Here is a 60,948-nt window from a genome sequence, read left to right as displayed (position 1 = left end):
CTCCACACTATTTGACCAGGCAATTTCCAAGTGTCATAGCCTTGATTTTCCTACAGTTACTGGTGGGAGGGTGGTGCATTGGATAGCTAAGGAAGTGGCTGACTTTCTACTATAATAGAAAACTGCAGAAGTAAAAATCGACCTGAACAGTATAAACAGGCTTTGGCTTTCCTCAACCACTGAGTTTAATGCATCTTAGATTCTCTGAGTTTCAGTTTTATAATGGTAGTCACTGTAGGCCACATCCTGGCAATCATGTTTCAAATCTAGAGAATTCAGGAGGGTGAGATCTGTTCTTTTGCAGTAAGAAATGCAAAGGAAAATGGAACAAATGCTTCATCTTTCGGGCAAGTGTGTCTATCTTCTTGGTACCCCACCCAGAGTTCTTTCATATGGTTTTCTAATTTCTCCCACTTAGTCCATCCTCTGGCTTCTGGATCAAGGCTCTGTATACTCAAAACAAACAAGCAAATTACACTGAGTAAGTGGGGGCAAATTCACATGTTAGCTCAAGGAGTCAGTTCACAATGTTTTATATATTCCATTCCAGAGAAGTGAAGTTCACATAAAACTCTTTAACACGCCTTTCAGTCTCTGAAGGAGAGAAGTATGGTAGAAAGTATGACAATCACCAATAATAAGAAACCTCCCAGCCTTCCCTTTTAAAATAACCAATATGTTGAGTATGTATATTTGCATGTGGATTGGTAAAAGTTTCTCAGTTATTGCAGTTCTGAAACGATCTGAAGACTTTGTTTTTGTTTTTTTACTTAAAAGGCAAGTTCTGATTTCAGACTTTCAAACATGTTAAGGTTAAACTTGCAACTAACTGGTTTTTCCTTTTTACAGTGATCAGTTTTTAGTGTTGATGCATAAGACCCTAAAGGTGGTTGACAGAAGAACTTATGCACATTGAGAGAATGACCGAAAGGACCCAAGAAAGACAGCTGGGTAGAGCAGACATTGAGTGTCTCATATGTTTCCAGAAAAAAATGGGGGGCCCACTGAGAGCTGTTATTCCGAACGGCACTGAAACAAACATTCAACTCCGTTTAGGTGAGAGTTACTTATCCCTGAAAATAAAGGCATCAGATTCTAAGCAGCTTTAGGAACTCAATGCTTCCTTGTGCCTCTTCCAGGAGGTGACCGCTGATCCGAAGTCCGGTATCAAATCCAAGTGTTCTCGGTAAACAACTTCCTTGGTTGTCACTGCTCACGGCTGGACACGGTGGCTGTTACTGAGGCGGCTGCTGCTCTGGCGGCCCCTCCTGCTGTGCTGGCACTGGCCGGGGCCCCGGGGGCCTGGGCAGAGGCATGTCTTGGTGCTGCCTCTGCCTGTATGCTATAACTGTTCCCAAGAGCAACGCGATGATGGTCATGAGGTAAAGGTCCCACTCAGGTCCCAAAAGCTGGTCCATGTCAAGCTGGGTGAACATATCTCGAATCTTAATGAGAATAATATAAAAATCATTATGATCACTAAAATGGCAGAGAAGGAACTAGGAAAAAAGTTACATCACAAATTAGAGATGAATACAGAACTTATTAAAATTGTTGGTTTTAGGAACATTTTGCAATGCAGTTTAAAAAAGTGGCTTTAAAAGCCTTCAACTGAAACAAAAAATAATGTCTCAGGAACTGAGTTATTATTTTTTAACAGTAGGTAATACAAGTGTCTAACAGGGTTCCTTTCCATCAGTAATCCAACCCATTCGTTTCCTACCATTTTCCACGGAAAATATTTGCAAGGAATACTGGGGACAGGGAGAGCCAAGGGGGGAATGATCAGTATCCTGATACACCCGTCACCCAGCTGTTGCGACGGCACACCAGCTGAGAACCCTGTTCTAATGACAGCAGGGGACTTCACATCTTCTCTCATGTAACTGACGATGGTAGGAATTCCAGTGTTTAATAGCTGAATGACTAGTACTTTTTAGAGAGGATTTAACTAAGTCTTTAACACCTGAATTTGAACTTAAAAGTTATGTTCTACGTCTATGATACTTTGTTTTAGTGTCACTTAAGAGAAGTCATTACTGATATTTTTGGACTACTACCTACCTACAAAGGAAATAAACATGGGGTATAATCCTTTAGAGGAAATAAAGTTATATAAAATTTAGCACCTGCACCTACAAATATATATGGTGGGGACCATATATATTTGTAGGTGCAGGTGCTAAATTTTTCTGGAAAAAGATTATAAGAAACTATTAACCGTTTCCTGGGGTAGGACCTGTGATAGGAGATTTTGTGTATTCTGTATAGTCTTTCTCATTCTTATCTTACTTATTACTCTCTTTTTTTTTTAGTTGGAATATCTACATGGTAGGATTATGGAGCACTTTACTGTCTTCTTTATACTTCTGAATTAAAAAAAAACAACAACAAAGATTGAATATGGCATGACCAAATCCTAGACTATAATCAGCAGTTTCTTAGTCCTATAAACTGAAAGAAAAGGGTCTGAAATAGACCCGAGAGAAATAGCAGGTTGCCCCACTGTTAGCTTTTCAATTAAAGGAACAAAGATTGTTTCCATTACTGGAGGGTACAGCACGCCTGGTTATGAATTTGCCATGACAAATGCACAAGCAATCGGGAGGAAGGAGCCTGACACCTCTGGCCCCCGGAGTACCAAGCACGGAGGCCCTTGGCGGCACAGGATAGGGTTACAGAAAGGAGCAGCATGGACTCCAATTACATCTGTGTCACACAGGAGGAGAAACCCGTTCTGGAATAGAATACTGATGCTGTATCAACCTGTCCAGAGAGATTTTAACAAAAGGTTAAAATATCCTCCTATCCTGGTCTGGAGTGAACTGAAGTTAAATAGCCCTTGATTCAGCATACATTTTAGGACTTTCAGAGTTAAATCCTGTACCATTATGAGGGAGCAGAGGTAAACCAAATGTAAAAGAGGAGAACCCCAGAGCACCTACCCAGAAATACAGGTAACTGAAGTCAGTGGTTTTGAAAGGAATGGGGAACCCACCTTGATCTGGGTTCTACCATTAGCTTATTTAAGTAGTTCAAAGTAATTTTACAGAACAAAGTTCTAGTGGTGTTGTAAACATATTTCACACTAGCAGAAGAACCTAAAGTACAGCCTGGGCAGGTTCTCAGGTTCTACTTCTCCCCTTTTTAATAGTTCTCCTTTAAGGGACTGGTCTGAGTCACTGACGGGCAGTTATCTGACTTACTGTTTGCTGAATTTAGTTAACTACTCTTTGAGATCGCCAAGGGTTGGCCTCAGTTTTCTCTAGACCAGAAGACTCCCGCATCAATGAAAACTGCTTCAGAACCCGGAGCCACTGTCCAAGGCTACGTGAAAATGTACTGCTCTGTGGCCGCCTTCACCCATACCTGATGCAACATCCTGGATTTCACCGGGGGGAAGAAGGGATGGCACCAGACGCTGGCAGGACACTCCTCCCCTCTCCCTGAACGTTTTAGATACAAACCTCTGGAGTAAGCAGCTTACGTCATTTATATTTTCATTACAAGAGGCATGGAGGGTCGCCTGAATGGATCAGCCAAATGACCAACTCTTGATTTCGGCTCAGGTCATGATCTTCCGGTCTCGGGATGGAACCCAGCTCAGGCCCCACATTCAGCAGGGAGTCTGCTTGACGATTCCCTCTCCCTCTGTTCCTCCCCTCATTCATGCATACTCTATCACTCTCTAAAATAAATAAATCTTTTTTTTTAAAAAGACTTTATTTATTTGATAGACAGCAATCACAAGTAGTCAGAGAGGCAGGCAGAGAGAAAGGAGGAAGCAGGCTCCTTACTGAGCAGAGAGCCTGATGTGGGTCCTGGGATCATGACCTGACCTGAAGGCAGAGGCTTTAACCCACTGAGCCACCCAGGTGCCCTAAAATAAATAAATTAAAAAAAAAAAAAAGAGAGAGAGATATAGAACACTTACATTTGTTTCCCGTATGTACTGCAAGAAATACACCACACCCAATTTGCAGAGTGCTAAGAAGACTGGTACTTGTGCGTCTGGGCTGGCTTCAGCCGCCATGTCATAAAAACGTTTTGCGAGGTGAATGTCCTAGAATATAGGCAGTAAATCAGAATTCATCTCTTGTCAAAGTAAGTAAATATTATTTAGTTTATATATTTGGATATCAGTTTATATACTTAGAACATTAATTTTACCTTTCAAGTTTTAAGATTTCCCGTACCTAAAGGAAAAACCCAACCTGTAACTGGGTAATATTTCTTTAATTATCTGCTTCATTTCAAAAAATTTAACTGAAAAATTTTAAGATTTAGCTCATGTTCCTCCTGCCTCGTGTCCCACTTGCTGTGCAGATGTGCTGTTTACGGCTGCCTTCCTATGCATAACACAGGTCAGGCTCAAGATTTCCAGGGGTCACCTGTAAGTCTCAAGTTAATTTTTCTTACTTAAAACTTCAGTCAGTATAATCAGTTTCTGGTTTCAGTTTGGAGCAGTGATCTTCAAACCTGGTAACATGCTCACGATTTTTCAGAGGTTGCTTGCATATATAGTGTTAAGGGATTCCCATTCTGCACTTCCCTGCCTTAGACATATTTCTGTAAAAGGTGAAACAAGTCATTAAGAATTCGGGCCCAGACTGGAGTGTTCTGCATGCAGATAAAAGCCGAACCGCACAGTGGGATGCTGTGAAATTTTCGTTTTACAACCTCACCTTTTCTATGCCCTGACTATTGTCAAAGAAGACCAAACTCCAAGGAAAGAATTCCATGAGGCATGGGAAAGAAAGGCTAAACGTTAAAAAGGACTTTTTCCACATAGTTCAATATAAGCAGTTACTTTCAGCTGCTCCCCAAACTGCCGCTAGGGTGTGTCATTAGTTAAAAAGAAGGTTCTCTTCTGTTACTAACAGTAATAATATAGTTACTTGGTTTTTAAAAAAATATTACAAGTTTTTTTTTGGACTGCCACATTTTTCAAGGTCATGGACCCAACTTTATGTGGTAACATCGACTTTTGTGTGGGTGATTTAATAGAGTAATTAAATCTTATCAATTACATTCTGATTTACTCCATGTAACAATCTTCATTTAACACTTAATATTTTTCTAGCTGTACTAGATGCTGGACTGAATAGTTTTTAGTAGTATGAGTGCTTCTTTCTCTAAAAAAAGGTGACCATAATGTCTTACAAAAATTAATGGAATCATGTTGATTTTTATATATGATTAATTATTCTTTAAAGTTGCATCTCAGAGTTCCCTCCCCCCAATTCTTATCTATGAAATTCTGTGCTTTTTATCATAGTCTTTATTCACAAGAATTTATATAAGCTATACACTATATTACAAATTAAATTATGAGAATACACATTGATTAATTTTCTTGGCTTCTAATCTATTACAAAAACAGACTGTTAGAGTTCCATTACTTTAAGTCTGATTGTTTTAGGTAAATTATTATGAAGTGTATTCCACAAAAACCGTAACTTATGTGCAATCTTTATATTGGTCACCAAGCACATATTAATTTTATTTGAATTTTAAAAATGAAGTCAAGAAAATAGAACTAAAAAAATGAAAAAATGAAGTCCGACTTGCTGACAGAAGCAAAGTCTGGTCCGGCTGACTGGTCTGTCAACTACGAGATGCTTCAGTAACTTGGTAACATGGCAGACTTTTCCTCAGCTCAATGCACTCGGCCTGCAGTTCCACAGTCTTGATAAAAACTAATATTTAAGTTTCTAACATTAATATAAATGTAAAATATAAAAATTTACATACTGGAATTGAAAAACTGAATATTCAAATGTGGTAAAATAAAAGGTACTTGATCAAAAAATAGTGCATTAGCAAAATGAAAATGAATAACTTGCTTTTAAGCATATTAGGTCAATCAAGTGTCTCTAAGTGATAGAGGGAGGAATATAATTAGTTATTTTATAAATCTTGGTAAAGCCTTTTGGTACTCCACCTAGAAGCTGAGAAAGTGAATGGTTCCAGTGACCAGGGAATAAGTGCATCTTTTGCAAGTCTCCAGTTTCCAACTCTTTGCTTTCAACAAGATTGAAGGGGGACCTAACCAAGTTGTCAGTGATAGATCTCTGGAAATAATCTTAATGACAGATCACTCTGATTTCTGGCATATGTTACAGACTAAATGCTTGTGTCCCCCCTAAATTTCTATGTGGAACCTCTACTCCCTTATGTGATGGTTGCCATTAGGAGGTGAGTCTCTGACATGTTATCAGGATTAGATGAGGTAATAAGGGCAGAACTCTCATAAATGGGATTAGCATCCTTCAAAGAGTCTTTTAAGTGCTTGCTGCTGCTTTACCTCTCTCCTCAGATAAGGACAAAAGCCAGACGATAGCCATCTCTGGCCCAAGAAATAGCGCCTCCCCAGGCACTAAATCTGCTGCCCCCCCCACACTGCAACTTCTCAGCCCCCAGAACTGTGAGAAATCCTGTTATTTAAGCCCCCTGAAAGAAGACAGCATGTAACTCTAAAGCAGTTTAAAGAATTAAGTGACCCTGCTATAAGATTCCCCCCATTTGTATATACTTGTTTATGTGAACAAGATTCCAGGCATATACTTATAAAAATGAAAAATGAAATTCATGCTAAATCTACTGAATAATCCTTAAACTAATTTTTAAAAGAGGCTCCATTCATCTCATCAAAAGATACAAGTTCAGTAATAACCACAAAATTAAAATTTTTGTGAAATTTATAGTATTATGTTGATTTATTCAATACTGTATTGATAACTAACCAACTATGACTAATAATATCTCGTGAATTTTTCTTAACACTTAGGCCTATGATCATAGGAAATAAAATTTAAAATTTGAGTTCAACATACTTTGTTTCAAATTAAGTATGATCGAATGATCAGTAAAATATAAATTCAGGAAGAAAAGGAAAAGATATCATTTTCATTTAATAAGTTTGCTGTGTATTTTAAAAAAATCAATAACGAAGATATTAAAATTTTGGTATTTAGAGTAATTCAATCATTTTTTTAAAAAGTGTTGGTGCTTCATATAGCTAGATTTTAGATCCTTTGGAGCTTATGATGAAAATTTTTTTTTTTTTTTTTTAAAGATTTTATTTATTTATTTGACAGAGAGAGATCACAAGTAGACAGAGAGGCAGGCAGAGAGAGAGGGAGGGAAGCGGGCTCCCTGCTGAGCAGAAAGCCCGATGCGGGACTCGATCCCAGGACCCTGAGATCATGACCTGAGCCGAAGGCAGCAGCTTAACCCACTGAGCCACTCAGGCGCCCCTTATGATGAAAATTTTTAATGCCAAATTAAAAATGTGCAGGAGAACACACAGTTTTTCAAAATCCTCTTAAGGGCATAAAGGCAAGAACGTAAGAATGGTTCTAAAGAATGTGAAACTATATTAGAAAGGTAGAAGACTCAGAAATACATTAATCAGTAGCAAATGTCTTAATTTATTTCAAAATAATGAGAAACCATAGAACGTGGTTGAATATGGACAGACGGTTACTCAAATGAGTTACCGATGGAGGCAGCACTGTACTTCTGTTTTAATCAGTCTGTTTTTGGCTCACTGTCCTAAACACAGCAGTGTGTGTCTGATGACGAGAGATGGGCTTCTGAAATATTATAAAACTGTCTCATAACTTAGAACCTAAAATCTGAGCACATTCCAAAGACAGCCTATTTTCTACAAAAATGCAGACGATTCCCCCAAATCACAATTACACCATTCAAACATTTGTTTTGAAGCAACACTCACCTGCTTAATGCCCAGTCCTTTCTCATGCATATATCCCAGATTGAACATGGCTTGTGCGCTGTGTTGCTGCTCCGATGCTAGACGATAATGAATGAATGCAGTCTCGTAGTCTACGTCAGTGCCAAAGCCATAGAAATGGTAGTCTCCAAGCTTAATTCTAGCCACAGTATAGCCTGAAACAAAATTAAATGCAAAAGTGCCAATAAATAGAGTGTGTTTTAAATAGACAAAGTGTTATTTCTCCTCCTATTAACATGTTTACATAAAATAGACTTTTACTTTTTAGCACATAAACTTTACAACTAATCCTTTAGCCAAGCTATAAATTCAATAAAGACTTAAACTAGAAAAAGGCTTTTTAATAGTCAACAAGAGGTAAAACAAGCTGGGTGGTAATCCCTATTTCATCATCACACTCTTCACATGAGCACGTTCTTGTCTATCACGCCATGTACACTGTAAAGTAGTTCACCTGGCCCACTGTTCAGGTTTGAAGAAGGGATGACCAGGCAATGTTGAAAGGAGTATGTAGAAGAAATATTCAAACAAAAAAAAGGGGAAAGGTTAAGATCTTTTGGGGTTTCAGACTAGTATTTTATTATATATTCTACTCAATTCTCATTTTACACAGCACACTGGCCTCAAACTAAAAACCAAAGAGTAAGCCATAACATGATATAAATGTCCAGTACAAAGACCTCACAGTTCAATTTAGGAACCTGGGCACTAGAACTTCTGTTTTTTTTTTAAAGAGTTTACTTATTTATTTATTTTTAAAAGATTTTATTTATTTATTTGATAGAGATCACAAGTAGGCAGAGAGGCACGCAGAGAGAGAGAGAGGAAGGGAAGCAGGCTCACCGTGGAGCAGAAAGCCTGGTGCGGGGCTCGATCCCAGGACTCTGGGATCACGACTTGAGCTGAAGGCAGAGGCTTCAACCCAATGAGCCACCCAGGCGCCCCTAATTTATTTTATTTTGACAGAGATCACAAGTAGGCAGAGACACAGGCAGAGAGAGAGGAGGAAGCAGGCTCCCTGCTGAGCAGAGAGCCTGGTGCGGGGCTCCATCCCAGGACCCTGGGATCATGACCTGAGCCGAAGGCAGAGGCTTAACCCACTGAGCCACCCAGGCAACCCTAGAAATTCCATTTTAAGAATAACTAACTCATGATGCAAGCAAGGTAAGCAACAGTGGATCTGTCTGCTTAACTTCAAGTCGGCGAATGACATTACTCAGTTTTTTGCGGGAGATAAAGCAAAGCAGAGACCTTGAAGAAAGGTCCCCGGGGGAAGCTCTTACCCAGAGCGGAGCGGCCACTCACCTTGCGAGGCAGCCCTGTTCCAGTGCAGCAGAGCTCTGGGGTAAGTCTCGTTCTCCCCCACAATGGTGGCTTCCCCTACGGGGCAGATGACATAAATATATATCAGGCACTTAAGAAGGACAGGCACTGGACTTTTATGCTTCATTTACAAGCCAGGGTGTAAACATTACTTAAATAAGAATTGGGATATGGCAAAGACTGAATGAAAAAATCATTGTATTGACATCAAACCAGCATTAGAATAAAATAAGGAGTTCAAAGGACTCACTGCCTCCATCCAGGACGCATTATTTCCTGCAGCATGTTGTATCCACAGAACTAATAAGGAGACTACTGAACTGCTTCTAAGGACCTATGTATCTCTGGAAAAACAATGTTGTTGTATCTGCTGTATTTTGAAAGATGGATTTACTGGAAGAAGTTAACTCTGTGATGAATGGCAAATCGATTTCTACTGTCAACTCTAACATGCCGGCTTCGGGAGCTGAGGGAAATGACTCAAGCACGCATGTTGTTCATGTCTATTTACAACAATAAAGAAGTTTCTTTGTGGCTTTTCGCTTTAAGCATGAACAGGTGACGGGATGAGCCTTTGTATTCTAAAGCCAAGGTGGGATGGCGGTGAGCCTTACTCTGATCGAGAATGAAGGCTGCATTGCTCTGCGCCACCTCGTAGCCCTGTTCGGCCAGCAGGAGGTACTGGATCACGGCAGCATTATAGTCGCCGTCTTTATAGCTGTTATAGGCCGTCATAAGCCTCTCAGACCAGCGGCCTCGTTCACATACGTTCTTGAACAACTGTGAGAAGAGGAGAAGAAAAACCCATAACAAAATAAGGAACATATGCCAAAAATCAGTTTTGCACTTTGGCTTCCAGTGACTGTTAGGCTACCTCTGAATTTCTGGCAGCTTAGTTAAATACATACAGAAGTCTGGGATTTTATTTGAAGCTTCCAGTTTGCTTTAGAAGAGGCTTATAAAAATAATAGTAAAGAATTATATACCATTACCCTCGCCAGGCACTGTTCTAGTGCTCGCTTTAAGTACAGTATGTACAGAATTTGCCTTAAAGCTCCCATGAGGTCATGGGGAACACTCCATGAAGTAAGTCCTATTAACCGCCCCATTTCACAACCAAGGAAACTGAAGCACAGGGCGGTTTGGAAATTGCGCCAAGCATTCATCAAATGCCAGCCTGAAGTGCCACTTATGAGAGAGCTAAAGAGACGTTCCCTTTGGGAGACAATAGCATTCCCCTTTACCACAATCATTCAACACAGACTTTTTTGGTGCTGTTTCAGATGCTTTCCAGGTGCTAGAGAGTGCACACAACACCCCCTGTCCTTATAAACGGATTCTAGTGCGGAGAACCACATGAGATCAATAAGCATGACAGGGACACACCGGCCCTGAGTCTTCCCTCAGTGTATCAAAGCCAATAATGGGTCGAGTCTGTTTCTACTTGAGACGAAATCATGGCAAAGAAAACCAGAATTAGGGCGCCTGAGTGGCTCAGTGGGTTAAGCCTCTGCCTTCAGCTCAGGTCATGATCTCAGGGTCCTGGGATTGAGCCCCACATCAGGCTCTCTGCTTGGCAGGGAGCCTGCTTTCCCCCCTCTCTCTCTGCCTGCCTCTCTGCCTACTTGTGATCTCTGTCTGTCAAATAAATAAATAAAATCTTTAAAAAAAAAAAAAAAGAAAACCAGAATTAAAATGACAGACTTTCCACTGGGGAAAAGTGATGTCCTGTTTATGAGTCTGTAGAAAAGCCCTTACCTCCACTGCAGTGTGACACGATCGCATCACACCTGTGCCGCTGGCGTGCATCTGTGCTAGGTTATAGAAAGCCAAGATATGGCCTCCCTGAGAAGCTAAATTAAAATACTTCAAGGCCTGTTTATAATCCCTCTTGACTCCAATGCCATCTGTAACGAAAATCACACGAAAGGTCAGAAATAGTCTTAAAGAAGATTTAGCTGAAGCACCAGAGAAGCCTTACATAATGAGTAAAATTAAATGAAATTCAGAATTCTTACTCAGGGAAGATGTGAATATTACTAATGCAGTTTAGTATATTAATATAGATTAGCATAATTTACAATGAAAAACAAGATGCACAAATCACTGAATTGGGAGAATATTCATCAGCCAGAATGCGATAGATCTCATTTCCATATCACAGTGGCATCTAGTGGGTAACAAGGAATGTAGGTCTTGGCATATCCAGCGTTTGATGCCAATGTTACTTACTATAGTACATAGAGCCGAGCTGCAGTTGCCCATCCACCCAGCCTTGCTCAGCAGCTTTCTGGAAATACTTTAGTGCGAGATCATAATTCTGTAGGAAAAGAGGTCACATGACCACATGATGAGAAAACTCAAAAGGCTGATCTACTCAGAAGTTAGGAGAGTCATTCATTAAAAAGAGTTAACAAAACACAAGATATTCTCAAAGAGCCACTAAAAAGACTACCTTCTAAGTTTTTATAAGATACAGATGGTAGTCTATATCACAGAGGAGTTAATATATTTAAGACTGTGAACAATCCATATGTTCACTTTCAGAAAGCCTACACAATGCTCATTCTGGTTCTTTGGAAAAACCTTGGAACACAAGACCAGGACTTAAGAAACCCTTGTATCTTTCCTATTAACCAACAAATCTTTTTGAAACCTCAATTTTTCTAACATTAAATAAGGAAAATTATTCTCTCCTTATTCATTCTTTCCCTGTGTAGCTTATCAAATACTGTATAATTAGATTTCAAATATTATACCTATCCATGGAGAAAAATTAAAACAAAGATCAGTACTGAATTTTTGTGTCCTGAAATGATAGAAGGAATCAAAATGAGAATACACTACTGTTTTCTGTGCTAAGGAACACCTACAGATTAGAATCCTAAACTTAACTACAGGCCCATTAAATACATTTTACTTGGAAAGATCATACAGAGAAGAGGGCAGCAATGAGAATCTCGGGGCATACAACATGAGGAAGCAGTACAGATGAATGAGAAGCAATGAATTCCAGGGCAGAAAGAGTTCAAGTGACGTAGAATCAAAAAGTCAACAGGAGTTGACATTTGGGAGGTTACTGGTGACCTGCAGAGAGCGGTTACATGGGGCAGAAGTCTGACTGCTAAGAGCTAAAAAGTGAGTGGTAATCACTAATAGAGTTCATTCTTTGGAGAAACCTGGCTTTGTAGTGAAGGACTGGAGAGAAGAGAAGTAGTAACTAGAAGAGAAGGAACAGAACAGAAAGATTTTCTCCCTTGGAATGGGAGAAACAAGCATTTTCTTAGGCTCAAGTGAAGAAGCAGGGAGGGAGAAGTCTTGGAGAGATGGAAGCATAGGTAGGGTAGAGAGCATAGACAGCATAAGAGACAGCTTCACATCTTCAGTAAAAGTGCCAGAGACAGAGCCATTCGAAGAAGGCAGTTAGTACAGTGGGCACAGGGTACTCAGAGAACAGGAAAAGTTTCAGCTTTTCCTATTTCGGTAGATACTTCCCTACCTCACCAGCTGACTGCCTGTTTAAGTCAGAATATTAGACTAAAAACTTACAACTTGAACTCCTCTTCCATAGAGGTAAGCCATTCCAAGTCCACTCTGTCCAACTGGGTTGCCCTGCAAACCAGAGACAAAAGAGTGAAAGGATTCATTAGAAAACAAAAGAAAAAAAAGGAACAAAAAATAGGCAAGATTAAAAAACTACCCAAGAAGTAATTTATAAGCATATTCAAAAAATGTCTTTGCGTTTTTCAATTCAAAATTCTCCTTCCCATCAAGCTAAATGAAATACTGACTTTCAGATATATGGGGGGCAGGGGGTCTTCAATAATTTGCTGAAAAAGAGGAAATAGTACATTTATCTAAAATTAAATTCTGGTGACTTACCTTATGACCACCTGTTGCACGAGTTTACGATAGAAAACATGACTACTGTATTTCTTCTTCTTAAAATTAAAAGTAGGTCACTTTTTGGGTAGTTTTTCATTGGTAACCTCCCTCCCCAATAAAGAAGGAAGATGCCATGGTGTAAAGTCAACCACCAGGTAAAACAGCAATATTGGGATCAGGTGGCAAAGATAACACTTAAGATTACTGGAGTGCCACAAAACAAAGATAATCAATTGTTTTAAGACCTGAAAGAGAAAAATCTAAAATTCAACCTAAACTCGGACAGGCAGAGGCATCTTTTAAAAAGTGTCACAGCATCCCCTCGGGAAATACTCAACTGACATTTGGAACTGAAGTAATACATAGCCGGCGAGGAAATAAACGTACACACTGGAGGCATACAGAGTCTTAAAAATTCATATGTAGTTTTCTCTGGGGCAAAGAAAGCCCAAGTTTTATATTTATGATTATCAAAAGTACCCAGTTATGTAAGTTTTAAAGCTCAAGTTGCAATATAAATAGGACAAATCATAATAACTCTCATTTGCAGTAGTAAAATCAGTATTTCTCCAGTGAGGAAACTTCTCAATGAAATTGAAACAGAGGTTTAATATTCAATCATTTGCACCCCCCAAATAAATTGCTTTTTATTGGAAATTTTTTTTGCTAGTCAGTCCACTCCCATTAATCTCATCTACATAAGTGCTTTCAGTCATTTCAGGCATGAGTTGGTTATGACTAATCCTTCAGTATAATAAACTTATTTATTAAAATAATAATAATATGGCACACATTTCAATACACTGAGTCATGAGGTCTTACCATGTCAGCAGCTTTCTTAAAGTAGTGAAGAGCTGTCTCATTACTTTGTGGTACAATATCACTTCCCTCTGAATACATCTGAAAAACAGAACCTAATTTTATTAAAAATTATACCCTTCTCACCTATAATGTATTTCTATCTTATCTCATTCTGGTTTTTGTTAAGTATCGTGAAATCTTGGAACAGTTTAAAATTCCCCATTGGATATTTTAAATTTAAAAGTAAAACCTTAAAAGTAAACAATATTATTATATCCTCTTTGTCATAACAAATTTCTTACTTTTCTATAAACGTGAATATATTAAAATCAGTTCACAGATCAATCTCAGGAGGAGAAAACCTTTTATTCAAGGTGAATCTTTTCTCTCACTCTATCCCAGGGCAGTCAAATGGCTGGAGAGTTGCTTGGGGTCAGTGATCATATGAGAGAAAGGGTGCTACTGACAATGCCCGCTTCCCTCTCTCTTCCACCACGACTTCCCTCAGGGTAAGAACTAGGGTAGGCCTTAGGTTCAGGAAAAGAAATAACTGAAAGGTTATTTTAAAGGTTTCAAGCACTAAATAACTAGAATACCAGGTACGGAACATGATAAAAGGGCCAAGAGAAAGAAGAACAGAATGACTGAGGCTGTTTTCATCCAAGTATACATTTTTAGAAAACGGCAATGAAAATCTTTTTCTGAGATAGGGTTAATTAGGAATTCAGAACAAGAACTGAAAGGGCTAGAATGGAAAGTTCTTAAAGGCTTAACAAGAATAGATGGGGAATACCGATTTCGATGCTATTAATAGTGGGGATGTCTACATGTATGGTTCTCAGGCCCCAGATAACTGGTTGTGATTATGTGGCAAATACTGGTAAGATTTTTCTATTTGTAAGAATCTTTGTGACAGGTTTATTCTACCTGAGCATCCTAACCTTAGGATTTAGTTATGGATGAAAATATCCACTGATTTATACTGTATTTGCTTTCAAAATAATGAAAAAGGAAGTTCTGAAACTGTGGCATGTTATATGGAATCTATTTGTTAGGTCTCTAGACTTCAGTGTTTTCCTTGCTTAGAAAAGAACTGCATTGAAGGCTGGGTGATGGCCATGACACTGAAGATGATTAAAGCCTACGGACAAATTCCAACAAACTCTTTGTTTGTTGCCTCTACTCATTTGGAAGACAGGCAATTATGACAGACTTAGCAAACAAACCCCCATAGCATAAAGAAAAAAAGTCCTCATTATTGCATATGATACACACAACTCAATGATAGCTAACTTCAAAAGGAAATTAACATACCGATGAGGAAATGCTATTTCTTTACGTTACCTAAGAAAATGCCTGGAAGTCACGCTTACCTTACCATAAGACACAATATCCTTATACTGGAAATTTTATTTCCAGTTTACTTTTGGTAAACTGTAGATTGTAACTACAACATCTGCTTATTATGTAAACACCTCTTGCTATTATGTAAGAGTTCACAGGGTGTACAGTACCTTTCCCAAGAAGGCCATGGCATGTGAATTGCCAGCATTAGCTGCTAAATTGAAGTAGTCGAATGCTCTCTGTAAGAAAAGAATTTATTAAAATAATTAGTTTTTATAGAATCTGCCTTTCGCTTTTAACCAAAATAATCATTTCAGGAACATTTAAAAAAATCTTATAATATGGCAGCATCTCAGTTTAAATTGCATTATGACATCTCCAGGTACCCACCCCTCTTCATGCCCAATCCATCACTGAATTCTGTAACTTTCACCACCCAATTCCTCTTGAATCAACCCATGATCTTCCACTACACTTCTAGGCTAAGCTACATTATCTCACACCTGAACTTCTGGAACTCTCCTCCTTGGTCTCCTTGCCTTTAGTCTTCAGTCACCCAAAGCAACAGTTCAAAACACTTAACATGCTGGTCCTTACAGCCCCTTGACATTTTGCAGGGGGTCTACTGGTGTGAATAGACACTGTTTACTTCAGTACTGTTCAGCTTGCTCTCTGCACTCTGGTCCTTCCTGCCTCGGGACCTGCCACCTCCGGCTTATTAACCTTACTGGACCCTTTCATTCTCCTTAATAACAACAATCACAATTTATTACATGTTTGTTGGTGTGATCATTAAAAAAAAAATATCTAATATTCTAGTTCTATTAAACTTGAAGCTCTGCAAAGACAAAAAGACCAAAGCTATTTTATCTAGCATTGTATTCTGAATGCCTAGCAGTGAACAGGCACATAGCAGGCACATTAATGAATTAATGCAGTTCTGTACTGGGAACTCCTTTTATCCTTCTGAGAAGCCGGTGAAAAAATTTATTGCTGTGTAGGTGTTTTGCAAGTAGGCAGCACATACCAAGGATATCCCAAAACTTGTATAAAAGACATGCAGCAGATTGTTCTCTCACCAGACATTTTTATTAGCCAGTTCATCTGGCCTAATGACATACATTTGAATGACCTAAAGACGATGAAAGCAGTCAAAATGCCTCCTGACTTAAAACAAACCAACCAACCATGGATATTTGGTATAGTTTTAAGTGATGAGTGTATTTTGTTATCATTTACGTCTTAAAGTTGATGGGATATGGAAATGAAATAACTTTAATTAGAATATTTAACTGTTATGGCAGAGTAACAGTTTTATTAGTCTGACAAACATTTACCAATAACTCATTATGTGCTAGGCTTTGTCAGGTGCTGGGAATAAAGTGGCAAAGTCCGTGCTCTTCTGTAACTTACGTTCTAGCAGAGGAAAAACCTTAATTACATAATTAGCAAATTTACAATGGGTAACGGCCACAAATACAGATTTTCGGAAATCGTAACTGTGGTACATGACCTATTCTGGAGTGGGGTTAGGAGTCTAGAGAAACATTAGGGGAAGAGATACTGGAGTTGAATTCTGGAGGATGAGTAGGAATTAGCTACGTAAAGAAAGGAGGCAAGATAATATTCACTCTAGACAGAAGGACTAGCATTCCAGAAATCCCAAGGTAGTTTCTTCACCTTTTCAAAGACCTGAGAAAAGGTCCATGTGCTTGTGACTCAGAAAGCAAGGAACTGGTGAGCTAAGCAGAGACTGGTAAAAATCCTGGAAATCATGTTAAATAAAGGTTTTGGTTTTCAAGCAACTGGCAATTATGGACCACTCAAGAGTTTATTTTTTTAAAAGATTTATAGATAGATTGATTTATGAACGACAGAGACACAGCAAGAGAGGGAACACAAGCAGGGGGACTGGGAGAGGGAGAAGCAGGCTTCCCGTGGAGCTGGAAGCCTGATGTGGGACTCGATCCCAGGACCCTGGCCTGAGCCGAAGGCAGACACTTAACGACTGAGCCACCCAGGCGCCCAGGACCACTCAAGAATTTAAAGCAAGGGAACCACAGGATCAGGTGTGTGGTTTACAAACACAGGCTACTGCTTTTGAAATGCAAGCAGGAGATGACTCACACAAGGTGTACCGATGGATACAAGCGAAGAGATGAGCAAGATTTAGGGCATAAAGTGCACAAAAGCTGGACACAGATCTGATTGCTCTAGTTGTATACTCCCAATTTCTCACAAACTCACCAATGATTTTCCTCAGTTCTATGAAATATTTTCTTTTTTAACGATTTTATTTATTTATTCATAAGAGACAGAGACAGAGAGAGAGAGAGAAGCAGAGGGAGAAGCAGGCTCCCCGCAGAGCACGAAGCCCAATGCGGTACTCAATCCCAGGACATGGAATCATGACCTGAGCCGAAGTCAGATGCTTAACTGACTGAGCCACCCAGGCACCCCTGAAATATTTTCTTTTTTATTTATTTATTTTTAAAAAGATTTTATTTATTTGTCAGAGAGAGAGAGAGAGAGAGAGAGAGAGAGCGCGCGAGCACTGGCAGACAGAGGCAAAGGGAGAAGCAGGCTCCCTGCCGAGCAAGGAGCCCAATGTGGGACTTGATCCCAGGACACTGGGATCATGACTTGAGCCGAAGGCAGCTGCTTAACCAACTGAGCCACCCAGGCATCCCACCCCTGAAATATTTTCTAATAGAAATTGTAAGACATACTTCTACCACATACCTATAGGAAACCAAGTTACTGTGTATGTATTGTTGGCAATATTGAGAACTAGATTTCAGAATTTAAAAAACCCTTCCTACCATTATGAGGTATAATCACATTTTTATTATTTATTAATCAATCAATTTATTTTTTAATTTTAAGATTTTATTTATTTGACAGAGAGAGAGAGAGAGATCAAAGTAGGCAGAGCGGCAGGCAGAGAGGGAGAAGCAGGCTCCTTGTTGAGCAGAGAGCCTGATGCAGAGCTTGATCCCAGGACCCTGAGATCATGAACTGAGCCTAAGGCAGAGGCTTAACCCACTGAGCCACCCAGGTGCCCCAGTAATCACATTTTTAGTCTTCAGTTTTTTCAGGGGTTAGTTGGATCTTGAAAGATCATTTGTGATGACTGTCTAAGTAACAAACTTGATACTGTCATTGATAAGAAATATATCTAGAGCATTGTTTCCTTCTACAACGTGATGTACAAAGCCCTGGGAACAAGAAAGTTACCTGATGATTTTGTTCTACTCCACGCCCTCCATGCAGATGCAGTTGCCCCAGACCAACCTGAAAATTAACAAAAATGAGCAAAAGTAAATGGAAGCAACTGGTGTGTCATTAAATTAGACCAATAAGAAAACATTTGGTCATAAAAAGGTTTCTCTTTAGAATTCAAAAAAGTGAAGACTTAGTCTTAACTCCTAAAGATATTACTCTACTTTAACCTACATTTTTTAAAAACTGAAAATGCCTGCTTTTAATTACAAGGTATCTTTATGAAATAAAGATGAAACAAAGGCGGCTTCAGGCAAACTAAAACTGAATTTGTCACCAGTGAACCCACTCCGAAGGAAATACTAAAGGATGTTTTGTAGGAGGAAGGCAAATTATCCCGGGAAGCCTGAAGATACAGTAAGAAATAAAGAGCAATGGAAAGTTAAACTTATGAATGTATCTAAATTATATGCACGTATGTAAGAATATCTTACACGATTCAAAAATATATAGAATTAAAACCATACAGAGTTGTCTAAAGTTTGGACTGTCCAAGAAATGGCAAAAGTGTTCATTTATACTAGACTTTGATAAAAGAGTAGTAAAACAAAGTCCAACTATCACCTTAGGAGAGGGGAGGAGGTATAATAGCAAAAACAATGAAACCAAGAGAATGTAAGGAAAGAGATATGAAGCAGCATGGAAAAGCAAAATGAAAGAAAGCAAGCAACATAGAAAATGTAAACAAAAATATATTATTCATTACTTTTAATTAAAAGACTGTCAGAATGGATTAAAAAATAATAGTCCGATATGCTTCTAAGAGACATACCTTAAACATAAGAGGTTGAATACAAAAGATAGAAAAGATCCTCCATATGAATATTAACCAAAAGAAAGTGGCATAGCTAGCTAGTATCAGACAAAGTACAATTTAAAGCAAAAAACATTTCTGGAGATAAAAGAGGACATTTCATGATATACAAGCTAGTTTAACAAAAAGATAACAGTATTAAGTCTATATGCACTCCACATGGCCTAAAATGCATAAATCAAAATTGACAGAAATAGAAGACAGAGACAAATCCACACCAAAGTGGGCAATTTAGACAATGCTGTCTCATTGCTGGATAGAAAAAGCAGGCAAATTTAGTAAGGATTCAAAAGATCTGAACAACAGGATTAAGAAACATAACTGACACAGAAAGAATGATACAACCCAAGACTGTAAAATTTACATTCTCTTTAGTAAACAATATTTGCCCAAACAATGGACCATAAAGCAAGTCTCAGCAAATCCAAAACAAATAAAATCATACATGGCATATTCTTCTTCTTCTTCTTTTTTTTTTTTTTTTAAGTTTAGATGTAGGCTCCCCACTGAGCAGGGAGCCCGACATGGGGCTCGATCCCAGGACCCAGGGATCATGCGCTGAGCCAAAGGCAGATGCTTAACTGACTGAGCCACCCAGGCGCTCTAGGGAGGGAGAATCTTAAGCAGACTCCGCAATGGGTGTGCAGCCTGACATGGCACTCCATCTCACAACCTGAGCCAAAACTCGGAGTCAGATGCTTAACTGACTGTGTCACCCAGGTGCCCCGTACAGAGCATATTCTGACCACAGTGTATTAAGCTAGAAATCAACAGAAAGGTTTAAGTAATAAATCTTCCCTTTATATGAAAACTAAGCAATTCACTTCTAAAATCACACATGGATCAGAAGAAATAACAATGAAAATTGAGCTAAATGTAATGAAAACTACAACAGCAAGAAAATGTATTCAACCACATATCAAGAGCTATAAAGTTATAGAAGTTTAAGACAGTACTGATGCACAAGACATGCAAGAGAATATGAACAGGGCATTATTTGCAATCACCCAAATCTGGGAAGAGTAAAATGGGTAAGTAAGTTGTGGGATTTTTATATAATGAAATATCATGGAGCAATGTAAATTAATCATTTCAGCTACATGAAAACACATGGATTAATTTCATAAACATAATGGTGAGCAAAAGCTGATACCAAAAAATGCTGATTTTTTTTTAAGCATAAAATTCAATTTTTTTAAACATAAAATTCAAAACCAAGCCAAACTGATCCATAGTGTTAGAAGTCAGGTCAGAGGGGACTGCTGGGATGCTAGCTGTGCTTCATAGGAGGCTCACTTGGTGATTAAGCAGGGGGCTGTATGCCTCAGATTTATGTACTTTTTTGTATTAAAGCTGTAATTCCAAGATTAAAAAGAACAGAATTATATACTATACCACACATGGATTTTTTTAGCTTGAGTTTTCCACTGAATACACTGAAGTCAGCTTTCCACAGTAAGTAGTATTCTACATAATTTTTAATGGTTGCATAAAATTCCACTACATGGAAGTGTCATAGTTGAGCTAAATGATTCCCTATTTTGGGGCATTTAGATGGTTTTGAATTTTAACTGGCTTCTGATATAAAAGAAACATGTTTAGTTAGACAAGATAATTATATTATAATTTCCATGAGCTAAAATTTGTATCTTTCACTACAGTTTTTTTTTTTTTAAACACAGGATTCCCTTCTGCTAAGTTTTAAAATCAATTGTTCTCAGAAAGTATCATCTGTCTATATATCTAAACCAGAAAAGACTTATAAACTGCACAGAAAAAAAGGCAGTCCTCCTTTTTATATCAGGATTATCAGCCCATGAAATAACAAATTATACATGGTACTTTGACAGATATACCATTCAATTTACATTGAAAAAGACTACTTCTGTCCTTGATCTTGAGAAAATTAATGGTCTAAGATGAGCAAAAGAAACATGAACAGTAAATGGCTCTGAAGGGCATCTGAAATTCCAAAAGTTCCAGAGACTTTTTGAGAGTGGCGGTTTTCATCCTTGGTGACTCCAATAAGAGCCTTCATCATCAGTAAGACACTGTTCTGTTCAAGCAGCAGTTTCCAACCATGGTGCAACTGCCTGGCCAGCTTCTGTGAACTATCAATGCCTACGCTACATCCTAGATGAATCCAAGTGGGGACGTCTTGACAGTCCGAGACTCTTGGTACTTTCAAAAATAATACTACTCAGGTGATTCTAACATGTAGTTAATAATGGCTCAGAGCAATGGAAATGCTTTTATGGATGTAAGTGCTTGCCTCAAGACTGTAATATATAATAGAGTGACATACGCCATGAGATGTTTAAACACATACCTGTGCTTGTACATCCCCTTTTTCTGCTAGGAACTGATAGTATTGAATCAAATCTTCTTCCAGCATTCCACTATTCATTCCTGGATTTTCCACCTCGTCAGGCAGCCGTATTCTCTGTACTACTGAGCCTCCTGTCAGCGAGATATCACTAGCAACTGAAACAGGGGGACGAAGTAGTAACATGGAGGAAGGTCAGAAGGATTGTTCCACAGAGTAGAATTTCAGCTGCGCACCACTGACAGACACTATGCTAACAGTAATCTATAGATTACAAAACAGTAAGTCTTTTCCACAAACTATTAAATAAGTGGTATCCAAAGCACACACACACACACACACACACGCAAAGGAGATCTTCATCAACTAGTGTAAAGATCATTCCACATAAGAGAGTCGATCATGATTATTTCGAGTAGTACAACAAAAGCAGATGTATTTGAAGTTAATTCCATTCTGTTTTTTGTTTCTTTTGATAAGGTGAAAGGCAAAAAAAATAGATACCATGATTGGCAACAAGACGATAGTGAGTCAGTGCCGATTCACAGCTCTGGAGGACTCCGATGCCAGCCCAGTACCGATAACCCTGTGAGATAAGCTCTAGTGAGAAGACTGCAGGCTCACACGCTCCACTGGCATTCTCGTTGGAATGAATAAAGCCACCCGCGCTCAGAACGTACTTCCGCAGTCCCTTGAGCCCAGTACATTACCATCTCATTTATCCTGTTTTAGGTTCTGAGGTAATTTATTTAGCAACTCCAAAAACCAGAATATAGCTGAGAACTAGGAAGTAATGAAGTTCCCACAGAAATCAGAACAGATGCTGTGAACTTTATGGATGAAGTGTGTGTATCTCACATGTAAGAGGAAAATTACTTAGGTTCTTGCTTAGAACACATTCTAATCTTATTGTAAACCTGATTTTAATGAAAATGGGTTGATCTACCAAACCAGCAAAGAAGCAACAAATCAGTAAAATAGGGAAGATAAGAGACTACTAGGAGCAGGCATAGTAACATGAGCAAAAAATGGTTTCAGCCTGAGGAGGATAGCTAATTATAAAGAACAGTGAAAAAAAAAAAGCAGAGCTCTCTTGAGTCATTCAGCACAGACTCAAATAACTTTACAAACTTTAACAATCCTTTTGGCACTATTGTATAATAATGTGTATAATATTTAATGTTCTTATTCTGTAGCCACTATTTAAGAAGATTGGTAAATAATTAAAAAAAAAGATATAGGTCAGAAATATTTGACACACTTTTGCCATATAAAAATATACTTTAAATTTCTGGAAAATTCATCTAAAAGGAACTTTTCAATTACTGTTTGAGGAATAAATGTTTCGATCGATGAAAAAAGCCAATGGAAAAAAAAAAAACCTTTAAAATTAGTGAGAATGTTTCAGAAAGTTGGAGCAACATCCTTGTTTTTCACTGGCTTAAATTACTTCAGCAGTTTACAACTGTCACAGATGACATCCAAGCTCCTTGGCATGATGTACAGCTCATTTACATGACTCTTGATGAATTTCCTGACGTTCTACCTTCCAGCCACACTGAACAGCCTGTATTTTCTTGCAAGCACCACATTTCCTCATCACTGTCCCTCTGCATGTATTGCTCCTGCTGTCTGAATGCCCTTCCACTTCTATTCATTCACTGCTATTTATCCCTTAAGAATTACTTTAGTTACTTCCTTGCTCAGAAGTATCTCCTTCTACCTCTCTTTCCAACATCAGTGTGGGTTAAGAGCTTTTCTAGCTGATTCCTGTAATGACCTCCTTACTTGTGTAAATTTAAATGTAAAACATAAATCAATTTTCATTGTAAAATAAATTCAAATGTAAAATCTCTGATAACTCAACTGAAGAAAAGATTTTGACAAATATTTCCAATTTATAGAAAATAAAAGAGACATTTATCACAAGGGCAATAGCCAGTCATAATTTCGAAGAAAAATTGTGGACTGTGCCAATTTTCATCCATGAAATCTACATGCACGTGTAGATGCAAGTATTGTACCCATTAACAAGAATTTGAAGAATGTTCAACTGAATATTTGATCTTAATGAATATAAGTGCATCTCATTCATAAAAGCTAGAAAAGCTGTGGCCCCTCATGAACCAAAAATTCTGCTCCTCAATGTTACTAAAGTCTTACTTACCAAAACCATGTGCGCTATTAGGTTGCCCCCAAGAGCTCCAAAAGTATAATATACAAGGGCCTGGGAAAGAACAAAAATATCCTTAACTGAACACACGCACACACTGACCCAATTCAAATGGTAGTATACAATAAAGCTTTAATAACATTACCTTTGCCTGACTTGAATTAACACCAAGTCCGGAGGCATAGAGAAAGCCAAGAGCCTGAAATAAAATGATAAAAGTAAGAATTCTTCCCTAGTGATAGTTTATACACAGTCTTATGAACGATGAAAAGCAGCAAGAATCTTTAGATCCTGAAAGACTTGAACAGTCCAAGTATGTACAACTATGGTTAATTAAAAAGCCTCAGAAATGCATTCAAGGTTTTACAAATTACACAATGAAATACAGCTAAACAAATCACTAAGTTTAGCTTGAAGATTAAAGACAGCTTAAAAAAATATTACAAAACCAAAGGTAAACACAAACATGGCTTTTACTTTATCTTGATCAACAGCTATGTCATCACACTGACACATTACCTACCAAAGGAGAATATACAATGAAAACAGTAAGAGGCTACCAAAATAAACATCCTAGCAATAAAAAGGGGTGGCTAGGGTCATGTTGAAGGGGTAACAGAGGAACCTGTCACTTTACAATGCCGAAGCACACACAATTTTTCATTACAAAAACCCAAACAAAAAAACTCCAACCAACCAAACAATGCATTGATAAGGTTCTACCTTTGCCCACTGAGGACCATGAAAGTAAAAGCTAAAGTCAGAAAGGCAGGTGTGTCATGTGCCAGTGTTCATCAAAATCCATGAGCTCTTCCACATTTCCCAGCCCCCACTGCCCTTGCACTTGGGTAAGGCCAAGTGACTAGGATGAGGCAAAGAGAGATGCAAGACATTTTTAGGCCTGGACATTAAAAACTTTCCAGATAATCCTCCAGACCTCTCTTCTCCCTTCAGGAGGGCTCCCCACGTTTCAGATGGTGCAGCTATGTGGCAGAAGCGGCCCTTGACTGAGTCAGCATTGGGAAGAGAGTGACACAAACAAGGGAACCGCATCGACCCTGGCCCTGGAGTGAACAAGGAATACCTCTTTGTAGTGTTGCGCCACTGTGATTTTGGGGCTGTGTCTGTTACATCAGCTAAAATTAATTACCATGGAAGAGTGCTTTGCAGTATGCAATATAAAGCACTGTGGCATTATGGGGTGCTATTATTAGAGGGGAAAGAAGCTTCAGAAGTACAATCGTTTTTCAGAGCCACATATGTCTGTAGAATAAAGAATGCATGTGTGAATTTAGATAAACTGACTTATACAAAGAAGGGAAAAAAATCTTTGAAAACAAACGGGGAGTAATGAAGATGTAACCTGTTTATAAATTAAACCAAAACTGTGTGAGAGTTGCAGAGGGGGTAGGTATTCAGACCTACAGAAAACAATGGCCACAATTTCTGTTATTATTTAAATAGTCTGAAAATATTCCTGCTAATTGTGACTAGAAACTTTACATTTAAGCAAATCCCACACCTCCAGTAAACCTGAATTACTGAGAGCACTTAAAATCAATGTGGTGGCCTCCTAAATCCAGGTGTCAATCTTACTATTACCCATGAGAAATCAAGCAGAGATTTTTTTACCAAATGGTGTGATGTGACATGGGATACAGAACATCCCCCTATGAGGCAGGCTTGGCCAAAAATACTTGACTTGAGTTCATCAGCCTTTAGCTCTGACATCCTCTATGGGAAAAAGAGATCATGAAGACGAAAATAAAGGCCCAAAGGAAGAAACAAACAGACAAACTGAAGAAGGCCATTCTGCAGAACAACTGGCCCTATCTTGAAAACAGACAAGCAAGAAAGGCAGGGACTCTGCTAACATTCATTAACAATCGAGCAGAAGATGTCGTCCTGGACTGGATACTGTTTAGGACAAAAACAGGGATAAAGGAAATGTTTTGGTTCACTGCCCTATGAAGACTGTCTGGGTGTTCTATTTATTGGATGGGAACGGTGAGGGCTACTTATTGAAAGAGCGAGGAAGGGAACAGTAGACAGTGACATCTCATTGTAGTAAGTTCACACGTATAAATACACAAAGAGAAAGGTCAGGAAGGGTATGCATGCATTAACATGTTACCAATGTTCAGGTCTGGGTGGTATAGATATGATGTTTTCTCTCTTAGTTTTTGTTTTTTTTTGTACTGCTTCTGTAGTAAAATATATCTTTTTAAAAAAACACAAAAATTACCAAAAGCTGGAGCATCTGAGCTTTGGAAAAAAGGCAACGGGGAGTGATTTCAGATAAAAAATAATTACCTTTATGTTTCATTCTGTACAGATTTAATTTGGAAAACTACAAATGTAATTGTGGGAAGATGCAGCTGCAAAAGTCCCTCGGGTGACCACAAGTGTTCTTGGACAAGAAGATTGTCCAAGACTGGTAAAATGATCCGCCACAGGATTGGTATCTAAAGGTATTTTACCTTCCAGCCTTACTTGTTCAGTGAGGGCAGAGCATAAAGAATAAACTGCTGTGAAAATAAACAAGTGCTATGTGCCAAGAGATTCTGCAGTGAAAGTACACTTACAGTTTGTCCCTTAGGAGAGCCTTCCTCAGTCAGTTTTTCAAACATCTCTTTAGCTGCCTGGATATTCTGTGTCAGGTAATCACCGAACAAAAGAGCATAGGATACTCTCTCCAAGGCCTTGGTATGATTCATGCCTGCTGCCTTCTGAAGATACCGATATGCTCTTTAAACATAAGCAATTAAAAAGGACAAACAAATTAGCAATATTTTGGAACTGCCATTAAAATTTTTACAGAATCTGGGGGCACTTGCTGGCTCAGTTGGAAGAGCATGTGACTCTTGATCTTGGGGTTGTGAGTCTGAACCTCACTTTGGGTGCAGAGATTACTTAAATAAAAAAAAAATTTAAAAAATTTTTGTTGTTTTTTGCTTTACAAAATCTATGCAGATGCAGAGTAAATAATTTCCTTATTCTAAAGAATCCCTCTGATATTTGATTTGCACTAAGCTATGTTACTTATATATGTAGAAAACATTCTGGGCTACTTTTGTTTTTTACATAAGGTACCAATTCTGCTATTCCAATATTTTAGAATAGTTTAAGAATGAGAAAGAATTATAATACTGGACACCCAATAAATAATCATTGTATTTTTCTTTTAAAATCTTTGCAGACTATAACAAAAGTCAGCTGAAATTAAGAGACATAAAATGTTAACTTGACTTTATGTTCTTTCCAACTTAACTTTATGTTCTTTCCAAATTCCTAAATTCTAGTGTTTGTCTGCAAGATAATTACAAAGCAAAAACAATAAAACACCTGACAAGAATTCCTTTTGTTTTATGTCATTTTGAATTCTGAACAGTATACATATTCTTGGCGCTTGGAAACTGTTATAATTTTAATTCTTTCCATTTTGCTTATTGTTCATTTTTGTGATGAGCATTTATAATCTTTTTAGCCCAAAGCACTGAAATGTGATATAAGTAATACCCTTGATGTCTATAGGTCATATCAGGTTTTCTTAAAATACAGCCTAAGAAATCCTCTGTCTTCAGCAGTGCAGTTAAAAAACAAGCACTTAGCGCTTTCTATCTCAGTAATGGCCTATGTCAGGGAAAGAAAAGACTGGGCAATGCTACCTACTCTCTTTTCTGGCTTTTCTTGTTGCTTCCGTTGAGGATTTTCATCCCTGTCTGGTACATCATTTCCGCTTCCTGCATTTGCCTCCGTTTAGCAGCCTCTTCTTCAGCTAAAAACAAAATGTCAGATGCTTTTAAATTGATTTTACTTTTAAACCAATTATTTATTAAACATCAGTATATGTTCTTTCTTCTATGCAGTTACCACTACAGTGATCTTTCACTCTTTCCCAATCTGACTGTAAGGACATATGCTTTTATGTGTGGACTTTATCTGACTAAAGTTAAGACTTAAAAACAAACAAAACAAAACAAAACAAAACAAAACCCCAACACTCAATAAAATCACTTCCTTGTAAAGAAAGTTATATCAACTTGTTTTTGGAAAGTGCCTTCCTGCTAGTAATTCTAAAATTTTTCATATAAGTCAACTAAAACTCCAGTAGAGCCTTATGATTATAATCAAGGTGAGCTAAAACTGAAGGACAAGAAAACAATAAAAAAAGCAATAGTTAGAAAAAATACTGTTGTAGTCAAAGGACACTTTAGCCTCACCTGAAAGGCTGTATCTTTACAAGGAGAAAATATGTGACTAATTACCTAACAAAGAATTAGTGAAAAAAATATGGATTTTTATTAAATACAGATTCTGATTTAATAGTCAAGTTCTGCTTTTTCCTATGTACTGATACAACACTGAAAATTATAGCATTAGATTTCCCCAAAGTTATTTTGCTACTTTAAGAAAGCATTTTAACAGAAATCTAAAACTTATCAAGAGACATTTGAATATTTCATTAGGAGAAGCGACTTCTTTTTGTAATATAAAAACAAAATTTGATGTATTAAACAAGAGTACCTAATCATACTGGCCCACATCCAAAGATGGACTATATTTGATGTTTTCTCTAAGGAATGCCTAAATATTCTATCAAAGCCATAATTTTGAAAATGTCATCTGGTATCAAAAGAGCTATGTTCAAGGTTTTCTTTGTTCCTTAACAGAAAGTTCCTCCTGAAAATGCCTGTAGAGACAATACTGACATTAACATTTAGGGCAGTTAAATATACTGTATCTATCAAATGCTACCTCAGCACAGCACATTTCACTCAAAGTATTTAAAAAAGGTATTATCTATTTTTCTTCTAAGCACTATTAATTAACCTCAGCATAATGTTCTGTTTTTCTTTATTGCCAAAAAACGTTTTATAGTAATTAATTTAGCAGCCTTCTTGAGGGTTTACAGAACAAGCTGTGCACAGCAACGGAAGATCATCTCTAAATAAAACACAAGTGTGATAAGTTGCCCAACTGAGAGCCCAAAAGTGAGTATACGGCACGCTTCCTGCTCTTAAGTCCATTCTTTAAGACTTACCTATGTCACTGACACTGACCACTTTTGACCAAGGTGGAGAAAGGAGGACTAAAAAAAGGCCTTAAAAATGATGTCTGAGACATAAAACAATGTGGACATGCCTCCTACTGGGCAATACTTACTTTCACAAAAGCCCCACTTTTCATCTGCCTTGTAGTCATAGGTTGTAGCACACCACAATCTGCCATCTTCTCTCCCATCTGATGTACATTCGTCATATTCCTTATCCAGGAACAGAAAAGGGAAGTGGCAGGGCTCCCCATGGGCTGTGCCTTCAATGGCAGTCAGAGCTGAAAAGATAAAAAAAACCCTCTAAACATGAACAGCATTCTGGTATCCATGGATTTAATACTGTCAATTCCAATGATTAGAATTTGAAGACAAAAATACATGATTTTTTTTTTAAATTTTTTAATTTTTTAAAAAAATATTTTATTTATTTATTTGACAGAGAGAGATCACAAGTAGACAGAGAGGCAGGCAGAGAGACAGAGAGAGGGAAGCAGGCTCCCTGCTAAGCAGAGAGCCCGATGCAGGACTCAATCCCAGGACCCTGAGATCATGACCTGAGCCGAAGGCAGAGGCTTAACCCACTGAGCCACCCAGGCGCCCCCAAAAATACATGATTTGAAATGGGGAACATGAAAGGGTCAGCATCAAATTTTCTTTAGCGTGACTTAAGGGTGGGTCAACTTATGAACATGGCTGGCTTAGTATACGTGGCAGCTCTGTATCTAGCTTAGAATTTCTGAAGATCTTGAGATCTGATAACCTCAGAATGTTATAAGTCTACTGTAAAATTCCTGGCTAACTAGCAAGCAAAAAATAAGGCAAATACAACCAGATCAATTTCACCGCTCAGCACAATTCCCCTCTTTTCTTTTTAAGTCAGCTTCTTTAATATGAAGCTATACAGGGAAAATGCTCCCTTAGGTAAAGTTCATCACTCTCACACCTCTGTGATCCCACAGCATTTTAATCAGAGCATGTATGATATAACCTGAGGTTCTTTCTTTACCATACTCTTGCTCCCACTAGACCCTGAGCTTGTTAAAAGTAGAGACCCAAATATCATTCTCAATGGAGAAAAACTGATAGCTTTTCCGCTAAGGTCAGGAACATGGCAGGGATGTCCATTATCACCACTGCTATTCAACATAGTACTAGAAGTCCTAGCCTCAGCAATCAGACAACAAAAGGAAATTAAAGGCATCCAAATTGGCAAAGAAGAAGTCAAACTATCACTCTTCGCAGATGATATGATACTATATGTGGAAAACCCAAAAGACTCCACTCCAAAACTGCTAGAACTTGTACAGGAATTCAGTAAAGTGTCAGGATATAAAATCAATGCCCAGAAATCAGTTGCATTTCTCTACACCAACAACAAGACAGAAGAGAGAGAAATTAAGGAGTCCATCCCATTTACAATTGCACCCAAAACTATAAGATACCTAGGAATAAATCTAACCAAAGAGACTAAGAATCTATACACAGAAAACTATAAAGTACTCATGAAAGAAATTGAGGAAGACACAAAGAAATGGAAAAATGTTCCATGCTCCTGGATTGGAAGAATAAATATTGTGAAAATGTCTATGCTACCTAAAGCAATCTACACATTTAATGCAATTCCTATCAAAGTACCATCCATTTTTTTCAAAGAAATGGAACAAATAATCCTAAAATTTATATGGAACCAGAAAAGACCTCGAATAGCCAAAGCAATATTGAAAAAGAAAGCCAAAGTTGGTGGCATCACAATTCCGGACTTCAAGCTCTATTACAAAGCTGTCATCATCAAGACAGCATGGTACTGGCACAAAAACAGACACATAGATCAATGGAACAGAATAGAGAGCCCAGAAATAGACCCTCAACTCTATGGTCAACTCATCTTCGACAAAGCAGGAAAGAATATCCAATGGAAAAAAGACAGCCTCTTCAACAAATGGTGTTGGGAAAATTGGACAGCCACATGCAGAAAAATGCAATTGGATCATTTCCTTACACCACACACGAAAATAGACTCAAAATGGATGAAGGATCTCAATGTGAGAAAGGAATCCATCAAAATCCTTGAGGAGAACACAGGCAGCAACCTCTTCGACCTCAGCCGCAGCAACATATTCCTAGGAACATCGCCAAAGGCAAGGGAAGCAAGGGCAAAAATGAACTATTGGGATTTTATCAAGATCAAAAGCTTTTGCACAGCAAAGGAAACAGTTAACAAAACCAAAAGACAACTGACAGAATGGGAGAAGATATTCGCAAATGACATATCGGATAAAGGGCTAGTGTCCAAAATCTATAAAGAACTTAGCAAACTCAACACCCAAAGAACAAATAATCCAATCAAGAAATGGGCAGAGGACATGAACAGACATTTCTGCAAAGAAGACATCCAGATGGCCAACAGACACATGAAAAAATGCTCCACATCACTCGGCATCAGGGAAATACAAATCAAAACCACAATGAGATACCACCTCACACCAGTCAGAATGGCTAAAATTAACAAGTCAGGAAATGACAGATGCTGGCGAGGATGCGGAGAAAGGGGAACCCTCCTACACTGTTGGTGGGAATGCAAGCTGGTGCAACCACTCTGGAAAACAGCATGGAGGTTCCTCAAAATGTTGAAAATAGAACTACCCTATGACCCAGCAATTGCACTGCTGGGTATTTACCCTAAAGATACAAACGTAGTGATCCGGAGGGGCACGTGCACCCGAATGTTTATAGCAGCAATGTCTACAATAGCCAAACTATGGAAAGAACCTAGATGTCCATCAACAGACGAATGGATAAAGAAGATGTGGTATATATACACAATGGAATACTATGCAGCCATCAAAAGAAATGAAATCTTGCCATTTGCGACGACGTGGATGGAACTAGAGGGTATCATGCTTAGCGAAATAAGTCAATCATTGAAAGACAACTATCATATGATCTCCCTGATATGAGGGAGAGGAGATGCAACATGGGGGGTTAAGGGGGTAGGAGAAGAGTAAATGAAACAAGATGGGATTGGGAGGGAGACAAACCATAAGTGACTCTTAATCTCACAAAACAAACTGAGGGTTAATGGGGGGAGGAGGGTTGGGGGGGTGGGATTATGGACATTGGGGAGGGTATGTGCTATGGTGAGTGCTGTGAAGTGTGTAAACCTGGCGATTCAGACCTGTACCCCTGGGGATAAAAAGATATTATATGTTTATGGAAAAAAAAAAAAAAGTAGAGACCATATCTCTATTGTTCATAAGCTCTTCTGACTATCTTCTAGGTCCTGGGAATTATGTCAGGTGCTGAAAACAAGGTGGAACAGAGGTCTCTGCTCTATACAACTTACTGCCTAGCAAGGAAGAAAGACATTAAACGCTAAGTGTGATCGATGTTATGGAAAGGAAAACCTCCCCGGTCAGGTACTGAGGTTTACCACTGAACTTCACGGCTGTGCAGGAGTAGAGGGTGGATGAATTGTTTTAGGGTGGGGTAGAAGTACTGTAGATAGAAGGGCCCATGTGTGCTAAGAATCAAATGAAAGACAGCATGGCACTTTAGAAAAAATACAAAGTTCAGTATGTGACAACATGTAGTGTGAGTGCCCAAGTAGACAAGAGAAGAGGTTAAAGCTAGAGCAGCACAAAGAAGCTAGACTAAGAAGGTCCTGATAAATCTGATTAAGGAGTTTGGCCTTTATCCTGAGAACAATGGAAACTCACTTAAAGAGTTTTAAACAGAAGTGACATGCTCATACTTACACATTTTTATTAAGAGAGTGGATAATGGAATGGAGAAAAGCAAGACTGGATTAAGACAACCAGTTTACAAGTTGTGACATTAGGCTAATTGAGAGGTAATGGGAGCCTGAAGAAGATAATGGAATGAAAGGAGTGGATGTACTCAAGTGATGCTAAGAAGTAGATGTGGCACCACTTCCTGATTGACTAGATGTGCAGATGTGAGGGGAGGAGTCATGGAAGGCTCCCAGGTATTAGGCTTCAGGAAGTGAGGGGATGGCTGTCCTCACTAGAACACTAAAGGAGGAGTACATTACTGGGTAGGGATGAAAGGTTCAGGGCAGAGACAAGTTAAGCTTTGATCCTGCTATATTCAAAGTGGCTATAACAAACAAAACCAAAAACAAGATGTCGTAGACATCTTTTCAGCTATAGTCAAAGAGGAAGTTCTCCAGTTCATAGATAGACTGGAAGCCAAGAGTACACATAAGAATATCAAGTGAGAAGTACAAAAGAAGAGCAGAGGGACAGGGTTGACCCCAGAACCATACACGGTTGAGTACACGTCAACTTCCACGGATTGCTTTAACATGGAGAACGTAATTAGGCATCAGAGCTTAGTGATTAAGAGTACAGATTCTGGAGTCAGAATGCCTGACTCAAATCCTACCACTTACTAGTTGTACACTTTGAGCAAATTCACTAATCTCTCCCCTTATCTGTAAAATTATCTGCAGGTAACTTCCTTATCTACAAATAGGGATAAGAGTCCTAGCTACATAGAGTTACTCACAAAGATGAACTGAAATAATACACCTAAGGGACCCACCACATGCCTGCCACTTAAGGTAATAAGCCTTAAAGAGATAACACTGCTACTATCATAGGCACTCCTGCTCTGAAAGCACAGGAAATGGATGCTCCTTCTTCACCTGTGCAAAGAAGAATTCATACTAATTTGAAAACTATTTTCAGTAAGTTATGAAAGGCAAAATTAATTTCAAACTGTTTGCCATCAGGCAAATGTCTTTCACCATCCTGGTAATCACTGACCAAAGGCAAACACTTTGATCCACCTGTGTTTACCAGAAACGATCTTTAGTACAATGTATAAGCAAAGCACCCTTTAGCAACGACCTCAGAGGGATCATTTTAACTACACAGTTTGAAAAAAGGTACTCCTACGTACTGCTACTAGATTCAAATTTGCTTGAGAAAAATAGTACCTGTAAAATAGCAGTTTGTCAATGTGAATTTCAAATTAAAATACAATAGTTTAAAAGAATATTTGATTTTTTTTGATAATAGAAATTTGTTTTAAAAACAAATAGCTTGCCATAAGAATCCCAGTTTGCCAACACTTTCTAAGTGGTACGACTGTTTGAAAGGATTCTCTTTCATGTGATGGAACTATACATCAGCAAAGAAACTGGAAAGAACACCAAGGGATTTTGGCAACAAAGGTTCTAACCTACTGCTCATTCAGCATTTACTTAAGTAGGAAGAATCCCCAGGGTGCCTGGGTTTCACCAATTTAGTGAGAGTGAAACTTTTTTTAAAAAAATATTTTATTTATTTATTTATTTGAGAGAGAGAGAGAGAGAGAGACAGTGAGAGAGAGCATGAGCGAGGAGAAGGTCAGAGGGAGAAGCAGACTCCCCGTGGAGCCGGGAGCCTGATGCGGAACTCAATCCCGGGACTCCAGGATTATGACCTGAGCCGAAGGCAGTTGCTCAACCAACTGAGCCACCCAGGCACCCTAGTGAGAGTGAATCTTGATCTAAATAATGTGTTTATTAGTAAGTAACTAGAAAGAAAATCGGTATCTCTCAGGTATCTTCTCCAAGCAATATGACAACATGGAAATTGCTACTTTTACTATCTTTTACACTTGGTTTAAAGTCTTCTAAAAGTTACTGACTGGGACTTGCCAGTTCCAAGTCCATTATCTCAAGTAGATAGTCCTCACAATAGCATTCATTTCAGTTAATTTTCTTTCCATGAAGAAATTCTGCAAGAATTTCAAAGCTGTCATTTTAAAAACTGCCACAAAAATGGTACCTACCAGCTTTAAAAACTATGGTAATCACAGCTCTGGCACAATGAAGCTGACTGATTATGCAATTTAAGTTAATGATAGCCAGTAGTCAAACCTGACTCTAAAAACGAAAGAGGGAAAAATATGTCATTAAATCAATTTAGCACCTTCCTTTAAAAAAAAAAAAAAATCACAGTTCTCGATAAGGTATCATATTTTGACTCTACAGTAATGACACAATACCACAATTTTTTAAACATTTTAAATGTTTAAAAATTAAACATTTTAAACAATTTTTAAACATTTTAAAACAATTATTTAAACCCTGATGGTAAGATTTTTATAACTTATGTTATAGGAGAATTTATAATAAATAACAGACTGCTTTATATTTAAACTGGTAAAGAACTGCTCTTGCAAAGTCAGTAAGAATCAATCAAGAAAGCTAGAAAAAGTTAAAAAAAAAAAAAAAAAAAAGGGCAACCCAAACAACAACCCCAAACCTGGGTCTTTCAGTGCTGGCTAGATTATAGGTAAATGGGAACTTTCATACTGCTAGTGGGATTATCAATTAGTACCTCTTCAAGAGGGACCTTCAGAAATACCTATTAGAATTCATACAGTTCATACTTCGGATCACATTTTTTCCACTTAGAGAATGTTTAACTTGTAGAAATGCTCCCATAAGTATACAAAGAGATATGTATACGACTGTATTTGTGTATAAAGATAGAAAACCAGTAAGAATTCAAAGGTCTGTCAACAGGAGACTGGTTAAATTAGCTACAGTATAGTCATTACACAAACACCTGGTACAGACAGAAGTAGAGGGTCAAAGGTTAGGTGTCAGGGCAACCTTGTATTTCAAGATCTGGCAGATTCCAGAAAACCAACAGCTAAGTGATGAAAGCTTCTTCAGAGTAGGAAAAAATATGCGAGAGATCAGAAAGATGAGGACCAAGAACTGACCAGGTATTCAGCAAAGAGAATGTGACTGGAGCAGAGTGGATTTAGAGGTCTTGAGGGGACCAGAGCATCCTGAGAGTTGGATGAGAGAACGGGAAGAGAGGAAGTGAAATTAGTGAATACAGACAACTCTTGTTTCAAAGAATGCTGCTATTAAAGGGGAGTAGGGAGGGGCACCTGGGTGGCTCAGTGGGTTAAAGCCTCTGCCTTCAGGTCGGGTCATGGTCTCAGCGTCCTGGGATCGAGGCCCGCTTCGGGCTCTCTGTTCAGCAGGGAGCCTGCTTCCTCCCTCTCTGCCTGCCTCTCTGCCAACTTGTGATCTCTGTCAAATAAATAAATAAAATCTTAAAAATAAATAAAGGGGAGTAGGGAAGCAGGGTGGTTGCTGGAGGGGGTTTTGGTTTTTAAAATATAAGCTATTACAGCATGTCTGATGCTTATGGAAAGAATCCAAGAGAGAGGGAGCAGCAAAAGTGGGGCCACAATGTTGCCATATGAACTAAATTAAATGTCCTGGGAATTGCGACATTATTTTTTCCTCATTTTCTAATGGTAAGATCAAAAAACCCCAAAAAGTCAACCTCTAGATCCATAAAAACAAAGGCAAAGGATTTAGCTTTGCAAATTTCTCATCTTAGGAGCTTTAACACTGCCAATTAAGTCTGATATTGTACCTATAAGTTTACATGAGTGTTCTGTTTATAATAAAACTACTTAATCATGCTGCTTGTTTGAAGCAATTTTTTATTTCCAAACATACAACAGTAAATAACATTTTAGTAGAATGTATTTGTAGTAGTAAATAGTTGAAATACAATCATTTAATGTTAAAAAGCTATCAATCTCAATACGTTTGTCATAAAATGCTCATCAGTTTTAGTCAACACCAAGGTAAAAACTCAATGAACTAACCATCAACAAAAACCCCCAAAGATTTAAGAACAAAACATAAGAACAGATGATTCAAAGTAAACCACACCTGAGATAAAGCAAACAGTATAGGCCAAATAAGGAGGTATTTACTGTGGAAGTATGGGATAGTAATCTCTTAGGGAAAATACCAACCTTATATAATCTGCTACAGGAGATTGCTTTCACTCAATGCTGAGAATTACTAGCTACGGTTGAGAAATTACTTACGTTAATGAAGTAGGAAGGAAGGAAAGACAAGCAGACTACATGCAGGGAAGCCTTGCTTTAAGGAATAAAACCTAATTTTCAGAAGAAGAATGAAATGTAGTAATAGGAGAATGAACAAAACATTAAGATCAGAGTTTACAAGCTCACTTTTGTGAGAAGTAACTAATCATTTTAAAGTAGAAACAGAAGCGAGCACCGGCCCCTGTGCCCAGAAGAAAGTGACAGGCGCTATCAGAAATCATACAGAATGAAACTTGCTCAGGAAAACTATTTAAGAAGTGTGAGCATCTCTGAAAAATGGCTTTAAAGACAGTTCTTAGAGTTTCAAACACAAAGATGGTCTCCTAAAGGAGTTTTCTTGCACAGATAATTTTCCGTACAACCATAAAAAATGAAAGAAACAACAAAATCTTTTCATTAAAGTCAACACCTGTTGTAGAGAATGGCCTGTTCCCTTAGCCATTTATCTTCTGTTAAATCTGATCACTAAATTAAGGTTTGTTTATTCCTAGCCACCCCCATGCGAGTGACATGGGGTAGCAATGCCATCTTATTACTTAACCAATTTGCTTATTCCAGAACCCAATTTAAGCATGATTTAGTGAAGTTTAAACTCCGTTCCTTTTGTGCTACTTGAAATAGAGCAAGAGGCTCATTATTTGACTTGATTTTACTTCTAACTTTTTACGACCATCTGGATAACATGTTTATTATAGCAAAGACAATCCAAGCAACAGGAAAGTGTACAAAATTAAAGAAAAATCAAAGTCATCTTTAGCTACCACTATGAAGTCCCTTTTTTCTCCTGAGGTAATGACTCTTACTGATGTTACTGTTAATTTTTCTTCTCACTTGCAAATATATGAAAAAAAAAAAAAGGGGGCTTTCTTTCACAAAAGGGACCTGTGATGGTTAATTGTGTGTGTCAACTTGTGCCCAGATAGTTGGTCAAACATTATTCCAGATGTTTCTGTGAAGGTGTTTGTGGAAGAGATTAGCATTTAAATCAATGGACTTCAGAGTAAAGCAGATTACCCTCCATAACATGGGTATGCCCCCATTCAATTAGCTGAAGGCCTAACAGAACAAAGACTGACCTCCCTTGACCAAAAAGTAATTCTGCCAGTGGACAGACTTTGGTTCTCTTTCTCTGGAGAACCCTGACCAATACAAGGATCATACTAAGTGAATTATTTATAATGTGACATTTCACTTAACACTAGCATTGTTCCAGGTGGCAGACTGCAGATTGGCTGTCAATTCTTAACCCTTTCCTCACCGTCTATAGAGCTAGGGATGGTCAAGTGATTGTCTTGGTAGTTCCTTTTTTTTTTTTTTTAAAGATTTTATTTATTTATTTGACAGACAGAGATCATAAGTAGGCAGAGAGAGAGGGGTAAGCAGGCTCCCTGCTGGGCAGAGAGTACAATGCGGGGCTTGGGGCTCGGTCCCAGAACACTGGGATCATACCCAGAACCCTGGGATCATGACCTGAGCTGAAGGCAGAGGCTTTAACTCACTGAGCCACCCTGGTGCCCTGTCTTGGTAGTTCTACCAGTGACTCCTGGGGAAGGCTCCTGCCCTTCTGATGCAGGTATCACTTCTTCCTGAGGACCCAGGACCTGGAGTTTTGCCATCACCAGGTGTGACCATATAGAACAAACATGAAGATAAAACTAATTTACTAAGGAGCCTGAATAGGAGAGAAAGGAGCTGGAGTCCGTGATGGCAAGAGCCCTAACTATGGAACCAAAATAAACCTCTGCTTTTGCCACTATTTGATGGATTTTGTTACCTGCAATAATAATGTTCCTTTTAAAATAACTATGACGGGGGCACCTGGGTGGCTCAGTGGGTTAAGCCTCTGCCTTCAGCTCAGGTCATGATCTCAGGGTCCTGGGATCAAGCCCCACATGGGGCTGTCTGCTCAGCAGGGAGCCTGCTTCCCCCTCTCTCTCTGCCTGCCTCTCTGCCTACTTGTGATTTCTCTTTCTCTGTCAAAATAAATAAAATCTTAAAAATAACTATGAGTGTGCCTGGGTGGCTCAGGCATTAAGCACCTGCCTTGGGCTCAGGTCATGATCCCAGGGTTCTGGGATCAAGCCCCACATCGGGCTCTCTGCTCAGCAGGAAGCCTGCTTCTCCCTCTCCCACTTCTCCTGCTTTGTGTTCCTTCTCTCACTGTGTCTCTCTCTGTCAAATAAATAAATAAAATCTTAAAAAAAACAACTGAGTATTCTACAATAGGAAATAACACAATGTAATAACTTCCCTTCTTGATGGTCATTTATTCATTCATTTAAAAAAAAAAAAGCTTACTGGGATGATGTGCAGGAAAACAATTGCCACGGGCATAGTTGTTATCCTTTGAAAAGTGGGCCCTTGGCTAGAATCTGGGAACTTCTACTTTGGGAGGGTTCCCACTACCCTGATAGAAGTGATTTATTGTGCCTAAACTGTCTGTACAATGTGATTTACGCTCTCAACATGTGTTTTCCTTCTGGGAACCTGCAATTTTGGTATGTGCCAGGCCGAATGTGATTACATGACTAGTCTCCATTAAAAACTCTAAGCACTGGGTCTCTAATGAGCTTCCCTAGAAGATAACATTTCACATATGTTGTCACATGTGCCAGGGGAATTAAGGACATCCTTTGTGACTCCCCTGGAAGAGGACGGTTGGAAACTTGTATTTTGTGTCCTTTGCACTTCGCCCCATGCTGATTTTGCTTTGTATCCTTTTGCTACAAGAACTCAAAGCTGTGAGTACAATTGCATGCTGAGTCCTCCCAGTAAATCACAGAGGTCTGGGGACCCCTGAAGTCAGGGGCATCACAAGTAGGATTGGCTAGGATGACCTAGACAGTTAGGTCAGATGAGCAGGATGACCCTGACCCACTGAAACATGGTGAAAGCACCGTTAGGGAAAGGAAGGGGAGGGAACAGGGTATGATGAATCTTTGGCGGCCAGCCATGGTATGCAGCCGCAACTGAGTCATTATCTGTTGTGAGAAGTAAAAGTTACCCGTGGAACCTGAAAATGATAGATCCAACTCTGGGAGAGCAGGCTAGTTGCTTTTGGCCATGGTGGCTAAAACAATGCCATTGGGTTTTATTTTCTCCTCCAGATAGGAGAAAGGACCCCCAAATTCCCAGAGTGAACAGGCCAAAAATGTTACAAGTTTACAGTGCTCTCTCCTCCAAGTGGGTTAGAGGGGCAGAATGGGAAGAGGGAGTAAAACTAGGTCCCAATGTAGGAATGATGCTGGGATTAGGAGATGACGGCCAAGAAAGAATTCTTGAGACGTCTTTGGTGCAAAAAGGTCATTTTATTAAAGCACAGGGACATGACAGGAAAGAGCTGTGCTGGCATTATGAGAAGTGGCTGATTATATCCCACCTTTCAAGTTGAGTTGGGGATAGGGTTAGGAATAGCCAAGTCTCTAAGGAATTTGGGAAGCATGGTTTCCAGGACCTTGAGGGGGCTAGCTATTGTTGGGAAAAGATCTTTTACTACTATCTCATTAAACCTTAGCATTGACACTCTACAGATGTATATCGGTGGGTCATATGCTTGGGAAATGATTGCCAACATGTATCTTGACAGAGATAAAATAAGTTTCCAAAGCAATTTTAAAATATTAAAGTAGACTTACAGGATCCTGGAGGGTTGGGCTAAGATTAAGATTGCCTTTTGCCCTTAGCAAAGTGTTAATATTGAGGCAGCTGAGTTCCTAGAGGAATGTCACTCTGCCTGTTTTTAAGGACTTATGAATGGGCTGTAAGTAGTAAAGAAATTTAATTTTTCTTTTGCCTTTGTTCTCCAAATCACTAGGGCTAAAGCAAAATTTTAGATAATGCAGAAAGAAAAGGGAAGGCTGCACTCTAGCAGTTTTTTTTTTTTCAGTCTAGCTGCTGCTGCAGTGGCCTCCCCCACTCCCCTTCCTCCCCTGCATTCCAGCCAGGATCTTCCCTGGCAGCTATCACGTTAACATGCAAATGATGAATTTACTTCCTGGCAGTTAAGTAAATTTGCAATAAGAAAAAAAAAGGATTCTTTTAGTGGCTTTGTATTTCGTGGCTATCACAACTGGATGGATGAGAAAAATTGATACACGGTGTTAAATGCTTATAATTCCATCCATAATTCCAATCACCCTGATCAGCAGAAGCTGCAAGAAAGAAATGTGTTAGTGGGACAAACTTCCTTGCTTTTTTGCCGCCAGTAGGCGGGCTGGAATTAAAACTCTTGAGTATTGGAAACAGAACAAGTCTCTATAATTGCTGGGTTTTGCTATGGAAGATATGGATGTTTGCTTAGTGGAGCCCTTGTAAAAAGGGAGACAATAAGAAAGAGGTGATCTACAGGCGGAAACACACTTTTGGAGTCCTAAAGAGCAGGTTTTGGTTGGCTAGTGAGTGCTTCTGAAGGTAGAGGTCTGACCTTAGGGCCTGATGTGCGTGCCTGTGTATGTTTGTGTGTGGGGGGGGAGGTGGGAGAGAACGACAGAGAGAGACAGAGAGTGAGAGAGAGCTTGTGCACGCCCAAAGACCAACAAGACAAAAGCTGTGGCCCAGCCTTGCCTGCCACCTGGACTTTGTGGCCCTGTGGCATCTTGCCTCTGCTGCTGAAAAAAGCCTCTGGCTTTTTAAAAATCCTGAATTCACAAATCCTATTTGCTTGAACTTGATTCGAAGCTAAAACCTGATGCTATCTGGACAGGCTTCCAGCCTCAGTGTGAGCTGGACAGAACCAAGAGCAGCCACAGGCTCAATAAACAGAACTCAGATGCTGTGGCCTACTGGACATTAGGCCACCTCTCTGTGGGGCCTCATATTGGGATGAAAATCGCGGATGGCCGGCTGGACTGTCTGGGTCACAGACAAATGTTCATAGGAAAGGGTTTGTTCTCTGATGGGACCATCTGAAATCAAGCTGCTGACTGGTGTGTATTTCTGATACAGAGACTGACCACACTCTTAACTTGTGACTATTGTCCAGAGCTGTCCTTTGGGGGAGGAGACATCACAGGGAGTGTGACCCTCTATTTGCTCCTGACAGATCGAGTTACCGAGGGATTTCCAGCCCCTGTGGAATAGGCCTTAACTTGTGCCTGGCTCTCCTGATAAGCCGCCATCTCCAGCAAGAGACTAATTACCTGACTGCTTCCCTCTTCACTTCACGCCTCTCTCTCTCTCCCCCTCTCTCTCGTGCACACCTTAGTGCGATCTGACTGTTCAGCGCAGCTGTCCTCAGAGAGGGGTTGATCTTTCCTAGGCTGCTTTACTGGGTAAGTGACCAGGGTGAAAGAGGTGGGACGTGATGTAAACCTATTTTGAAATTTTCTGAAAATTCAGGACTTTTGTCCTGCTAAGTTTTGAACATGATGTTTTTCTGGTTCAGTTGTATAAAAATGCTTTTCTGTGAAGATGTTTTGCCTTTCTTACACAGAACCCTTCCAACATCTGGATGAGAGTAGGGGATGACTGAGAAAATAAAAAATCATGACTACTGAATGGAAACTCTGATTTTGTAACAACCAAGGAAAATAAATTGAAACCCCCACACCTGGAGAGGCATGAGTGAAGGGAGAATAATGGTGTTTTCTGAAACTATTTCTGGAAGCTTCTTCCCCTTCCTAAAGGAAAACTCTCTATGCACTCTTCCGAGCTGTTGAGAGTGCTCTGCATTCAGACTGTGGAGCCCCTCATACCAGACAGGGCTGACTGTGAGGCAGCAGGAGGTGGCCCAGTCCCTGCACCCGTCATGCAGAAAACCTCCAGATATTGTCCACTCGTGAGGTGGATGAACAGTGTCATGGACAACAAAACTGTCTGGGACTGACTGGCAGTCCCTCTAAAACTAAAAAACTGAACTAAAGTACTTGGACTGGATACCCTAGAAGATGCCCATAGCAGGAGGCCACATCATCCTGCCTAACATATGTCTTGGTTGGGCTGCTCCAGTGATGGTAAACTCTGTTTCCAGGGCTACCATACGTGCCCTCTGGGACTATAAGTCTGTATGTGCACCCTATCACGACACTGCCTCAGCTTCAACTTACTGGGCCAGTTGTGCTGGGCCTGAATTGATGGCTTAAGGCCAGGTTAAAAAAAGTTAATATAGATATTTAAGGAGGAAACCAACTGGCCTCTATGGTTAATGGAACTTTTTAATTGGCTGGGTGCAGGACTCATGAAGGGCCTAACTGAAATCAGTACTGCAGACTGGTCTCACTCTACTGTCCAGGTCTTACTGAGAGTAACTTTGCCATAAAGACAAGATGGCCAGTGACCAAGGCGGGTAGACTGTGTAGAGAAGAGTTCATAGAGCAGGCTTAAACTTCTGTCTTTGAAAAGGTTTATAAGGTTAGCCCTGGCTGGTGTCTAGGAACTTAAGATTCTGGAAGAGTGCCTACTACCCTGTTATGAGTGACTCATCCCAAGTGTACAAACAATATGGTTTCTGGTGAACACCTGCTTTCCTTGTCCAAGTCTGTAATTTTGGTATGTGCTGGGCACAGACTGCCTACATGGCCAGCACCCTAAAATGACTCCAGGTATTAGGTCTCGGGGCACCTGGGTGGCTCAGTCTTTAAGCATTTGCCTTTGGCTCAGGTCATGATCCCAGGATCCCAGGATCAAGCCCCACATTGGGCTACTTGCTCAGTGGAAAGCCTGCTTCTCTCTCTCCCACTCCCCCTGCTTTTGTCTCCTCTCTTGCTATCTCTCTGTCAAATAAATAAGTAAAATCTTAAAAAAAAAAAAAAAGGTATTAGGTCTCTAATCAGTTTCCCTGGTAGACAGCATATCACATGTGTTGTTACAACTTGTTACTGGGGAAATTAAATACGTTCTGTGTGACTCCCCAGGGAGAGGACCTTTGTAAGCTGCATCTGTTTTCCCCAGACTTCACCCATGTATCTTTCTCTTTATTGATTTTGCTTTGTGTTCTTTTGCTGTAATAAATCATAGCCCTAAATATGACTATATGCTCAGTCCTGTGAATCTCATGGAGAATCACCAAGCTGAAGGTGTGGTCCTGGGGATCCCAGACACAGTTGGAAATAAGTGTGAAATCGTCAACAAATAGCAAGAAGGCAAAAATGGCTGGAGTCATGTCAGTGAAGGGACGTGGCAGAAGATGAAGTCAGAGGGAGAGGAAGCACTTGATCACGTAAGGCCTTGTTTGGACTTTATTCTGAATGTGATCAGAAGCCACTGGAGGCTCTGAACAGGAAGGAGAACTGCTCTGGCTGCTGCTAAGAGAACTGACATAAGGGGAAGAAGGGAAAGCAGGGACACCAAGCAGGAAGTTCTTAAAGACATGAGACTCTTCAACTGCCCTTGGTGGTTCAGATCTGCTTCAGAAAGGAGAAACTTACGTTCATTTTTAAGGATGAGTAGAAATATGATAAACTTGGGCAAGGGGGTGAGGGAAGTATTCCAAACAGTAGGAAGAACTTGTACAAGTTATGACCTAGAAGCATAAACTGCATGGTGTATTTGAAGATTGGTGAAGGGTCTGATATAGCTGTAAGAGGGTCTTGGGCAGAGTTGTGGGAGATGAAGTCACAGAGGCCATGCTGCACATGGAAGGCTTTGGGAATCATGTTAAGGAGTTTGTGCTGCATCTCACAGGCAAATGGACGGTTTTTTCATTATCTCACAGATAATGAAGGGTTGTAAATAGAGGAGTTATGGATCAAATTTGGGTTTTAGGAAGATCAATATGGCAGAGATACAGATGAGAGGCCAATAAAGGAAGCAAGTCATATTACCCAGTTCTAATGTAAATGGGACTGCACACACTCAAAGCCATGCACATGTAACTTATGTTATATATAAACAGAGAGAAAGGTGACATGATCAAATCATGTTAGAAACATGCTGATGAAAGACCTTCTGTCAAACACACTAAAGGTACTTACTCCCAGGAGGGTTCTCCTTACCTATGGAATGCTTTAGCAGGATGGACGTAGTATGTCTAGACTGCTCACTGTACGTAAATCTGGGATGTATATATTTTGAGGAATGACCTCCTAGAAAATATCACATAAGCTATGCAATTATCAGAGACTAAACTGGAGATGTTTTATAACGGAAATAGCTCCCTTTCATGGAAGTGACATTCCATATATACCATTTAGAGACCTCGTATGTTAAAATCTGGGCCAGGGGCACCCTAATTGAGGCAAGCAGAACCTAGGAGTAGCCCTGGCAGTCTGAACTTCTTGACACTTCACCTGTGTCTTGTGATAATTATTATCTCTGAAAATATTAGTCAAGTTTGGTACTGGGTAAGAGCTCTTTATTCTTTTGAGTTCACAATTTGTCAATCTGACCTTTTTTTTTTTTTTTTTAACAATGTTTAACTCAACCTGGAAGAACGAGGATGAATGATACATTTCCTAACCGTATTCACCAGAAAGAGTGACCAGTATGACAACTCAGTTGCAATGCATGTTCCTGATGCCTAGATTGTAGTGTCTAAATGCAATTTCCTACGAAAAGGAATTTGGGTTTTGTCTTTTTTTTTTTTTTTTTTTTTTTCTTGAGAAATGGCTGATTCATTTCAGGGTTAGGAAATGTGTAAGATGAATTTAAGATATCCCATCTTGCCTGAAAAATAAAAACAAGTTTAAAAGTCAGTTATGATTAGTCCAAAAGAATGAACTTAAAGGGACTTTCAGTATGCAAAAATAGGATAACGTGAGCAATGAAAAAGGACTGCAATCCTGTGAAGCAAATATATGTGAAACCCACAGATCTGGAATGATGCTCAGAAGCAAAGCAAACAGAAACAAACAGACAAAAACGTACTTACTGGCCTCCTTTGGAGGTTGCTAGAGCACCAAATTATTATTTGAAAATATTTCAAGGGAAAGAACCAAGCATCTATCCTGCTTGTAAAGACTGTGTTTCAGGGTAAACAAAGAGTTGTGAGGGCAAGTTTTTCTTTATAAAAGAATCCCAGGTGGGGCGCCTGGGTGGCTCAGTGGGTTGGGCCGCTGCCTTCGGCTCAGGTCATGATCTCAGGGTCCTGGGATCGAGTCCCGCATCGGGCTCTCTGCTCAGCAGGGAGCCTGCTTCCCTCTCTCTCTCTCTCTCTCTCTGCCTGCCTCTCCGTCTACTTGTGATCTCTCTCTGTCAAATAAATAAATAAAATCTTTAAAAAAAAAAAAAAAGAATCCCAGGTAACAAATGCAGGAGGTATTATACATCAGAAAGACATCATTTTGCAATTCCTACTGAAATAATGGATCCAGACAAACAAAATGGTTGTGGAAGCCTCTGGGTGAAAGGTCAGTGAGGAACTTCTGAATGGCTGGATCAGGCTGACATCACCCAGCTTCAATGATCAATTTCTAGAAGTGGAACAATCAAATACTCTATGCCTCTGGATGTAATATATTAGGAAGTACACAATACTCTATTATGAGATAGTCTCAGGAAAAAACCAGAGCTAAATCTACCTCAGCGGCTACAGTTAACGTCCAGTTTACAGATTACACAGCAGGGAGTGAGTAAGTTCAATGACATTACAAGGATACGACCAGCTAGATCCAGAACGTGGGAAACTGTATAGCACAAAGGACATTATTTCTTTACCAAATAAAATGAAATAAAAAACAAGGGAGAAAGACCTGTTATAGATTAAGAGAAACCTAAGATCTTGGTGTGGTTACTGATTCAAACCAACCAGTTCTAAAAAGATATCTGAACCAACAGGGAAAACTGCACAGGGCCTGGGGATTGGGTGATTAAAGAATAATCGTTAATTCTGTGGGCATTATAGTACCACTGTGGTTTGCTGGGGGAAAAAAGCCGTATTTTCAGAGATACATACACAGGTGATATAACATGGAATCTGCTGTAAATACTCTAGTAAAGAAGAGAGTAGATGCATATGCGGTGGCAGAGATGAAGCAAGAATAAGAAAGTGGAGGGCTGGAGACCCTGGATGATGGGCAAGGGGGTCACGACCACCCTCCACTTTTGTACATATTGTGAAGCCTCCCTCATAAAAAAATAAAAACGAATGAATTAAACTATAATATTTGGCAAAAATTTAAAAATGGTAATACATATTTTTGGCTGAGGCGCAGGAAAAGGAGTCATTTCAAAGGAAGCGAACAGAATTACCTTTTTTTTTTTTTTTACATTTTAACAGTATGGGATCAAATATCTTTTAAAATTTTACATTCAGTCCAGCAAATTTACTTTAAAAAACTAATTCTCAGAAAATTTTCATAGATGTGCACAAAGATACATCTAAAATGATCTCCCAGCAAAAAAAATTTATAAACAATCTGTTTCTTATTTATGGTATATTTACATGTAAATTTTTAAAGTTTTATTTACTTAAGTAATCTCTATGTCCACCATGGAGCTTGGACTCATGACCCCAAGATCAAGAGTCACGTGCTCCTCCAAATAAGTCAGCCAGGTGCTCCTACCTGTAAAATTTTTTATAGCCATTAACCATCAAATTTTAAAAGAATAATAAATGATAGAGGAAAACGTTCAAGACAAACTGTTAAGCACAAAATGCAGGCTATAAAACAGTATATACATTTTGACCCAATTTAGTCTTCTTAGAACTATACATTTAGAAAAGAGCTTGAAGAGTTTTCTCCATGATGTTAACAGCTGTGATGTCTAGCTCATGGGATTAAAGTAATTTTAATTTTTTTAGACATGGTTTTTCTATTCATGGGTATGGATATTTGCAATACAAAAATTCTAGTTTTGAAAAAAAAGTTGTATTTCTGAAAGATAAAATCTGGATCAATTTCCAAAAATGGCTAGTAACAGAGTAATAAGTGGGTATCGTTGTGATCTTTGAAATAATAAACAAAATGACAAAAGGTTGGAGGGACAGGGCGGAGTGGATTAATAAATAATTCTTAGAAGGATAGGTATTCAGCACACTCTACTATGAGAAAGAGCAAGTTTTAAATTTAAAAATAGAGGGTGTCAAGAAGGTAGAAGTTAGAAGGGATCGAAGTTTATGTAAGCTTCAGTTAGATAAACACCTATATCAATTTCCTAGGTGATTGGGAAGGTTATTGTGGTAAAAAACCTAACACAATTCTGAAAATAACCAGAGCAGCGTATTAGATGATTTTTCCTGAGTTTCTATTTTGTGTCCCACTTGGACAGATAATTACATACTGGAGTACAAAAAGAGGATGATAGGATATTAATATAATACAAATCCAATTTTGATTATCAAATTCAGCTATGTACCTTAGGTCAAATCTGTTAGGTGAATAACTCTGATATATAAAAACCTAGAAAATCATTAACTACTATACTCTACACATTATACATGGCTCATAATCAATAAAACCAGACTTCTGCATCTTTCTACACTAGTTAAAAATTTCATTTGTCTCCTTCCTAAATTAGGCAAAAGCAAGAAAAATGTCCAGACTACCTTGTTTCCGTACTTTCGTTGGTTCTTCGTAGTCCTTGTTTTCTGGATTTGGAGATTCTAGAAAGCGGATTTCTTCTGCAACACTTTCCCCTTCTTGGCTCCTGAGGCTTTCTTCCTCTTCTTGAATAGGTGATTCTAATTCTGATTCCTCTGAATCAAGAAATATCTGACCAGCGACTACTCTGCCAGCTGTGTTGTGGTCCTTTACAGGCTCATCTGATGACAAAGAAGTCTGGGAATATAAGAGATTTTTAGTTTTCAAATAGTATCAGGACTGTCTCCAACCCAACTTGACCATTACTTTTACTAATCCAGATACATCTCCTTCGATTGTGAACATGCCATACTTGCTCATCTCTCTAAACTTTGGCATGTGTTCATTACATGCCTTCCTCATTTGCCTAACCTGACTCTTTCTTCCAATTTCAACTTAGATGCTATTTCTCACAGGAAGCATTCCTTAACTCCTGAAACTTGGAGTAGGGGCCCCTACAAACTCCCAACATAGCTTATACTTGCCCTTATGATAGCCCTGTACTACAACTTTCTGTTTCTCATCTATATTCCCTCAAATCTAGGGATCAGAGATCATAACTGAATGGTCTCCTTGGATACATAATCAGCCTTATTCACTCAACCAACCAATTTAAATGTATTAACTCTACAGATTTATAAAAACTGATAGAAGTGGAAACAAATGGCAGTTAAGTCTTCAAAATAAAAAAAAAAAACCTAAGGGGCGCCTGGGTGGCTCAGTGGGTTAAAGCCTCTGCCTAGGCTCAGGTCATGATCCCAGGGTCCTGGGATCGAGCCCCGCATAGGGCTCTCTGCTCCGCAGGGAGCCTGCTTCCTCCTCTCTCTCTGCCTGCCTCTCTGCCTACTTGTGATCTCTGTCTGTCAAATAAATCAATAAAATCTTAAAAAAAAAAACCCTAAAAACTAAAAAAAAGTAATAAAATCAATATCTCAGTAGGCAGTAGACTATTACTGCCTTTAGGCTCTACACACACAGCACATTCAAATTAAAATTAAACATAATAACCAACACTCTGAATGAAAATATTATTCTGTCTCCTACAGGTCAGTGATTTTTCTCCCCAGAAGAACTAGTGTATTGATACCAGCTATAGTTTTTTTCTTTTTTCTTTTCCTTAATCCCTTTCTGTTGCTCAAAACACAGATTTCATATCCTTTCTAAGACACGTAATTCATGCTTTTAAATTGGGCATCAAATACTGGTCAATGCAGATTATAGTACACACCTTGGAATCTAAGGATTCATCTTGATTGCCTTCTTCATCTGTAAAGAAATTTTAAGATAATTTCATCATCCTTCTTGTTGGGAAATTACAGGTATTGTTAAAGCACTTGATAAATACAACAAATAATAACCAGACACTTGATAAATATACCTAGAATTATCTAAAAATTGGTTGTATTCAACAACTGTACAGAAAAGATTAGGTAAAAGGAAAGCAAGGGGTTAGATGGAACAGTTCTTCCTCTTTCCCCCAGGAAGGCACTGCTTTCATCTAGTGCCTTATTCAGGTAAGAAGACCAATTACCACCACCACCCTCACCACCACCAAAACGAGACACTTCCTCAGACACCATCCAATTCTTTTGTTCGTATTTATTCTACTACTGAGTTGCTAAACTTAAAAAATAAATCTCTGATTCTGTGGTTCAGGGTTCCACCTATTATTTTCCTCTGCTCAGAAGCCAGAGTTATAAAGCTTATTTTAGTGCTGGTGCTGATTAGCATTTTACTGTTCACTGAGACTACTAAAGATGGACACTAACAATTACTATTACGCGACGGAAGAGTTGCCAGACTAAGATATTTAGGATTTGTGTTCTACTTCACTGAAGAGTTAACCAGGTAAAAGCAAAAACTAGCAGCATACCATCATGTACTTACTCATGTGAGATCTATTTATTAAGAAATCAGTATCTTATATTAAATAAACAATGAATCCAGCCCCTGGTTACATCTTTCTTCCAAATTCATATCTATTGCTTTGTCTTTGTCCAATTATGTTAATTTTCTATTATTTTGTGTTTTTGTGCTATTACTTCTATTCTGGCTACTTGCTACTCTTTCTCCTGATCTTATACAAACACACTGAGCACAAATGCCCATATGCTTATGTTTGGTCATTGTATTCCTGGCCAGTTTACAAAAAACAACTGTTAGATGGTCTCTAGGTTTCCTTCTTCTTCTTCTTCTTAAAATGATCTGATTTTATCCAGGAGTCAACCTCAGTTATAAGCTCATAAGCTATATAAGAAATTGACCAGTAGACAAAATGCTATAAAACCATGTGCTTTTTACTAGAAAATTTGGTGTTACAGTTGCCATTAATCTTTACTTCATATGGTTATATCTTTTTTTTTTTAAAGATTTTGTTTATTTGACAGAGAGAGATCACAAGTAGGCAAAGAGGCAGGCAGAGAGACAGAGAAGGAAGCAGGGTCCCTGCTGAGCAGAGAGCCTGATGTGGGACTCAATCCCAGGACCCTGAGACCATGACCTGAGCCGAAGGCAGAGGCATAACTCACTGAGCCACCCAGGCGCCCCATATGGTTATATCTTAAATATTATTTACAACTTGTAACTCTTTCAAGCATAACAAAAATATGCTTTGGAGTTTGTATTATCGAAGTAGTGAGCTAACTTTAAGAAGTATAACCTGGGGTGCATGGGTGGCTCAGCAGGTTAAAGCCTCTGCCTTCGGCTCAGGTCATGATCCCAGGGTCCTGGGATGGAGCCCTGCATTGGGCTCCCTGCTCAGCAGGGAGCCTGCTTCCCTTCCTCTGCCTCTCTGCCTACTTGTGATCTCTGTCAAATAAATAAAATCTTAAAAAAAAAAAGTATAACCAATTCATTATGTGTATAACATACAACACTATTTCATAGTATTTGTTTCTTTTGAATATTTGAAAAAACTAGTCTACTAGTGAGGTTTGCCATATAAGAAAAGTGCTGTGAATTCAAAGAACACTTAAACTATAGTTACTTTCACATTTACTACTTTTAGACTACCTTCCAAATGTTTTATTTCTGATGGGTGGGGAAGAGAAGGGTATAGCATGTATTATCCCACAGTACCTATAACATTTAGGTAGTGATGGCACTTAATTAACAATCATCCTTCATGCTAACTTCTTCACAGGTTTTACCCAAAGCCCGAATTCTAACACATGGTTCAAATTCCACTCTCAGCAACATTTGGATAAAGGAAAAAAATTTCATCTCTACCATATATCAAAGTTGTATGAGTGGCTATGTTTAAGTAATCACAAACATTAACTAGTTAATGTATCAAGAGCAGACATTAATTGTGTAAATGTATATAGTATATCCCCAAACTTTAAATAAGCCAGAGCTCTTAAATTACTAATCACTAAATCATGAAATTTAGTACCTTCTCACAACAGGTCACATATGCAGCAAATAAGTATATAACACAGATACCTATAAGTAAATTTGAAGACATGTACATTTGAGATACTACAAGCTATTACACATTGAAGTAGCAAAATGTGTTTTTAAACTCTGAGAGTCATTGAAACCTGTGACATCAGGGTTATTTCACATGAATTGCATCATGCTTCTGTCTCTCTTCTCTTCAAACTAGCAATATATACTAAGGTTACTAGTAAATAAGAGAATTCTTTCTCGTTTGCTAAATGGGAAAGTCTACTCCAGATGGTAGTCTTAAAGCATAAGCTATTTTCTCTCTCAAACTGATATATCTATTCACATAACACTTTTATAGAAGTTGCTTATAATATAGAAATTTCTGATATATATTAGTCAGGTAACAAAGACACTTAAGTTATGCATAAACAAAAATAGTAACACTTATAGCAGAATACGGACATCAAGAAAAAATGCAAAAGAGTTCAATGAAGAGTTACAGATTTCTCATTCAACAGTATCACATCCAGAATATAATGGTTTACATTACTTTAGAATTGTACACTTTCCTTTGAAAAAGACTAATTTTCATCTTTATTATATCAGCCAACCAAACTGCAAAAAGTACTGGGGATATTCTTTCAGGGAAAAGTAATGATCATAAATTCATTTTCCAACTTGTCATGTAAACTAAACAGACCGATAGACCTTCAAACACAGAAGTCCTAAGAGTTGGGTGAAAAGAGAGCAGACATCTGCTCTCTGCTTTACCACTGAATCTGTGCAGATCCTACAATACTCCTGATTTTTAATTACTCCAAAATCAAGGCCTGGAGAGCTAAGTTCAAAACCTCACTTCATTACATATTAATTTTATACACGTGGTTCAAAATAGCAAGCTTGGTCAGCCTCCTCTTTCTCAACCTGTCAAAAGAGAATAATACCATCTGTCCTGTTGACTCACAATAATGTTTTAGGGAAGAAAAGAATAATGAAATTAAACATCGTCTGCAATCTGAAATTTACTCTTTGAATATCTAATAGAACTATTACCTGGAATACTTAGTGGTGGACCTAATTTAAAAGATTCTGTAGGGGCACCTGGGCGGCTCAGCGGGTTAATCCTCTGCCTTCGGCTCAGGTCATGATCCCAGGGTCCTGGGATGGAGCCCCGAATGGGGCTCTCTGCTCAGTGGGGTGCCTGCTTCCCTCTCCCTCTCTGCCTGCCTCTCTGCCTACTTGTGACCTCTCTCTCACTCTCTCTGTGTCAAATAAATAAATAAAATCTTAAAAAAAAAAATTCTGTAACACTGGCACAAAGGGAGAAAAAAGAAAAAGCAAACCATTTGTCTCTTCCTGCTGAAAATAAGAAAACAAGTATTTCTAAGTGAGAAAACATATAGCATTTTCCATTACTGAGGAAATGGAGAAGTATCTTTTTAACCTTCTCCTTTATTTATTCACAGGAAAAAAAGTATTTTGAATAAAAATGTCATATTTTTATATGCCTTTAAAACAAGATATGAAATAATAGCTACTAACAGTGATAGGATCAAGATTCCCTTTGTTGGCTGATTATACCTGGTAAATATGCAACTTGCTTTGGTAACCAGTAACATTCAAACTTTAAATCCACACAAAATTATGGCCCAAGACTTGATTTTTAAATAGGAGCAAATCTTTAATAATGAGGCTGACTTCCTATATACATAAGCAATTTAATGAATAAGAAAAGTCAACTGAAAATCCATGTACTCAATTTCTAAAACTACCTCACACAAGTGTTTTACTATAATTGCACTTGAGTGCAGTAGTGCCTTTATTACCTGTCAGCACATCTCTGTTGCTTTAGTTCTGGCTAAGTTTGGATTCTGGCTCTGCCAGAGAAATGCCCTGGCACAGGTGAACTACGATGGAAATCCGAGCAGACATTTTCGAACCCAGTTCTCTGCTTACATCAACACAATCCAAAGATTTAGCACTTCAGTATGAGTAATCTATTACAACATCCCGAGAATCCCTACTGTTGATTAAATGACTTCTTCAAGTACCATTTCCACTGACGTGAAGCTCTTAAACATATGAAATCTAGTTAACAGAATATGCAGGAAAATGTTTGCAGGGCTTTAATTTTCTTTAAATTCTGCAAACTTAATTCAGAGGAATACTCACCATGTTCTTTAACTAGTCGTTCTTACACGTTAGTGTGAAGAATTATTTGTGAAGCTTGTATTTAACTACAGATACCCCAACCTGCTCCAGACCTAAAACTGCATGTTAAACTCCTACGAGGACTTCTGATGCAAGTGGTCTATGGCCCATCAGGTACTCTATCGATTACACTCAACAGTTTATTTCATATTTCCTGTGGTCAAATAATTGTTAGCAGTGCTTCAAGAGTTAGGTAGTTTTGGAGATTTGGTCATGAATACAAACCATTACTAAAAAGGGGGAAGGCAGACCTCAAGGCATGATGTTGGCAGTAAAGTAACTAGCATATGCTTGTTACTTTTGAAATGGTATCTCAAACCACAATATGGATAGAATTTTAGGTTTAGACCTCTTATTTTAGAAACAGAATGACGTTATGGCATTGACTTACAACTAGGACAGATAATTTGGGGATTCAAATAACCATCTGGGAAATTTTCTGTTGGGAAAAAAAAAAAAAAAGTTGACATTTATACCCTGCCTTGTTCCAAAAAAATTTAAAGCCACAGAACAGCTGTTTTGTTAACTAAACTGATTAAAATTCAAAAGCTTTATTGTACTAATTTGTTTCTTTACCAACATTTAGAAACACTAAGTGCTTCTTTATCAACACTCCCCAAACAGAAGTTTTCAGATGTAGGCAGACTGGACTATTAAGAAAAAAAAATACATTTCAGAACCCTAGTATTAAGCCGCTAACTGGAAAATCAACTCAAAGGCACATGAATTTTTATATCTATACAAAACATGAAAATCAGGTGCTATATGCATTTTAAATTTACAAGGACCAAGATTTCCTTAAAAAAAAAAAATCACAAAGTTACTGTCAACAAACATGGGGCAACTCAGAAACACGGTGACAGAGATAAACACCACTTTCTCGGTAATATCTCCTAAAAAGGGATTGAGAGTGGACACAGTTACATCAAACGTCTTCATTTTAAAATAGACCAGGAGATAAGGGGCACCTCAGGTGCTAAGCAATCCACCAAACCACTGTCAACATCCTGGTTTTGATGGACCCGGCTCTGCTCAGTGATAACCCCAGGTGTGTCAACTACTTAACTTACAAATCCCAAGCACATAATCTGTCCGAGAGTTGAGGAAGTTCCAGGAAGGCTCAGGTGTCACTGTGGAGCTAAACCAGCTCTCGGGATTTATTCCCCAAGAGTCAATTCCTCACTCGCGAGGAGTCGCGTAAAGTTTGTTAAGTGAGGAGAGGTGTGGGCAGGGTGACCGCCCCTTCCCTTCCTCCCCTCTCTAGCTCCCTAAACACACCCTCTATCCCAGGCCAGCCAAAGCCCGAGGAATGACAGCGAGAGGCTAGTGCGAGGTGTGACCAGAGAGAGTGGAGTCTCCAGCTTGAGCCCCCACGGCCCTGCCCCGGGATGGAGGCCGGGGGGGCGGTGGCTCCCGGCCTCCAGTCCGAGGGGGCGGATACTGACCTGAGGACGCCGAGGCCGAGCCCAGCAGCACCGCACAGAGCAGCAGCGTCAGCCCAACTCGGACCCGCATCCTGCTCCCGCGGCCGCTGCCACCCCCTGGAGCTGTCGCTTTCGCCTCTGCCACCACCGACTCAGCTACCGCCGCCGCCTCGCCGCTGCTCTTCCTGCTCTGGTCTCCTTCCTCCGCCCCTTCCCAGGCCTCCCTGCCCTAGAGCGGAGCCAATCCCCGCCCGCCGCCTCGGGCTCTGTGCCCAATCGCCGCAGTCTTCCCGCCCACCTTATTGCCCCGCCCCCGGGGTCATACATTGGCCAATAATTTTGCGAGATTCCCACACCGGCTTTCCTGGTTGGACCACGGCCTCACGACATGGCCCCAGCTAATTGGTAGATCCTGGGTTCAACCATCCCGGAATCAGGGCGTGAGTCCAGGGCCGGGAAGAAAAGAAAGGCACCCAGGACTACAATTCCCACAATACATTTCATGGGCTTCTTTCGAAGTGTGCTCTCGGTAAACGTATCCCATTATGGAGCAAGATTTAAAAGTGCAAGTGGGTGTCTAAATTAAGAGAAGTTACTGAGTAACATCTGGGCTACACGTTAGCTCAAGGCCACGAGCCCACAGCGTGTTTTGTTTGTTTATTTGTTTGTTTTGAGCCAGCATATATAACAAGAAACGCACGTTATAAGGTTAAGCGTTTGTAATGTGTTAAGCTGTTCTTCCTCTTTGTTTTATTTAGAAAACTTGAATTGGACACATCTGAGAGTTAACTTAGGAAAAGTACAACAGCTAGACCGAGTTCGAAGTATTTTGTTGAACTTAGATAAAACAGTGCCATACATAGGGAAACCGGGATGGAACTCACTACCCCTCTTCCTTTCCCTGACAAAACAAATGGAAAGAAACCCCCTTCAATGCAGATCATTTCAATGTTAGTATTCATTTTTAGGAGGGCCACCAGGTAATAATCATGTGGAAAACGTGCTAACAGCCTTTGCAAAAAGCCTTTCAAACCCTTGTCCTTATCCCTCTCTTTTTTGTGAGTTACACTGTTGTCTTCCTCCTGAGTTCAGGAGGCTGGAATGGTGTATTTGGAAACAAAGGTGAGGGTGATCGCATTGCAGACGACGAAATAATCAGTCTTGTATCAAGTACCAACTCCAGGCATGTTCCCACTGGGTAGCAGGGCAGTGGCTTGTGTTCCTGCCCATTCATCAATTTGTGTCATTCTGTTTGCCCTAGTATCCACCCACCATCAGCTTGGTCCTGGAACTGAGTTGAACTCAGACCTCAGCTCCCTTGAGGTCAGGTTTCTGGACAAGTCCACCCTAGCCACATGTCTTAATACCTCCAGGCATTTTTTTTCAATTATTTATTTAGTTATTATTTTATTTTTATTTTTTTTAAGTTTTTATTTATTTATTTATTTGACAGGTAGAGATCACAAGTAGGCAGAGAGAGAGAGAGGGAAGCAGGCTCCCCGCTGAGCAGAGAACCCGTTGTGAGACTCGATCCCAGGACCCCGAGATCATGACTTGAGCCGAAGGCAGCGGCTTAACCCACTGAGCCACCCACGCGCCCTATTTTTTATTTTTATTTTATTATTATTTTTTTATTTGACAGACAGAGATCACAAGTAGGCAGAGAGGCAGGTAGATAGAGAGAGGGGGAAGCAGGCTCCCTGCTGAGCAGAGAGCCTGATGCGGGGCTTGATCCCAGGACCCTGGGATCATGACCTGAGCCTAAGGCAGAGGCCCTAAACTACTGAGCCACCGAGGCACCCTTCCATTTTTTTTTTTTTAATAAAAATCCTCTTTTCCAGGATAAGGATAAAAAACTGTTAAACCAGACTCCCCCCCCCCCAAAAAAAAAACCTGAAAATACTAACTGCTGTTCCACATTCACATCAGAGGAGATGAAGGAAATTATTGTCCCGTTATTCTCCTGCTACCTCCTTGGCACTGATCTCTGTTTCTGTTACTAACAATGTTTCCTCAGAGCTCCTCTGATTTTAAATCATAGAGTAAATTCTGGTATATTTTCCTCCCTTTTTCATCTTATCAATCATCACATCCTAACAATTTGAGCTATGTAATTACTGTTTTATTATTATTATTTTTTAAAGATTTTGTTTTTTAAGCAATCTCTACACCCAACATGGGGCTTAAATTCACAACCCCGAGATTAAGAGCTGCATGTTCGGGGCACCTGGATGGCTCATTGGTTAAGTGTCTGCCTTGGGCTTAGATCATGATCATGGGGTCCTGGGATGGAGCCTCAAGTCAGGCTCTCTACTCAGCGGGGAGTCTGTTTCTCCCTCTCCCTCTGCCACTCCTGCTTATATTCTCTCTCTCTGTCAAATAAGTAGATAAAATCTTAACAAAGAAAAAGAAAAAAAAAAAGAGTTACATGCTCTATTGGCTGAGCCAGCCAGCTGCCCTTGTCATTGTGACCATTTTTGTCTTTTTCACTGAAAACTTCCCTACTGGGGGTCTCACTTTCCCTTACCTGCCTGGTGCACCTGGGTTCTAGCAATATTCACCAGCATCACTCTCTTTTCACTTTCAAGGCAACCACATAGAGCCAGATTAATTTTGCTTTTAAAAGTAAATTTCAATTCAATTCAAATTAAATTAAAATTCCTATTTAAAAATTTTCAATGACTGCCTTTGTCATAGAATCAAAAAATGTTTGAACCCCTACCGACAAGACAGGAACTTGGACTGGCAGTTATACTTTCTTGGGGAAATTTCTGCCTTTCACAAGAGAAGCAGTTATGATCTGATTGATAGACTAGGGAGTGTTCACTGCTTGGGACTTAGCTTCCCTTTTCATCCTTTTCTTTCCTAAGTGCTTCTTAAATTTAAGGCCCCGTACTAAGTGCTGCATGAACACTTTCTGATTTCCACATGAACAAACTCTTGTCATAGGCTCCTTCACCCTCTCCCTACTGCGCTTGCTTCTTTTGAACCACAACCATGGCATCCTTCCCTCTTTCACTTGTGTTTCATCTTGGCTCAGGCTCTTCTCTGACCAGGCCGGTTCTCATTACTCTTTATTTCTTTAAGTATTTACAGGACATTCACAAACTTGCCTTTTAAAATTATTTATTTATTTATTTGACAGATTGAGAGAGAGAGAGATCACAAGTAGGCATAGAGGCAGGCAGAGTGGGGAGGGAAGCAGGCTCCCTGCTGAGCAGAGAGCCTGATGTGGGGCTCAACCCCAGGATCCTAGGATCATGACCTGAGCTCAAAGCAGAGGCTTTAACCCACTGAGCCACCCAGGAGCCCCCAAACTTCCCTTTTAGGTGGGATGCAAACTTTTAGTGGCCAGAGACGATTATATAATTCAATATACAGGTATATAGCATTGGCCTTGCCATCTATTAGCACTAGATAATTTTTGGCATTTGATAGATATGCCTTACTTATGAAGTATTTTAATAATAAGATTTTGAAAGTATTTGCTATCTGTTATAAGTTTAGTCCTTTTTAAAAATTTTTTTTTTATTTATTGAGAGAGAGAGTGAGAACAGAGGAAGGAGGGAGAGGGAGAATCACAAGCAGACTCTCTGCAGAGCATGAAGCCCAATGTGGAGCTTGATCTCATGATTCTGAGATCACAACCTGAGGAAAAATCAAGAGTCAGATGCTTAGGGGCACCTGGGTGGCTCAGTCTCTTGGGTGTCTGCCTTCAGCTCAGGTCATGATCCTAGGGTCCGGGGATTGAGCCCTGCCTTGGGTTCCTTGCTCCACGGGGAGCCTGCTTCTCCCTCTACCTATTGCTCCCCCTGCTTTTGCTCTCTGCCCCACTCTGTCCAATAAATAAATAAAATCTTAAAAAAAAAAGACACTTAACTGCCTGGGCCACCCAGGTACCCCAAGTTATAAGTTTAATCTTAAGATATTTTATAGGGAAGTATTAAGGAACATTTGCATTCCTAGTATACAGGAAATTTACTTCACTCTTCTGTGCCTCTGTAAAATAAGTATATTAATAATATTCTCTTCACCAGGTGTGTTCTGAGGTTCTTATTGCAGAAGAGATACGGAAGAAAAAGTACTTCTTTAATTATAGAATGTTCTACAAATATTATTTCTTATTGATTGCTTGGTTGAAGCAAAGACGGAAATCAAAATAGTAGTTTGTATAGAGACTAATAGAATTAGTTTTATTCCCTTAATATGAAAAGGTTTTAGAGCTGCTAGAGTTACTGTCTTTAACCAACAATGAGTAATTGATATCTTATGAGAATATTCATAGGACCTTGACTTTTTGGGGAAATTCCAAGTCTCCAAAGCTGGTCTAGAACATGGTGTGGGAAAACCAGATTTATTTTTTCAGCCTGCTAGGTTGCATGATGATTAACTAGTGAAAAGGTTGTGAGTTCTGCATGGCCTAATCTAGTCCAGGCGTACGTTCCTCATGATTTCCTGCCAACATTCCCAGTTCAACTTCTGTACTCACTGTACTTGTACAAAATGTTAATATTATTTAATAATTCATAGGCTTCTTTAATATTTGCTCAGCTGTCTGTATTCTGTTTAACTTGTCCGTGTCAGTGTTCTGGGTCACTGTCATAGACTTCCAAGTTGCAGAAAACCTGTTTGCTCTGCATTACAGCACAGCATAGGCCTCCATGGAAGTAGATTATAAGCGCTTCTTCATGCAGATGACACTGAGGTGACCTTATTCCATTGACAGGAATCAAGCAACCAGCACATACTGAGAACCTCCTGAATATGTTAAGGACATAAATTCAGTTTGCTTTTTGCTTAAGGATGGTAAGACAACCCCCAGAGCCTTTTCCTGAGAATGCAGTGATTGTCACTAAATCTAGTCAAGTATATCCTTTCCTGTGCTATTCTTAGGCATCTATTTGGTTGGCCATGTGCACAGGCTGTCAGCACTTGTACCAATGTATCTGCCAGGGCAGGATTAAAGATAGGCAAGGAGCAGGGTATTTCCCCCTTTAGAACTTAGAGAAGAATGTACTTTCTTTGATATAGATGAGGTACATTAAAGTACTTACTTTTGTGTTTATATCTCACAGATAAATGAAAATTGAAAGCCTTGCACTGTATCGTGAGATAGAACCTGGCATCTCTTCATGCATATTCTCTGCTCCTTGAGGAAATGGACCATGGCTTTATACTTCATTGTATTAAGTATAATTCCAGGATTGTAAAGAGCAGGTATATAATTAGTAATCAAATAAGCTTTGAATGTACATGTAACTTTGCATAATTATAATTGTCATAAAGGTCAGAGTACAGATCCCAACTGCAGAGCACAGGATTCAAAATACCTAAGCTTGGAAGCTTGTGGAATATGTGTGGTGTGTGTGTTCAGGCTCTACCAAGTTTCATTGGTAGAAATGACATTTACTTTGGAGGTGTATATCCTTTCTAAACAGAGTGGACTCATGCTAGGTAAAAGGAAAGGCCAGGATACATTTATACCATGAATAAATGGATAGGTTTAATTTTTGTTTAATTTTTTCATAGATTTGTTAACTGCCACTTCTGGAGAAAGACTGGATTAAAACTGGATTTCAGTAAGAACTTAAGTGAACCTTGTAAGGTGGAGATAAACATTAAATTCAGAATATTTAACTCTTGAGTAGATGGCAATGTATTGAATCAGTGAATGTTGGGTTAAGAACAGTACAGTCTGGGGCACCTGGGTGGCTGTTAGTTAAGTGTCTGCCTTCAGCTCAGATCATGATCCCAGGTCTGGGATCAAGCCCCACATTGGGTTCCCTGCTCAGCGGGGAGCCTGCT

General features: G+C 39.2%; 1 protein-coding gene across 1 annotated transcript; it reads right to left on the bottom strand.

Moving 5' to 3' along the window:
• Positions 1 to 761: 761 nt before the first annotated feature.
• LOC111148525 (SEL1L ERAD E3 ligase adaptor subunit) lies at positions 762 to 55,256 on the bottom strand. The gene is made up of 21 exons (XM_022505151.1): positions 55,165 to 55,256; positions 49,347 to 49,384; positions 48,085 to 48,316; positions 28,874 to 29,041; positions 27,380 to 27,485; positions 26,293 to 26,455; positions 23,853 to 23,906; positions 23,702 to 23,761; positions 22,039 to 22,120; positions 21,538 to 21,692; positions 18,350 to 18,406; positions 15,283 to 15,351; positions 13,790 to 13,867; positions 12,632 to 12,694; positions 11,315 to 11,402; positions 10,841 to 10,989; positions 9,697 to 9,862; positions 9,065 to 9,139; positions 7,742 to 7,914; positions 3,935 to 4,063; positions 762 to 1,445 (listed from the first exon to the last, which is right to left on the bottom strand). The coding sequence occupies exons 1-21, from the start codon at positions 55,232 to 55,234 to the stop codon at positions 1,236 to 1,238; spliced, it is 2,385 nt and encodes a 794-aa protein (XP_022360859.1). The 5' UTR covers positions 55,235 to 55,256; the 3' UTR covers positions 762 to 1,235.
• Positions 55,257 to 60,948: the final 5,692 nt, after the last annotated feature.

The sequence above is a fragment of the Enhydra lutris genome, unplaced genomic scaffold, assembly GCF_002288905.1.
Source record: "Enhydra lutris kenyoni isolate GAN:26980312 unplaced genomic scaffold, ASM228890v2 scaffoldscaffold20, whole genome shotgun sequence".
Lineage (NCBI taxonomy): Eukaryota > Metazoa > Chordata > Mammalia > Carnivora > Mustelidae > Enhydra > Enhydra lutris.
Note: the sequence above shows the minus strand (reverse complement) of the source record. Positions and strands in the feature narration are given on the sequence as shown.

Bases quoted from the DNA above. Each gene is read 5' to 3' on its own strand.
- LOC111148525 (XM_022505151.1), bottom strand. From the start codon at position 55,234: ATGCGGGTCCGAGTTGGGCTGACGCTGCTGCTCTGTGCGGTGCTGCTG. The intron at 15,352-18,349 runs GTAACTTTCTTG...CTTTTCTTACAG, and splicing joins GAGTAGAACAAAATCATCAG to AGAGCATTCGACTACTTCAA. The intron at 11,403-12,631 runs GTAAGTTTTTAG...CTTTTCCTACAG, and splicing joins ATGGAAGAGGAGTTCAAGTT to AATTATGATCTCGCACTAAA.